At 30.5% G+C, this 61070-nt stretch overlaps 1 protein-coding gene and 2 pseudogenes across 1 annotated transcript; all 3 read right to left on the bottom strand.

The window, feature by feature from the left end:
• Window positions 1–912: 912 nt before the first annotated feature.
• Window positions 913–5398, bottom strand: LOC114716868 (uncharacterized; annotated as a pseudogene).
• A 22515-nt stretch (window positions 5399–27913) lies between these two features.
• LOC114716863 (probable ribose-5-phosphate isomerase 2) lies at window positions 27914–29365 on the bottom strand. The gene has a single exon (XM_028901934.1). It carries the CDS (start codon window positions 28968–28970, stop codon window positions 28188–28190), a length of 783 nt encoding a protein of 260 aa, XP_028757767.1. The 5' UTR covers window positions 28971–29365; the 3' UTR covers window positions 27914–28187.
• A 16158-nt stretch (window positions 29366–45523) lies between these two features.
• On the bottom strand, window positions 45524–47453 carry LOC114716872 (protein PIN-LIKES 2-like; annotated as a pseudogene).
• Window positions 47454–61070: the final 13617 nt, after the last annotated feature.

Raw genomic sequence — 61070 nt, 5'->3', positions numbered from 1 at the left:
ACTCACAGTTACAGTGTCTAATTACCATTTATATTTTGTTTAAAACTGACACACTGAAACGAAAGATCGAATTGACACAACAAAAGTGATGGAGGTTTTCCATACGTTATGCTCAAAGATTGATTGTTGAAGATGGCTCCTGAAATGCTTGTTAGAGCTGACACAGAACAAAAATGGGGGACCTGTCACGTTTCCCAAACTTTGATTTATTGTTTATAGGGTCATTTATTAATTTATTGAATTACACCCTGACTCTGGAATGGTTTATGTTGTGTCATATGAATATGTTAGAGAAAACGATTTGGCTTTTGATATTGACCCAGAAGAACTGAACCTCAGTTCATACTTTTCTGATCATGCAAATTGTCTTTCGATCGTGTTTTTTATGGTTTTACAGGTGGGCATGCAAAAGAAACCTTTTCTAATATCTAAGGGGATTGTCATTTTTTTGCTTTAATGAGAAAAGATTGGATTTGAATAGGCACTTTTTTGGGACAAATACAATTTTTGATATATTAATATCATCATATTATTATGGATGGTAATATCAATTTTGATATAACATTAATAACCATAGATTAATATATAAAATGGTATCTATTAGATAAGTATAAAAACAAGGTTGCTGCTAGATAGAGATTAATATATCTAATTTTGTTAAATTATTATATATAGTGTGTGTGATTTTTGAACTAACTTAATTGAGAATTCTTAAGATATTCTTATGAAAAATATGGTATAGTTTGATGGCAGTCGCCTATTCTCTAGGGCACTAGCAGAACGAATATTGGATATGACTTATATTCCTAGAGTTCATGATTGATCATGTAGAAATCATAGCAATCTTAGAGAGCTGAACCACGTCTAGATTAACAAACCAATTGCTTTTCCTTTATGTATAATACACTAGCGTTTGCCTGTAATCTTCCAACTCCAAAGCTGGAGCTTCGCCCCACCTTTCTTTCATTATATTATAACCCTTGACAGAGGGGAAGTAAAACACTATTCATATACTTCTAACTATTTTCCTATAGCACAACCTACACCCCACTTGATACAACAGATGAAGCTGGTTTTGAGTTATTGCGGTTCTTGCTGAATCTATTCTTCAGCTTTTCTGGCAAGAAAACTTCACAAACACTTCCTCCTTTTGGGGGCGGTTCGCATAGAGTGTCCAGAGAACCAGGCACAGCAAGACACCAACTGAAATACCCAGCCCTGCATTGATGATCTCCAGATAATGGTTCAATGGAGGGCAGAAACTTGAAGTGATCTCTTGGAATGTGTTCCTCACAAAATCACAATTCTGAAGGCTGAGCAGAGGCGGAGCATAGTGCTCTAACGCATAGCTTTCATTAACCGCAGCCACCAACTGCGAGTAAACCTCCGGAGTCACCCCCAGTGGTCATGCAGTGTCCAAGTGCAGATACTCACATTCAAATTTCTTCCAAACCTGAAAACTCCGTAAAGGCGAAAATGAGTTCTCCTTTCATGTCATTGGCGGAAATACATAGCAGAACAAGCATAAATATCCGGAGCAATTTAAAAATTTGAAGAGGAGCATTCTTCCTTCCCCCCTCTGTTAATTTTCATCAGATTCGTTTAATAGGGAAAAAAGAATAATTATTTGTTTTATTTAACTTGTTTTGGCCTTCCAGTACACCAGACAACCAGCATACAGCCAACATTTCAAATGCACTTGTGTTGGCTTCAGTTGAACATTCCAATGCCTCATTAAGATAATATATTAAAAGTGGAGGCAAGTTTGGGAATCATGTCTCGACTTCCAACAGAAAGTAGATGTAACAATTCTCACCTATTAAACAAGTGAACTGATGCTCATTCAATATTCAAGTTGAGTGGTGAAAAACGTACCAGTGAAGCATTTGTTGAGGAAACTTCTTGGGTCGTACACTCACGCTCTCGTAACTGAGAATCAAAAGGGTAGCACAAGGGCGGCATTTTTGGTCCAGACTGATTGTAATAATTCGAATTGCCTGGTCTGGGATTCGCATTTGCACTAGTATATATGAACTGATTAACAACATTTACGATATCATGACCACTTGTTTACTCCGAAAAAAAGTCCTGTTGGTGGTTCTCTGATCAACACATGGAAGGTTTTGCTAAGAGCATTCTGCATGTGGATTCCCCACCCATTCTCCCATAGCCATACAGGTATCAGAAATTGCACTACAATGGGGAAAAAAATTATAACGATCAGGTCTTGCCAATGTGTCGCTGTTATTTTCTTTTTAAGAAGAATGGAATTTCCAGAATGTACAGAAAATTAACCCCCAACCCCAGTTCAACGTTAGCAGTTCATGTCAGCTTTTTCGTATGGTTTAATCACATTTGCATTCCTCCTTAACAAAATGTAAAACTCTTTAAGGCACAATAGCTTACTTATTAAGGATCATGAAAACTCCACAGAGAATGAAAGTAATTGCAACCAGTAACCATCCACTGATAACAAATCTGCAATGGAATCAAACATAAGAACATGAATTGTGTGCTTAAAGTAGATAATGGGATAAAAAGCAAAGCCAATTTAGAATTCAAATAGATCGTATGCAAAGATAACTTACATGAGGATGGCATGTTGATGTCCAAGGATAGACAAACCTGGGGAAAAATATTAAAATCAGTTATATATAAAGCAATATTTCAAGTATAAAAATATTAAAAAGAATTAAAAAAGGGTGCAGTTTCCTATATCTTTGCTATTAGGTCCTCTAATTAAAATATGACAAATGAATGGTATAATTAAGAAACCGTATGGTTGTCAAATTTTAACACGAGACATTATTAGCAAAATACTAGCGACCAAGTCCCTTGTCCCGAACAAAAGCTTAATTTCTTTATAAAATTAACAAGAATACATACATAATCCAATCAGAGCCAAGAGAAGCATAACTGCAGCCACAACAATCAAAGCCGAGCGCCTGAAAAAAAAAAAAAGAGAGAGAAAGAACACCAAGTTTAGCATTCCAGATTCTGAGAACAACTCCTATAGAATGAATAGTGACAAAACTAAATATTACATACACAGCACTGAATACTCTTCTTATTCTAACAGAATTTTCATTTGTCTTTTCAGATAGTGTATCTGCTGCAGTATTTAAGTCTGCATTTATACTGTCAATATCGTCCATGACATCAGATGGAAGAAGGATCTGGGTAACATTGATAGTCTTTGCAAGAGAAAGATATCCTGTGACATTCCTCAAAGTTTGCACAGTGAAGTCTGACTGATTTACAACATAGTGGAGAGTATGTAATGCCTCGCCATGAAACTTATCCTGCCCTACAGAAAGTAAGATACATCCAGTCCTGTGTAATCAAAAGATCAGGACATGTTAGCACTTAGAAAGAGAAACCAAGAAAGGTTTAATGCATTAAGGTAATGTTTGGTATGAGGAAAGCTTTATTCTAGAAAGGAAATAGGAGATGCCCTTAGAAAAGAAATAAAATAGGTGCATCTCCGATTTCCTTTCTATCACAAACTTCTTCCGTGCCAACCATGGCATGATTTTAAAGTAAAAAGTAGCAAGCAGCGACATAGGCAGTACTCACTAATACTCTCTTGCAAATTCAAGTGAAGGGGTATTGGGAAATAATTCAGCAATATACATTTTTGCCATTTGATTACAACAGGATCACTGGAAGCGACTCCATAAACTAGCTATTAATATCACTGGGTTCCACTAATGTTCTCACTAAATTTCCTTTTCCATTCCATATCTTTCCAAATCCCCAGCATAAAGTTGATTACTGAATTTAAATCTTTGCACAAGATTTGTAATGAATATAGAAATCCGTACGATGTTTTACACACATTACAAAACCGAAGAATGTCCCCAGTAAAAAAAACCATGAGAGAAGATGCAAGTACACTAGCTAATACAAGGAAAAACAATTAAACAACCAACCTTTATAAAGCCTGTAAGAAACAAGATTTGTCACCAAATAAAAGGAAAAGAAAAAGAAGCGAAATTACAATGAGTTTAGAGCATTACGCTGCAGCACAGGTAAATAGTATGAGCAATATAAGACATATTCTTTGTGAATGATTTGATCCTTCGTCATTGATGTTGATCCCCCATCCACAGCATAGAAATTATAAGCGCCAAACCAAAAGAAATAAACCATAGTACGGCAAGAATGAAACCAGCAGCACCGGTGAATCCAACCGACTGTACGTAGAATGGACGAAACCCAATTAATTAAAAAGCATAACAGAACTGGGAAGCTGATAAGGACAATCAAAATATTAACAGAATTAGGAAGCTTGTTTAAAATATTATCATCTCAGGCTCCTTATATGCAAGATACCATGATCTTGGACACCATTGTCATAGAAAGACTCGAAATTACGCCAAGAAAAACAGAGAGAGAAGAATCAAAACCATTCGATGCAAGACACAAACAGACGAACATGGAACATATTCTACGACACTACAACAATATTCTCAGATGACAAGGGAGATTCAGGCCTCTTACAGCTCCTGTCATCCGAATCTCACATGTCACCATCGAATTAGTGTCAACAACACAACAAATCGTCCATTTGAGAAGGAAATAATACTGATTAATCAGGGTACTTACGGCCCAATAATGCTGATTTGTGATGTCCCAACCACCTCTGTACTGTCGAAAATGCCTTAGAATATCGGGTCTTCTGGTCCGGTTTGCCGCCAATACAAGAGTGCCCCTGATGCGAATCAGTTTCAGGCCCTGGTGCGAGAGCCGCTTGTTCGATTTCGTTCTTCCATGGACCCAAATTATCTCCTCCTGAGAATAACAGAGGAGCATAATTAATTAATTACAAAAGCTTGTTCGAGAAATCACTCAGTCAACAATCATGCAAGTTACGTCACAAAAGAGTATTAGTCTTCTTCACACAGAAAGAAAGAAGCATCGCTATTGATTGGCTGCTAAGAAGATCTACCAAACTGGAAAACTTAAAGAGTTTCCATTTCCGGCCACACAAAAAATCCAGGGACAAAGACGTTCGATATGAGCTTAATTTTGTCTTACAAGATCCAATTTCTTGAAAGCTCAGCTAAAATGAAGCTTAAAAGTCAGAAGCATTTGAACTTTCCAGAAGAAATGATAAGCTCTCGGGCAGCCAAACAAGATCTAAATCCAACCCATCACCGAAGCAATAAGAAGCAAAATCACGGTGGACGAGAAGAATGTCATGAACGAATCAAAGATGCAGATAATTCCAAGACGAACCTAGAATAAACCTGATGGAATGGCCGGACGAGCCACTTGGAGACGAAGCTGATATTGAGGTAACCAATATGGCGAAGAAGAGCAAGAAAAACGAACACCCATTAGTGGAAGCCGCCTTCATTACGAATTCCCGGCAAGAAGAACACTCAGCACACATGGGTAATAGGCCAACCCGCCATTTAAGGATTATCAGTAGAACCCCAAATCTCAGCACAAGAACCAAACACTAATAACACAGAGCATGTGTGGCTACTGTTAGAATCAGTTAAGCATTGTGGTTAGCTTACTAGGGTTCTACTACCGACCTGAGGAGAGAGGAATACCACAGAAATAGAGAGAAAGTCACATGGTGGGGGCAGTGATGATGAAGGTAGATGGGAGGGAAGGGAGGAGAAAAGGCGGGTGTAATTTCAGTGACGGTGGACTAATGAATCTTCTTCCATGGTCGTGTGAGTCACCTCTGAAAATTAAAGCATACGTGGAAGCCTTGCAGATCGGTGGTGCCTTCCTGCGCCCCTTCTCGCCTTTTTTCCCCCTTTTCCTTTTCTTTTATTTTTCTTCTTTTCAATTTCATAAATATATATTTATATATTTATATATGTATGTATAATATTTAAGGTGATATTTTATTAGAAAATGAACTAAACAAAGTGTAGGTAAATTTGCAGTGTACGTAGGTAAAAAAGTTAATAAGGTTCTTCTCAATAATAATTTTTTAAAAAAGTTATTATCCAAAAAAATAAAAATGAATGAATGAAATGAAAGGGACGGAGAATTTATTGATAATTTATCATCAAATTTTTATTTACATTAATATTAATGTTGACATTTTTGTGTGATCATATTTAAATTTAATTCATTAAAACATGTTTATTTTATGAAATAGAAGCAGACAAAGGAAAAAGAGCAAAGTGGGCGGCATCCGGCATGAAAACAGCATTAAGTTTAATTCGAGATAATTTTTAAATAATATAAAGTATTTTATAAAATCGTAATGCGCGTGGCGATTTGGTAATTTGATCTTCACCTAAATTTTAGGAACAAATAAAGCAGAAATGCATCTTTTTCTGATGTTTTAAAGTTAAAAATATAAAATTTAGGAAAAGATGATAGCGTGTTGTTGGGGTCCACCGTACTGATGATGCTGTTCCCTTCATCGATTGATAAAAAAGAATCTGATCAATCGAAGGGGATGGGTCCCACAGGGATGGCGCGTGCAAAGCAATAAGAGTTAGCGCAGGCACGTGACGAGGACCAATAAGGGCTTGTGGGGGCCCACTTTCCTGAGGGGATTAGGTGGGCCCAATGTGGGGCATTGAAGGACAAGAAACATCGTCGGCCGCACCTGATCTTCGCGCTTTTCGCGGCCTTTACTCAGTTTCTCACTCTTTCCTTACGCGGAATCGCTTCCCGCTTCCCTCCCCGCTGCCATGCTATTACTATTACTCCTCAGTCGTTATCGACCCTTTTTTGAAATAAAATAAAATAAAAATTAATTAAGAAATAAAGACATAAATAAATATAATTACTAAAAATTCTCATAACAAGTGAATGATAAGTTTTATTGTGAAAAATTATAATAAGCCACACTATCATTATTAATTATTAAGACTTTAGTTAGTAATTATTTTTTAAAAAAAACTTTAGTGATTTCCCAAATAAATATATAAGTAACGTGTCAGTGAAATCACAATGGACAAAGATACCATTAAGCAAATTGTTTTTATGTACTGACCATTGATGTGATTGAGGGATAAAAAAAAAAAAGTCTAGTCAACCAGAATAACTCAATACAACATCAATAGCAGACTAGATGGCCAAAAAAAAAAAGGCAAGGTTTAGAAGATTGCTTATTCACCCATATAAAAGTTTGGATTTCATTATAAACAAGGAAAATTGTAGAAAAGCATCAAGATTGCATAAAAAGGCCTCTTTTTTTTTAGTAAGCAATAAGTTGTGTTTTTTTTTTTGAGTGAGCAATAAGTGTGTCTTTAATTTTTAACATTCCTCCTATGGCTTAACTAGCCTTTGTAGAAAAGCATTAAGATTGCATAAAAGCCTTGCCAATTACAAATTTCTGTGAAATAATGAAAGTATCCTTGGAATCTTAAATTATTTGTTTCAGTTTGCTAATGGAACTTTCGTCAAGAGTCATATTTCATTTGGAAGGTGTTTTGTGTGAAACTAAATCATAATTTTAAAAGTGATAAGTATCTAAGATGAGTTTTATCTCAACTTATATGAAAATAGTTTTAAAAAAATTTTTTGGTCGTAAAATATAATTGATGCAATGTCCCATAAAGCCATGGAATTAAAAAACAAAAACAAAAAAAATGTTGGTTTGATGTGATCATGTGATGGAGACTGTAAGAATCCCTAAAGTAGTAGGTTTTCTCCAAAATTAAAATTAAATTAATGAAATTGATGAATAGTACAAAAAGACAGCCACCTTTGAAAGATTAATGTCACATGGTAAGTGAGTGTGAGCACGTGACACCACGGGCTACTTCATTCCCTGGCGTCCGCTGGTTTCTTAGTTGTTTTGTTGATGTTGGTTAGAACTACACAAAGCATCTAACAACATGTACCACTTTATGGTTATGTGTCAATTAGGTAATAATTACATTTTCAAGGAAAAAAAGAATTAGGTAATCATCAAATTTTGGTTGTAAATTTATAAATTTTTGTAGTAAATCTTCGAATTTATTTATTCATTCACACCTAAATATTTACATTTGTGGTTGTGAATTTCATTGTGTTACCTGTAAATTGTCGAATTTTTGTTATAAATTGTTGAGTTTCATTGTCATTTACACTAGTACACTTACATTTGTTTTGTTATATATATTTCTCTATGCACTATATGACTAAATGGCTTGGTTGACTTGTGATCACATTACTTTTGGTGTGCCAACGGGTTATAGGTTCAAACCCCCTAGTCAACTTATTTTAAAAAAAGTATCCTCCAACAGTCGGAGTTCTACCTTCTGATGGCGGTCACATGAGGATCGGCAGCCGAACCTCCGACCTCCGATAGCCGAACTTCAGCGACAATTAATATTTGTTCTTTTTTAAAAAAAAAAAAGAAGAGAGAGATATTATTGTAATTTGTCCTTGGGGTTGACTAAAAATTTGAAATTTTGAGAGTTGACTAATATTAATTACCCACACTAGTCCTAAAATAAAAATTTCCAAAAAAAAAAATTCAACTTGACTTGGTAGGCAATATTAAAATTCATAAAATTTGACGTTATTTTACATCTTACCATAAAATCATAAGATTTTCTTCTTTTTGAGAAATATAGTAAAACTATATTATAAAATCATTGCTTTACATATAGAGCCGAAAATGAGTTATATCATATTTTTTATAGCTTGCAAATTTTATATTATATATAGATCTAAGTATAATAGTAAAATCTTGAACCAGCACGCATCAATTTTAATGGAAATGACCGTAGCCACTAAGACGTAAATCTCAAGTTTAAAATGGAAAAAAAAAATTTTGGGATAATTACTTCTATTTAGAGACGTAGGGATATTAAATTTTGTACAACTGACACTTGACAAGAATATGACTCATGTTATATAAAGACGAGAGTATAAATATGAAGTCAGACACACAACTATGTGAGGGAAAAATTTAGGAGAATTACTATAAAATCCTAAATAAAGAATATAATCATTAAAAGTTTTAGTAACAAGTATGTATAATAAGTTTTAAAATATAAATAATAATTGTTCACTTGTTATTGAGACCTACTGGTAATTGTTTTCTTATCTTGTGCTCTCATTATAATTCTCCTACGAAATTTTCTAAAAAGTAGTCCTAATATTTATTTTACAATACATGTGTATATGCAAAGAAAAGTAATCAATATTGATCTGTTAACTCTAAGTTAAAAATTATAAAGTACATATTATACTCATGTGTTTCACTTTGTGAATTTTAATATTTTTTTAGGCGACAATTTAGTAGGCGCCTATGCGGTTTAAAGATGTTTCAGTACCCTTCAACACATCCGATGAAATTGCAGCGATCCAAAAAAAAACAAAAAATGACAACCCTTGCGCAGGGGTGACCCGCACAAACCGACAAAGAAGACATTGGAGTCCCTAGACTTTTATTTGTACCAGCTCATTTCTCAAAGTTTGTATGTCTAGATAAAAATAAAAATGACAAAATCATTGGGTTATTTTGGTAACTTGATTATTGGAATTTTCCCCTCAAGAGGACTATTCTACTTATACTAGGGGATGTTTGGATAAAAATTAAACAATAGTTTTAAAAGTAATTTTACAGTATACAAAGTAAATATATAAAAGAATTTGTTTCGATTTACGAAAAAATACTTTTACAAAGCACTTTTGATGATATCTAAACACTCTTTAGGTCATGAACTATTATATGGCTCCAAAATCCAAAACTTTTATGTTTTTTTAATTGATTATTGATAATACTACCTCTGATTATAATTATAAGACATCATTTATAATTTACAAACAAGGTCTTATGATTAGATACGGAGGTAATGGTATTTTACTTTTCCTGATTGACCATAAACAAAATAAAGGAAGGATCATAACTTGGATGTTAATGAAACTGTGGTGGTTGGGAAACGCACGTACAAGGGTTTAATTTTCCAGACAAACGTAAGTGCTGGGTTTTAGAATTTCTAGTCAGTTGGAGAAAATACTTTTAATAAAATAAAAATGAAAATAAAAGAAAAATTAGAATGAGATTGGATACTGAAAAACTGTGATTGGTATGCAGATGAAAGAAAGGCTCAAAGGCATGTGCGGGCGTTATAATTGTCAATTGTCAATTTCAGAACATAATAATTAATTTCCAATGCTAAATTCTAAAATTGTTAATTTCCTATACCAGATTAGGGTTACTAAAGTTTAGTATAGAAAATTGACAAATAATTTAATGAAATTAATAAATTAATTATAGTGATGAAAATTCTTCTTTCTTCTTTTTTTTTTCTTTTTGAAGCTCTGGACTGGAGGCCTTTCAGTTTTCATAGCATAACTAGGGATAATTTTGACAATATACATATATTTTTATATAGAACAGTAGCTTTTCATAATTTCTTTTCTTTTTTTTTTTGTTTGGCCAAAGTTTTTCATAATTTCAAAGATTTGGAGGCTATGAAGAAACTGGTAAGATTTCACATGCCAAATGTTGATGAGTTTTCAAACACGAGAATCACAAGCAAGTTTTCTTCATCAGTCTCACCTTGTTATAATTCTTTTGATATAATTATGTGATATGTGTATAACTAAATTAGATATAAAGTACCATTGACCATAATCAATATTAATTTCAGCATGACAATTAAAGTCCTAAAAATAAATTTAACAATAGTTAGTTCTCAAAGAATAGGTTAAAAAAGAGTAACTACTTACAAATATAATTCAAACAGATGAAAATATATTAATTTTAGTTGTGAATTACGTATTATGTTTTGCCATCATTTGTAGATTAGGTATTAAAGTAAACAATCTCTTCTTTTTATTCATCAATTGAAGATAAATTGGTCTTTTACTCAGGGAGACATATGCTTAAAAAAAATTAGTTTGCCACAATATTAATGTTTCACACAAGTTTTATGTTTTGATAAATATAAGATACTTTTCTCAAACTACTTCTATTGATTATATATTTTAAAGGAGGATTTTCACATAAGGTATTTTTCATAGTATTTAATTAGAAGAGATATTTTAAAGAAAGGGGTATATTTTCAATAAATAATTAACTCAATTAATTTATTTAATTTTCATAAATTAATTATTACTTAAGATGCCATGGAGCAATAAGATTTTGGTTCATTGAAAAAATCAATTTGGACCAAAAGAACAAGCATTTATGGGTCAAAGTCAAGTCTCAACCCAGGTAAACAAAAAAACAAAAAAGAGTCAAGTCTCAATTTAACAAGGGAGGGGGAAAAAGTCAAGTTTGACGGGGTGGCAAAACTTGACTTTAATAACTTGGCTACTACGAAAAAGTGTTATAAAATCATAAATAAAAATATAATTATAAAAATTTGCACTTGTTGCTTAATGAATGATTATCAAATGTTGCTTAATACAATTCCCACTGAGCTACTCACATTTGATATCTTGAATAAGATTTCTTTGAATAAAAAGATATTTATGCGTAACAAAAAAACTGTTGCCTAACAAAACTGGTGGGCTAGGTCTAGTGAAATGGGTTGGATTTTTTCCCTACCAGATGAGGGAAAAAATTATTGGGCCTGGGTAGTGAAGAAATCCAGGCCGACTGCTTTTTGTGTTTTTCCATTTTTTATGAGATACAAATGAGCTAAGTTGGAAGAAACGTATGAAAATTTTAATGGTGCCAAATAATATTTTTTTTGCCATGTAGGATAATTATTTGATGACTCAAAATAAGTTACACATAAAAGGAATTAAGTTACGAAATGTGAAAATATTAGTGACTATGTTATAAGTGAGTTAAAAATTGAGAAACTAAGTTATAAGTAAGTCAAAATACAAAAGACCAAAAAATTATTTTTTTCTCTAATATTCTAGTGTGTATATATATATGTATATTACTAAGATATTGTAGGTCAACATTTATATATTTTTATAATAATGAAAAGGTGGTGGAATTAAATTTCACCTTAACAGGCCTTGCTTAAAAATTCTTAGCTGCTAACACAGGAGCTCCAACCGTTGGCGGTTGTAACAGCCAGTGGAGAGATTTTTCCTTTTTTTTAAAAATTTTATATGAAAACAATTAAGTCATTTTATAGAAAGAAAATTAACTCAGAATGATAGCTAAAATTTTCATAAAAATCAAAACCATTTAAAAAAAAAAGAGAGAAAAATACTTTAACCCCTTTGCATTTTATCTTAATTACATGTATCTTTTCTTTATTTTAAAAATATAAACTTAAATTTAAGTCGTTCAACTTGTTAAAAATATTTTTAAAAATATTTAAATAAATTTTATTTACTGGTCCACTCTTCATCATATGAAATTCCTAATCTTATCTAAAATTATTTTGAAGAATTTAGTAATTATTATAAAACTAGAAGAAATAAGAAAACTAGAGAGTAGAAAGAAAAACAAGAGATAGAAAAGATAATGACCTTTTTATTATTCACTTTCTTTCATGGTCCAAATGCCTTATGCATAGCTTCTATCTATAGGCCTCCGAACATTAAAGTCCTATACTAGGGTTACAAACGAATAAAGAATATTATAATGTCATTAACAACGAGAAACTCTTCCCAAGTCATTCATTAGAGATGTTATGTAGTTATGACACTTGAAGGTGAGGGATCTTATAAGAATTCTAAGGGTTAGGGTTATAGGCATCCACTCATGTGATATTCATAATACTCCCCTTGATGTTTATAATGAATATTGTGTCTCATTAAAACCTTACTAAAAAAAACCCATTGGGATAAAAACCTAGCGAAAGAAAATGAGTACACAATATTTACTTCCCCTAATGATAACATCATTTTATGTCTTTAAGTCTGTGCATTCTAATACCATACACTAACTTTTTAAATGTTCTACTCAGTAGTGTCTTGGTAAACAAATTAGCAAGGTTGTCACATGAGCGAAGTTGATGAACATCTATATCACCACTTTTCAAAGGATCATGAGTGAAAAAGAACTATGTAGAAATATGTTTTGTTCTATCTCCTTTGATACACATTCTTGACTTGCCCCATGAATTGCAATTATTTCCGTATGATTCAATACGGTAGCTAGTAAAGTTTGTTTCGTTGAACGCCATGAAATAGTTGTACCCCCACAAATAAATAAGTCTCCTGTTTGAGACTTGCCTTTATATGGATATGATAAAAATCCTGTATTTGCATAGCCAATTGATTGTGATTCTAATTCATTAAAGTAAAATAATCCCATATCAATTGTCCCTCAAAGATATCGAAATATATGCTTAAGTCCATTCCAATGGCTTCTTATTGGGGAAGAACTAAATCTTACCAATAAACTAATAGCAAATATAATATCAGGTTGTGTTGAATTAGCAAGATACATTAATGCACTTATGGTACTAACATATGGTACTTTAGGACCAACAAGTCCTTCCTCATCTTCTTGAGGGTGAAAAGTATCCTTATCCTTATCAAGTAATCTTACAACTATAGGAGTAAGTAATGCATGTGTTTTATCCATATAAAATCACTCTAATAGTTTTTAATTATAAGTTGATTAATGGAGGAAAATTCCATTTGCTAAGTGCCCAATTTGCAAGCCAAGGCAAAACTTTGTTCTTCTAAGATTTTTCATTTCAAATTTTTTTCTTTAAACAATCAACCACTTTTTGAAACTCTTCAGGAGTTCTAATTATATTTAAATCATCCACATAGATAGCAATTATAACAAACTCTAATCTTTTTTTTTTTTTTATAAAAACACATGGGTAAATTGGATCATTTTTATAACATTCTCTCAATAAATATTCACTAAGTCGGTTATACCACATTCTTCTAGATTGTTTTAATCCATATAATGAATTGCATAATTTTCTCGGAAACTCCTCCATGTTTCTGGAAATTTAAATTCTTCAGGGATTTTCATATAAATTTCAGCATCTAAAGAACTATATAGATATGCTGTAACAATATTCATTAGACACATTTTAAGTTTTCTATGAACTGCCAAAACAATTATATATCTTAAAGTAATTACATCCACCACAAGAGAATATGTTTCTTCATAAACAATACCAGATCTCTGTGAAAACTCTTGTGCTACAAGCCGTGCTTTATATCTAATGGTATTACTTTTTTATTTCGTTTGCGCATAAAGACCCATCTATACCCAACTGGTTTTACACCATTTGGTATGTGGACTACAGGTCCAAAAATTTCATGTTTTGAAAGTGAATTTAACTCTGCTTGAATTGCATCTTTTCATTTTGGCCAATCATCTCTATATCTACATTCTTCAATTGGTGTAGGTTCAAGATCCTCATGTTGATTAATTATTTCAATAGTAACATTATATGAAAAAAATATTGTCGACAACTATATTTTCTCAGTTCCATCTTTTTTCTGTAGTAACATAACTTATCGAGATCTCTTCATTATTTTCAGGTACCTGGGCCTCTTTTGAGGTCTTTTGATTAGTTAAGTTTTGGTCTTCTCCTATATAACTTGCTCTCTCAATTTGACTATCATGACTATTATGATTATTCACTCCTTTTTTTTTTCTTTTTAGGAATTTTATCTTTAGAACTGATTGGTCGATCCTGCTTCAAGCTTGGTTTGGTATCACTTGTGCTTTCTAGTTGTCCTGCTAAGACATTAATTCTAATTGGAGCATTTTCAGTTGGAGTGTGAGATTTAGTAATTCTCTTAGGGTAAATAAATGCATCTGGTAGTTGATTTGCAATGTTTCACATTGTTATGTATGAGGATGTAGATGAGATAATGATAATGCTCTCTATGTGATTTCTTTATCCAGCTGCTTATTACCTCCCCCTAATATTAAGAAAATTGTCTCATCAAAATAACAATCGTCAAAACATGCCGTAAACAAATCTCCCATTAATGATTCTAAATACTTGATTATAAACGGAGATTCGTAGCCAATATATATCCCTAATCTTCTTTGAGATCCCATATTTGTGCATGTGGTGGAGCGATAGAGATAAATACTGCACATCTAAAAATTCTAAGATGGGAACTATTTGGCTCCGACCAAAAGCCAATTGTAATGAGGAGAATGCATGATAACTTCTTGGCCTGATATGTATAATTGTTGCTACATGTAAAATTGCATGTCCCCTCACTGAAATGGGAAGTTTTGTTCTTAAAAACATTGATCTAGCAATCAATTGGAGGCATTTAATGAATAACTCTACTGGGTCATTTTGAGTGTGGATATAAACAGCAGATTTTTCTACTGTTATTCTAATTGTCATGTAATAATTATTAAAAACTTAAGATGAAAACTCACTAGCATTATTGAGATGAATTGTCTTAATTTTATGGTTTGGAAACTATGCTCTTAATCAAATTATTTCAGCAAGTAATCTAGCAAAATGCTAAATTACGTGTTGATAATAAACACACATGGGACTATCTTGTAGACATGTCTATTAAAACCATAAAATATTTGGATGGTTCACATGGTGGATGGATAGGTCCATATATATATCTCTTTGGATACACTCTAGAAATGCAGAAGACTCAACCCCTACTTTTGGCAATGAAGGCTTATAATTAATTTGCCTTGAGAACAGGCAGTACATAAAAAATATTTAAATTGAATAATCTTTTGGCTCTTTAAAGAGTGTCTATGTGAATTTTCAATAATTTTTTCGCATCATAGTTGATTCGGGAGGACCCAACTGGTCATGCCAAACAATAAATGTATTTTTATCAGTAAACTTCTGGTTTACTGTAGCATTTGTCTCAATTGTACTAATATTTGTATAGTACAAACTAGAATATAGTGTCGGTAATTTTTCCATGACACATTTTTCTCTATTTCTTACTATTGTAACATGTAGATATTCAATATTTTTCTCATTTATAGTCTCCACATGATATTCATTTTAGAAGATATCTTTAAAACTTAATAAATTTTTTTGAGACTTAGAAGAATATAAAGCATCGCTGATAACAAATTTTGTTCATATGGGTAATATTATAATTGCTCTTCCGGAGCCTTGAATTAGTTTTGTATTACCCGTTATAATATTAGTGCTTGCACGATTTATTGCAAGATGAGAAAAATATTTTTTTATCTTTAAGTATGATGTGTGTTGTAGCACTATCTATGAGGTATATATCTTCATTCTTCTGCCCAGCAAAAAGAAGAGAAACATCCATATTCTTCATCAAAAGAAAAAAAACTGCATTAACATAAATTTCAAATACATCATAATCAATAATGCTCTTAAAAGAAGACAAGAAAGTAAAAATAAGTAAAGCATAAACTAAATTAAAAGGCATAAATAAAGCAAACTAAAACATTTTCTTTATCAAAACTCTTCTCATCATGATTCTCAAAGGAATCATCCGCCTCCAAATGTGCCATAGCATTAACGTCATTAACATTATCTAGCTCATTGACATCATCATTCGTGTATGCAAAATTTGCCTTCACGTCATTATTTTGAAAAGGCAAATCTGCTTCCATATTATTTGAACTCCTTTTTATGGAGGTCTAATAAAGTTTTGCTAGATGTTCGGGCGTATGATAGGTATGTGACCAGTGTCCTTTCATACCACACTGATAGCATCGATTTTCAACAACTCTTAAAGGGCCATTTTTATCTTTTTTCTGCCCCTTATAAAACCTCACGTAATTATATCCACATAAGCAATAAAATACTTCATTTAAAAATCCATATATATTTCTAGCATTCAAAGGTCATAATTTCAACACATTTTTCTAACATAACAAAATAAACTATTGAAATCCTATAGTTATAGCAAATAAAAATATAACATAGCATGTGCTTGAGAAACATAGAAGGCTTTACGGCTCACTCCATCGGTGCCTTCCCTTGATTCCTACTAGATCCTTCATCTAAAAATGTTAATATAAGGGATGAGATCTAACGTCTTAATGACTATTAAAATTCTAACATATGCAAACAAATCATTTCTGACAAAACAAAATTTGATTTTATGTGCATATATGTTTATTTATGTATGAAAATCATGGATTTATATATTCAACACAATTTCATTTCCAATTTAATAATATACCAACATCATTTTCCAATATACAAAAATAATGCAATATAAATCCCTCTTTACATCACTATCCACCCTTATACTGTTGATTGGAGCCATAGACTAAAACATAGTCCAATATGAACTAATCATTTTACTGAATTATTCTAAACTCACTAATACTGAAGATATGTTCAGCTAAAGATACAGAGCTTAAGTTCGAACTGTGGCTCCCCTCCTTTGCAAATAAAATAAGGAGGTGTCACATGTCTCATAGTTCTAATGAATTCCCAGCCAAAGAAAAACATGAAAGAAGGGGTCTTGACAAATGTCATCTACTATGTACCGAGTGATAGTATACCACATGGTAATTTTTATATCTATGCAAATCTCCTTCTATCCTTAGCTCATCAATGCATGTGTCATATGCAAATAATGTTAAATTAGAAATACATCCTCAAATGTATTATTAAAATAAAATAACAATAAAATTTCTGTATCAATTAACAGCAACTCATTGTAAATCAGTAACTATCAATATATTTAAATATTAATCATAACTAATAGCAATAAATTTTAACAAAATAAAGTAACATATTAAAACATTTATTTGAAAAATCATAATACATACATATATTTCAATATAGTATAATAAAAATTAGTAAATTCACAATATAATCATACACAATTCACATGTACATGAAAGAATTTTTAGAGTTATTTGATACTCTTTAGCTTACAAATATTCACATAAAGATTACTCCAAAATTCTCAAGAGTCTACAAAATGGTACATAAATATTTATTAATATAAAACTCAAAAAATACTCTAAAATTCTAAAACTATCCTATAAGCAAAAATATATTAACTCTTACAAATCTAGCCATTTATAATAGATATAATATTATTTTGAAAATATAATTTACATATAAGACTATTTAAATTTAATAACTTAATTAAATATATCTTTATTACCAAAATATGAATATTTTATATCAAAATACCCAATTATTTATTATAGTCTCATTTGAATTTTTTTTCTCAAACCAAACAACCTTTTTGAATTATAGACAAACCTAAACTTTATTTAATTTCATAAAATTCTCAATTTACAACTTTAAGCTTTTAAAAATTATTTCAATAATAGATCTTTGACCTATTCAATATTCAAACCGATTAAAATCTCAATAATATATTAAATAATTCAAGTAAATTATTTAACTTAAATTTAATTGGTAAAAACATTCTATATCTTTGAATAACAAATTTTTCAACTAAAATCTTAATTTAAAATTCTCAAACAACTATTGAACAAATATAAACTGATTAAAATTTCTTAATAATTTATCTTTAAATTTCTACTGTCATATATTGTCAAAACTCTATATTTACTTCATCCCTAAACTATAAAATTTTCTCTAAACATTATAATGAAACTAATAATATAAATTTTTAAATATATAGAAAATATTTATAGAGAAAATTTGATTAAAAAAAGTATATTTATGTACCTAAATATTTTCAAATCTTGTCTTATCTTTCAAATAGCATGTATTTTTACTTTTTCTTGATTTTCCTCTTTGCCTCTGGCTTTCTTTTTCTCTTCGTCTCCTCCCCCCTTTTTATTCTATTCTCCTTCACCTTCCAACCTCCTTTCTTCATTTACTATTTTTCTATTTTTTTAAACTTCCTTTACTACTCCTCCCCAAAATTCTACTTTCATTTAATACACCCCCTCCCCGAATTTGGTGGAAAAGATGGCTTCTTCTTCTTTTTCTTTTTTTAAATTTAAGTATTAATAAAATATTATGTCATTATTATTATTTTTAGTTTAAATTTTATTTTATTATTATTTAAAATAGTATGCTACACCCACCACTAAGTTTCTTTTTCAGGTGGATATTCAGGCTATAATTGTTATTTCTACCACCATAATAATGGTACCCTGCCATGACCATGGCCTCGGCCACGACCAAGATCACGTCCATGCGCATCATAATTATTGCGTATAGTTACATTTGCTTTAGGGAATGGAGCCGATCCAGTGAGACAAATTTCATGATTTTTCATTAATAGTTCATTATTTTGTTCAACCATAAGAAGACATGAGATTAATTCAGAATATTTCTTAAAGCCCTTTTTACAATATTGCTACTACAGGAGCATATTTGAAGCATGAAAAGTTTTAAAACAATTCTAAAAGTCTTCATCTATTATTTCCTCACCACATAATTTCAATTAAGAATTTATTTTGAAAACTGCTGAACTATATTCAGTCACAGTTTTAAAATCTTGGAGCTTCAAATGCATTTATTCATTACGAGTTTTAGGCAAAATTACCCTTTTTTGATGATCACACCCTTTTTTTTTAAATTGTTCCACAACTTTAACAAATATTTTACCATTAGGTATTCAGCTTTCAACCATTCATGCATATGGTGGCGAAAAAAAATCAGACCCTTAGCCTTGTCTAGGCTAATTGTTTCATTTTCAGATAAAATAGCATTTTCTAGATCTTTGACATCTAGGTGAATTTCAGCATCTAAGACCAAAAACAAATAATTTTTTCCAGTGATATCAAGGGCCATAAACTTGAGTTTGGTAGGATTGGTCATAGATCAAACTAAAATGATAATAACAAAAATTAGAATTATAGTAAATTGATGAACACTGAAATATAATAAATAAAATATTAGAATTCAAAAGTCACTCATAAAAAAATTATTCCTTCAAAATTATAAACAAAAATAAATAAATAATAACAAATAGACACATATGAGAATGGAAAAGATAAAGAACACAAATAATTAGCTACAGTACATAATATAGAGTCAATGTATATAAATATATATAGAGGGAAGGGAAAAGTAGTAATATAAATAAATATATAAATATTACGATAAACTAAGTAATATATAATAACAATTTAAATTAAAAATAAAGATAATGCTATAGTGAAATAAATACAAATTTATAATATAAATAATATATAAACCTATAATTATAGAAATTACATTATATAATCACATATAACACTATTAGGCATTATTATAAATAAATTATATAAACAATACATATAAACAACATAAATAAATATAAACAACTATAATGAGAGAAAAGAAAATATAAACAGTATAAATCATATACATATAAATGTATATGAGAGTCGGTGCAACATAAATAAAATAACACAAAATAACATAGATACCAAATGGAGATGACACATAAATTACATCAATTATAAAAAAAAACATAAAATTTTACAATAGAACAACATAATAAAATGACTTAAAATAAAAATAAAATAATAACATAATATAAACTACAAACGGAGAAAAATAAAAAGGAAAACCATATTAGAGGTACCTATACTTTCTCTCAATTTTTAATTTGGTACCTATGTATTTTTTCCCTTTAATTAAAAATTTAATTTTATCTTTTTAGCAACATTAGCTCTTATAACTTTGTTCTATTGATATTTTTAGTCTCTACATAAGGATTAGTGATGTTAATAGAGCAAAATTAAAGATTTAGTTAAGAACAAAAAACACATAGGTACCAAATTGAAAATTGAGAGAAAGTATAAGTACCTCCAATATGGTTTTCCCAAAATAAAATATATAACAAAATGACAAAATTAAAAATGTAAAAAAAAATAATAGAATAACATTATATAATATAATACATGATAATTGAGAAAAGGGGATAAATTAATATGTAGCCAATGTATAGATATTTATGAAAAGAATACATTATCTTACAAATGTTGTAAATTTTATGTTGTGTGGATGTTCATAACTCCTTAGCCTCTTGGGATTCCTTCTCATGGTTAATGGCATTATACCTTATAACTCCCAAATTGAAGGGTTTCAAGTATTGATTTCCTATAACCTCTAATTGTACAATTATGTTGCTTAATTCCTTTCTTTATGTACTTGTAACTCTTTAGGTTAGTCTTCAATATTGGGGTCCTATAAATAGGACATGATGTACACACATTTGAGACAATGAAGTGAATGAGAACTCTCCCTTAATTTCTCCTCCAATTTCCTCTTATTTTCTCCATCTCCCTCATCTCAATCTTTGTACTTTTCTCATTTTTCATAACACGTTATCAGCACGTGTTTGCTCTGAAGATTTGAGGTATGAGCCCTTTGTAAATTAATATATTCTTATAGTATATGATAATACTTTCAACTAACTTCTCTTTACTCAATTATTCTTTTTATCTTATTATCACGTCTAATTTTAATTTGCTATATATTTGCTATATATTATGTTGTTCTTTTATGTTATTTATTAATTTATTCTTTTTATACATTTTAATTCTATTATCTCCCCATTGTGATATTGTGTTATTTATTTTATTTATTTTTTCATACTTCTTGTTCTATTGTTTGTTTATATATATCTGTTTGGTTTATATTATGTCATTTTATATCTATCGCAGTATTATATATATGATTATATAATGTTATTTATATTTAATTATGAATTTTAATTTATTTAATTTATTTCATTACAATATTATTTAATTTCATTTTATTAAATGGCTAGAAGCCATATGTGATTAGATGACCAGAAGTCATATCATTTTTGCAATTGTTCTTTTGTGAAAGAACACTATGGATGCTTTTAAATGGAATGACAAGAAAAATCTATGGCACTTTGATGATTTGATAGTGACAAATATCAAAGCCCTGAAAGCTACATGGTAACAAGTAATGAAGCCCTGAATGCTATATTGTGACAAGTATTAAAGCCCTGAAGGCTAATAGTTCAAACATCAAATGGCATAAAAGAACTTTATTTGAAAGATTTTTACTATAGTCTGAAGACTAATATTTGAATAAATTGATTATGTGCTACTGAAAGTAAGGAACATGTCTATAAAAGTGATAAAAAGCATGCCCACATTGTACCATTGGAATTAATAATTAAAGGGCAATAATATTTGGTTTTAGCTATTAAACCATAATTGAGGAGATATTGATACCTCTATAGTCAAAAAAAATTATGAGTAAATATCATAATATGACTAGAAGTCATATAGACAAATATATGTACCAATCTATTGAAAGTAAATGTTAAAATTGGTTCTGAAATCAAAAGATCAAGAGATATTATGAAAAGTATGAAAATGTAGTTATAATGCCCAAGGTAATGTCTTATAGAGAAATATGTTCAAATTAGTCAAAGTTAAAAAATATAATCATTAGCCTAGAAGGCTATATCCAGAAGGTTATATAAATTATTTTAAATTTCTTGTGATTGATTGGTAGAAATATATTATTAAGTATTTGATATTAAGATATTGATAAACATTAAAAGTAGTTATTGGTCACTTTGAAATGTTAATTTATTGTGCCAATTTACTTGCATATTTATGAATATGAATTGTGAATATAATTTATTTTCATATCAATAGAATAGCAAAAAAAAATGGTCATATTATGATATTAGTACTTTATTGTGCTATTTGTGCGCAAATTAAAGAGATGATATATTGTTTATATTTTTTTTATTTATATGCTATTTGTATGATCTTAGTTTGAATGATTTATTGTGATTTATTGACAATAAATTTTATTGTGAGCGTTTGAAATTGTTTTGAGTTTAACTAAACAAGAAATTAGTTGAGAAAGAAAAGTTAAGTATTCATACAATGTGTAAGTAATTTTTCAAAAGATATATTTTGAGTATTACAAATTAAATAAATAATATATATTAATGTTAAGAAGTTTTGACAATAAGTTCAATTTTACACTTCATTCTCAGAAAGTTTATTTTAAAAGATATTCTATATTTGTGTTCTTTTTAATTATGAGTTTGTTTATGAGAATAAATTAAGCATGCTCAAATGATAATTATAGTTTAAAAAATTATGATTATTGGATTAATTCAAACATTATTTAATTCTTTAAGTTCATACATTTTGAAAAAGTATAAAAGAAAATTGTATATCTACAATTAAATTAGTTTTTGCTGTGACATTTGAGAGAAAAAATCATATATTTATGTCACCTTTGAAGTAAGAAAATGGAAATTTATTTAACTTTATGAGAAAATTTATTATAAATAGTTGATATTAATTTTGATTGGTTGGACAAAATCATCTTTGCAGTTTGTGTAAATTCTATATATTACAAGTTAAACTTATGATACTTATAACTATTTATTATGATGTATTATGATATTATTAAGATGAATTTGTCTCCTTATTCTTCTAAAATTACTTAGTTCCTGAAGAATTATGTGTAAAAATATTAATATAGTTCCTGAAGAACTAATACATATTTTTTTATGGGCAGATAAAGAATTAATGGTAAAAAAATATGAGCCATTGATCTACATTAGAACTTTGGTTTCGAAAGAGTCTGAAAAGTAATAGCCTAATCGAATTAAAATCCATAATTATATATGAACTAGGAAGTACTTGGACTTCCAAGTGATAGAGGTTATTAGCCTATTATATGCTAGTCACTGTTTTTGAAACACATGGATAAGGACAACATGTTTTTATGAATCACACTTGAGGGGGAGACTGTTGAAATACAAGTGTGAGTTGATGTTAGATAGAGTTTTACTTGAAACTTGTTATAGTAAACCAGAAGTTTACTCGCTTAATTAATGTATAGTTGGGGTGGCTTGTTTGATTATCATAAATAATATATATGATGTAACAAATTATTGATGATTATGTATCAACATTCATTGAAGAACCAGAAGATTCTTCATGAATAGCCACCATATTATATGATCCAAGAAATCATATCCTGCTTATTCTTCATGAAAAATTGATTACATTGATATCACTAGTTATGATGTAAAATGAGATCCAGAAAATTTTTATTGAAAAAGATTGTGAATTTATATCCTACAATTTCAGCGATCAACATGCATTTGTTAGAAAAATAATTGAAAAGTCTACTTAACAGAACGATATGGCAGAATTATTAGACTCCATGAATGGCTAGATCAATACTTTTGAGAACAAGATCTTCATCTTAGGGTTGGCTTGTTTAGTTTGATATGTTGCAACATTTATGCAAATCAAGCCAATAAAATTCTCTCAATGAAATTGACTTTGGTCAGGAGTCAAATACTTTCCATCTTAAAAGTTTGAATGTGCAATGCTTATGTCTATTGATCCACCACAATATACATAAAGATGGATATAAAAAATTGGAATAAATGTTGGGTAAGAACCTCCTTCTTCTTGTTTGTATCTAAAAGAAACAAAAGGGATGTTTCTAAAAGAAGCAAATGAATTGAGGAGACTCATACTGCATGATTAATTGATTGTCATTCGACAAAATTTTCCTAACATGAGGGGGAGAAATTGAGTAGTTGGAAAAGATAACATATAGAATGCATTATTATTATCAAGTATAGATCCTCATATATATGATAGTATGAACCAGAAGTTCATCAAAGAATGCATCCATGAGATATTACAAAATATGTGCCAGATGCTATTACTGACCTAAATGAGTATTACTAAATCTCATATTCTAGTTGAAAATGCTCCAATTAGTATAAATAAAAGTGAGACATGCCTGAAGCATAAGAGATTAATCGGTTCCAATATAATTATATTGAACAAAAAGGAGCATGAAATTTAACAGTTATATTAAGGAGGCATGTGCTTTAACTGAGACATAACTAGTTGGAAAAAAAAAGAGCCCTAGAAGAGGTTCAGGTACCTGAAAAGTAATGAAGAGATCTCAATAAGTTATGTCACAAGAGGAAAAATAGAACCAAAAAGATAAAGTTGTTGACAACGTTTTTGATAATAATATCACGTGATTTTAAAGAGGATCTTATATGAAAGTAAAAATTTGGCCAAAAGCAAAAGGAAAGAAGAAAAGATGCAATGGACATATAATTATTATTTTAATATGTGAAAATTATGGACCTGCAATCAAAACACATCAAATACAAAGTTATTATGTGACATATGAATATTTTTGTGAAAATAAAGAATTTCACAAAGGTCCAGTGATTATGATTAGGCATAATATTTTGTGATGGATGCAATAATTTTTACTAGTTTGGCAGTATATGAAAAATGAAATATGCGTCTGTTAGATATCGTTATAGCCTATACATGTGGCTCACTAAATAATGAAGTTTACATGAGAATTCTTGAGGGATTTAAAATGCCAGAAGCATTTATATAGAAGAAAATCATCCAATGCTTAAAATATTATGTTGAAAAGATAATCTGAGTATACATATCTGGCTTAGAAAAATGTATTAGAAAATAAATAATTTTGTATCTTACTTGACCCGAAGATCAAGTTATTGAATGCATCAATGATTGCAAAATGATTGATTTTGTTATGATAATTTTGTTTGCAAAATATATTCGACTAAATAGATTAGAAGTCCCATATATTTATTCTATAATAATATTTACATATATTGTCAATATTATGGTAAAGATAAGTTTCTGCAGGTATGCATGTGAATAACAAAACTGAGATTGAATATGTAATTCTATGAAACTATTACATAATATCATTTTATTCAAATTAAATTAATTATGTCGATACAAGATATATTATAATATTTTTCAGAATAAACTTTTTTTGCAGTTTTCTCAGTGCAAGTAAAGAATATATTGATAATTCCACATATCTAGAAGATATGTTAGAGGAATACATTTCAATATAATTTGATGACGACGTACTATGCATAGTTCAGCTAAAAAGAAGATATGCTTGAAAAGGCATTGAACAACTTGAGAAATTGGTATACTCTATTATGATAAAATGATAGAGAGTGATGCTATTGACAGGGGGAGTAGAAGTGATGTTGTCATTAGAGGGAGTAAAGATCATGTTGTACTCTTTTCCTTAGCCAAGATTTTGTCTCACGGGGTTTTTCTGTTAAGGTTTTTTTAACAAAGCAGCTTCAATGTATATTGTGTACTCTTTTTCCTTCACTAGGATCTTGTCCCACTGGGTTTTTCCTAGTAAGGTTTTAATGAGGCACAATATTTGTTTATGAACATCCAAGGGGGAGTGTTGTAAATATTATGTTGTGTGGATGTTCATAACTCCTTAGCCCCTTGGGATTCCTTCTCATGGTTAATAGCATTATACCTTATAACTCCCAAATTGAAGGGTTTCAAGTATTGATTTCCTATAACCTCTAATTGTACAATTATGTTGCTTAATTCCTTTCTTTATGTACTTGTAACTCTTTAGGTTAGTCTTCAATATTGAGATCCTATAAATAGGAGATGATGTACACACATTTGAGACAATGAAGTGAATGAGAACTCCCCCTTAATTTATCCTCCAATTTCCTTTTATTTTCTCCATCTCCCTCATCTCAATCTTTATACTTTTCTCATTTTTCATAACAACAAAGAGTTTATACTTCAAATCTTCAGAGCAAGGTCGTACTAATAACGTGTTATAAAACTAGAAGAAATAAGGATACTAGAGAGTAGAAAAGAAAACAAGGATAGAGAAGACAATGATCTTTTTTCATTCACTTTGTTTCATGATCCAAATACCTTATGCATGGCCTCTATTTATAGGCCTCCAAATATTGAAGTCCTATACTAGGGTTACTAAGGAATAAAGTACATCATAATGGCATTAACAATGAGAAACTCCTTTCAAGTCATTGATTGAAGAGGTTGTGTAGTTTATGACATTTGAAGGTAAGAAATCCTATAAGAATTCTAAGGGTTAGGGGTTATAGGCATCCATTTATGCAATATTCATAATAATAGTTTTATTTTTATTTTATTTTATTTTATTCTTTTGGAAATAATTATTTTTTTGTTTATTTTATTATATTGGGATAGAGCTTGAAATAATTTAGCGAATGTAGATATAAAAAATTTAATTAAAAATTTGACTCATTCTATTAATAATCATATCGTTGACTAAATATGTTTAAAAATGTTTGAAATATGTGTATTAAATATTAAAAAAAATTTCAAAATTTTTAGATAATTCTTATATTAAATAAGGATATTTTGGTAAAAAAATTGAAAAGTCAAACTTAAAGTTAATGATAAAGTAATGTTTAAGTGGATGAAAATAAATTTTTAATTATATATGGGAGATTTGTGTAAGATACATTTTAATTTTAAGAGAAACTTATACCACTTTTATACTTAATACAAATTACTTGTAAGACATTCTTGCATATTAAGAAACATATTTCAAATTTTATTCTTTATTTTTATATTTACAAATCATCCCTATATCTTTCCTTTTTTTTCTTTTTTAAATAAGAATTAAATAAAAAGAAAATTAGAAAGCAATTTAAACATGTTATGAATGACTTACATTTAGAATATGATTTCAAAATGGATATGAGGTTTTAATAATTTTGGTAAAATAACAGAGTAATTAGTATATTTTCCTTTTAAAAAATTATAGTTAGGATAGGGAGGAATTGAGTCAATCACGTACTCTTGTGATAATTCATGAACGCGCCTCACAAAAGTCTGAGACTAAAGATTTCTGGTCGTCCAGAATCCCGTGAAGCACGCACGTTCCGTAATCCTCAAAGTCAATATTCCTTCCAAGCAACAAATTTGAACCCTCCAATTTGGATACAATAAAGCCATCCACTACAGCGGAAATTCGTAATCAATTTCCAATGAAATGCCCCCCCCCCAAAAAAACTTTTTATAATCCAACATGAACAGTAACTAAATGACCATCTTTTTAGTTATACTACTTCTTATTTTAATTATAAGACTTTATTTATAATTTATAAATAACGTTTTATAATTAGGACCGAAAATAAAATAGTTTATAAACGAGATTAAGGTTGAAAATAGTAGTAGTTATAACTCATCCTTAACCATTTATGTCTATATTATAGATTTTTTTTAATTATTCATATCCTTAATTAACATTATTTTCTGTTCACCAACTATGACACATCAACATCAGCAAAAGGCATTGGGGGGCAAAAAAAAAAAAAAGCCAAATCTGAAAAATCTTCTGAATTCTCATTTCTTTTCTTTTCCAACTTGAATGCTTAGACTGGGGTCAAATAGCAAAACTTGTGGGAGAATATGGACATTTCCTCCAAGGAGATCAGATAATAAACTCTTCCTGATTAAATATTGCGTCAGATGTTTAACTTTCTCCAGCTTCGCGCTCTCAACACAGTACAATTACTACAGAAACATCAGAACACTACAAAATCTGAAGTTATTGAGAATTTCAAGGTTTTATTATGGTCTGATAATCTGATTCAACCTACTTATTTTTCACTGTTACACCAAGTTCACCTGCTACGATAACAGTTGTTGCCATGTCCAGGAACATTCCATGTTCTGCAACTCCAGGAAGTCGCAGAATTGCGTCATTGGCAGCCTCCAGATCACCAATACTACTCTCGAAATACAAATCCACAATGTAATTCCCATTATCGGTGACGAAGGGTTCATCGTTTTCCCCGAAAGTTCTCAACTTTGCCACACAACCTGAATCTTCGAACAGTTTTTGAAGCCTTGAAGCTGTGAATTTCCAGCAAAATGGTACAATTTCAACTGGCATGGCCAATCCACTGCCTCCCAAATACTTGACCAGTTTTGACTCGTCGACGATGACGACGAATTTCTTACAAGCGCCTTCTATCATTTTCTCTCTCAGGAGCGACCCGCCCCGGCCTTTAACCAAATTCAAGTACGGGTCGACTTCGTCGGCGCCGTCGATGGCGAGGTCGATGACGGGGTGAGCGTCGAGATCTGATAGTGGGATTCCCACAGACAAGGCCTGTTCGTGGGTCATCTTCGATGTGGGTATTCCTACGATGTTCTTGAGCTTGCCCTGTTTTAAGAGCTCGCCGATTCGGGCCACCGCGTGCTTGGCCGTTGACCCGGTTCCGAGGCCCAGGACCATGCCGGACTCGACATACTCCACGGCCTTGTAGGCGGCGATTTTCTTGAGCTCGTCTTGGGTTAGAATCACAGACGAAGACGGAGATGGAGATGAGGAAGGAGAAGAAGGAACCAGAGGACCTGTCTCAATGGCTGCCATTTTTTGAACCTTAAAAACACTAATGAGCCAGTTAATCTAGGGTAGGAATGAAATCAAGACAGAAACTTTAACAGGGAAGAAGCAAAATCAAAGGAAAAAGGATAGAAACCCAGTAAGATATCAGGTGAAAAAATCCCAGAATGGATCAAATCAAGACACAAAATTGAGAATTTGGGTTATGGGTTCAAGAGAAACGAAACTACAAAAGCAACCCAGAAGAAAAGAGGAAGGGAAAATCTGGGAAAATATGAGGAAAGAGACGAAAGAGATGAAGTTGGGCGACAGTTAATGAAACATAATGTGTGGTGGTGAGTTGATGAGGAAGGAGAAGTACGTGATAGAGTGATAAGGTTGGATGGGGTGTGGAGGCGGAAGAGGCAGAGGAGGGTTTATAAAGAGGAGACAGGTGGGGAAGGAAGAGGAAGGGGAAAATCGAAGACAGTTCAAAAACATTTGCATTGAAAGAAATTTGGCCCATTGTGCACGGTGGAGAATGGAGATTCGCCGAAAGAGCATATAGTCTTGCACGCTGCACCTGCGGAGTTTTATATGCGTATGGAAAACGATTATTAATTTATTTTTTGACCCGCAGAAAACGATTATCTAGTTTTTCAGCCGGGGAAAACGATTATTTATAGGAAAATTACTATATACTGGACAAGGAATATAATTAGAAAGAATTACAATAAGACCTTAATAAAAAAATAATTACTAAAAAATCTCAATAATAACTTAGCAAGTTTCAAGGTATAAATATCACTTTTTGAATTTTTTAGAAAATCTATTGTTAAATACTATACCGAACTTGTTAATAGAGTTACTGAACTTATTAAAGACATTACTAAAGTTGCAAAAATACTTTTAAATTTTTTGAAAAACCTGTTGTTAACTGTTATATTGAATTTGTTAATAGCGTTACAAAACTTATTAACCGTTTTACTGAAGTAGTAAAAATTTAAAAGAAAGAGCAGTTATTAAAGTTGTAAGAATACCATTTTTTTGAATTTTTTAGAAAATCTGTTGTTAAATACTACATTGAAATTGTTAATAGAGTTACGAAATTTGTTAATAACATTACTGAAGTTGTAAAAATACTACTTTTTAAATTTTCTGAAAAACCTGTTATTAACTGTTACACTGAACTTGTTAGTAGCATTACAAAACTTATTAACTGTTTTACTGAAGTTGTAAAAATTTTGAAAAAAATTGTGTGTCATTCGACCACTGGAACTCCAATGATGGCGGCCATCGCAAGCACTAGAGCTTGGGTGATTGACCTGCCAATAAGGACATTTTGGTTTTTTAAAAAATAATAAATAAAATAAAAGACAATATAGTCATTTCAGTAAATTTACAAATCTCAAATTGGTCCCTTATATCTCAATTAGGATTTTGCAAATTTAAGTGACTGTTTTAGGATTTTCAAGTTTAAGTGTCATTTTTGTGTCATTTTTCTTTAATAAATTAAACATTATTAATAAATTGAACAAGTTTAAATCACTCCAATATTTTAACTGAATAAAAAAAATCGTATACTATTTTACTTTCAATTTAATTTAATTGATTTTATTTTTTTAGAATTTGTTGATTTTATTTACAAGATACATAAAATTATTTAAAAAACGAATTGAAGTAACAATAATTGCAAAAATATTATAATTATTTTTTTAACACTAAAATTTTCTAATTCTCTTTTTTTTTTTTCTCTTGCTAACCAAAATATTCTAATTCTAATTATTTTATAATGCGGGGTACGTTGCTTTTCTTTCTTAAGAAGCAATACATATTTTTAGAGAAAGACAAATTGATATTCCAAGAAAAGAAATTCTCAACTAGCTTTCTTCTTCGTTTTCCACCTCATGTTCAATATTCTATATTCATTCAATGGCTTTAAAAAGTCCTCCTTTTTCTGTTCCAAAATTCTCTTTTAAAACGCTTTGACTCTAACACAACAAAGACATATAATATTAAATTAACTTGATTAATTATAATTGATCATTGATTCTGAAATTACATATCCATTCCGACCAGCTTCATGCCGAATTACTTAATAAAGCTACGGGGATAAAGTTTTTTTTATAATCTTAAAAAAGTAGTGCTTTTTAAGTTTCCTATCTTTTTTGCCTGATTTTTAATTTTCCTATCACATTCATTAATTCTCAGGGTAAATGTACATCTAATAAATTAATCTTATTTCTTGGGTGTATCAACCCATACGCCCATGCTCCCTCAATCGTAAAAAATGCCCAACATATCTTGTATTATACTAATTAAAAAAGAGTCTTTTAGATGGGAGAAAATGAGTATTTTGGACTGAAGTCGTGACCAATATAGAAAAGAATGGTTTAAAAAGTCCCTTTTTACAAAATTGGCATAGAAAAAAATAATTTTTTAGATCTGTTATATTACCAATCGGTCATCATATTGGAATTTTTATATAAAAAATCCCCTCCTTTATTACGACAAGTCTACGAAGTGAATTCTTTTTTAAATTATCATTTTTTTTCTTATACTGGCTAGTTTTTCTCATGTCATTTGACTTTTCAATGTTTTTTTTGGCTTGCTTGCTTTATTTCACTACATACAAAGATGCTAAATGATTTTTAAGTGTTGGATTTCGTGGATATAATCTTGATATGTACTTGCTATTAAAGTCTGGTTTTTTTGGCAAGTATCGCTAAAATCGAATGCCACGACTCTTGGATTAGGTAAAAATTCAAAAATAGTAGGCATTTTTATCCTTAGTATTAAAATGGAATATGTAATGTTTCCACGCTATTGTTAGAAACAGCAAAGGGAAGATTCATATTTAATGAAACAAGTACAATACAGACTTTGTTTCAAACTTACAACATTTTGTATTATGAATTATGATCAAGTAGAGTAAGTGTGTTAGTTGTGAAGAAAACCAAATTGAAGGTCTTAGTTGTCCTTTAATTTTGTTTCTTTCTCAATTAAAACCTGTTTTACTCGATCATATCAATCTTACAAAATATAACCTGCAAATCCAGAATTAATTATATTATACTTAGTTTTTCTAAACAAGAATTTTTCTCTTTGCTGCCCCAACCAATAGGTTGGAAACATTTCCATGTTCTATTTTAACTCTACACGGGTCAAATGTCTAACCTTAGTAAACCTAATACCCAATTCAAGGGTGGTGACATTTGACCCTAGTGATACTCTTGAAAGGAATTAGGTGTTTGTTGCAAGCAAATTGTGGTTAAATTTCAATCAATTCATATGTCCAATACTTAGAAAAGTCGTCTAAGTCTTCTTAAGGTAAGGACAAAGCAATCAAACCAAAAAAATTGGAAAAACAAAAACAAAAGTAAGAACAATATCGTATAGTATTGTTGTGGGAATATTCGTTTCATCCACAAGTCACATAGGTCTAAGGACATCGAACCATGTTCTTCAACTAGGGGTTATGACTTGTGTGAGAGACTTTTTGGACAGCATCATATTTGAGGTTGTTATCGATTGAGATATTGAAAACATTTTTTTTCAATTTATTTTATTGATATTATGAGATAAGAACTATTGAAAAATTATTTAAACTCTATCTCTATGTAAGTACTTTTAAAAATGTTTGCCATACTTTCAAAATAAATACTAAAAATTTACTTATCAACATTCTGGAGCTTAATATTATAGCATTTAGTAATATTTTATAAACACTCAGGAGTTTAATATTATTATTTTTTATTAACAGTTTTAGGGTTAGATGACTAAAAATTTATTTTTTAAAATTAAGGGACCAAAATAAAATTTTATGTAAAGTTAAAGGAACAAAAATATACTTTAACCTAACATTTATTATGATATTAAAGAACTAAAATACATTGTTATAAAAAAAATTCTTTTAATTAAAAAAGTTATCTAAAACTAACTCAGGCTGCAAGGGTGGGATATTATAGAATGCGGGCAGATATATTAAATGTTTAAGGGTTGAAGTGCAATTTTGTCCTGAATGTTTTCACTCAGGAACCGTAGGTATTCGAAAGTTTTTTAGTAGTAATGTTGCCCTAGAAGTGTATAAATCAAAGCACTGTTGCCCCTACCATTTAAAGCATTAATTTTGAACGTTAGATTTGATTGATATCCCATGTGATAATGCCACCTCGGCACCGTGTTTCCTATCAGGCTTGGGTGTCATTTCTAGGGGTGTTCAATTTGTCCCGTTCCAGTCCTGGTGAGTTCGGGACGGGACGCGGGACGGGGTCGTCCCGTCCCGTCCCGGGATTTTTTTCTTTTAAAAATTATTTATTAATAATTATTATTAGATTATTCAATTTACTTATTAATAATAACTCTTATTTTTATGGTGATTTGTAGTTCTTAAGTTGTAATATTATCTCAACAAAATCTCCTTCCTCAATAAAATAATTCATAAAGTCATTATATAGTATTTTTTTTTACGATATTTTTTTTACAGTATTATTTTTACACCTTTTTTATGCTATATAATTAAGCTTTCTACATAATATTTTTTTTATAATGTTTTTATCTTTAAAAGCTCAATAAAAAATAAGTATTATAACATAAAAATTATATAAAAAGTTATGGTATCTTTTTTTTTTTTAAAAAAAGGGGGAAGCGGGACGTCCCGGTCCCGACGGGACCGGGACAGGACCGGGATGGGACGAGATACGGGACAAAATCCCTGTCCCGTCCCTGTTCACCGAGACGGGACTGGGACAGGCCTGTCCCGATCCCGTCCTGTCCCATGAACACCCCTAGTCATTTCCGGGTCTTTATAATTTTATTTGAGACTAAGTAATAGAGAATTTTAAATACACGCACATATATAAATCACACGCTTAATGAAGAATTTTCCTTCAGGCTTGGGTCTTATTTTCGAGTCTTTATAATTTTTTAAAAAAATTGTGCTTCAAAATTTTTGATGAAGCACTGATTATTTATATTATTTTAACGTTCATTAATATGAAAGAGATAGGTTATGCTATGTTTAATTATTTTTTCAATTTGTGCTAAAAGCTTCAAAGTGACAGTATTTATGTCCAAATGAATATGTATACACCAATAAACACCCTTGCATGTTTTGTCCCTGAAAGGAAAGAAATCAAATTGCATTTTTCCCGGCCAAAAAATTACATTTTTACTTCAAATTATAGAGATATATTTTTTCTCTCAAGTATAGATGGATATTTTCTGAAACAAAAACAAGGGATTTGTGCTGAATTTTGTTTTAATTTCAATTGAAATTTTTGTGAGTTTTGAAATAAAACACAGATCTTCATAATTCAGCAAAATTTTAAAAATATGTGACTTGAAAATTTAAAAAATTTGAAATAATCTGTATAGTCTTAATTTCTTGTCGAATATCCTTCTCCCCTTATATATAATTTTAATTTTAATTTCCTGGCCAAGTCACCTTCTGATTCATGGTTAATTGCGGCGTAAAAAGAGGCAGGGTATAGAAGAGAAGGAATGAAAATGTAAATAAAAATTATTTTTGATTTTGTTGAAAAAGTAATAAAAAATAACATAAACCCGGAACTTGGTGTTTGCGATGTTAACAGCTGGGTGCCAGGATGCGGGTCGGGTGGATGGACTGGAATGGGATCCGGAGAAGCAGAACCAAGTTACCGGTGGGAGGGAGAAGGGGTGGGGCCAGAGAGAGGAAGGAGGAGAAAAGGAAGAGACTGGGTGAACACATAGTGCTGAGGTGGTAATATCAGAAAAAATTGCAAAAAAACTGCCAAAATTAAAAAATTACACATAGAAACCTGTTCATAAAAATTGTTGTCAATCCATACTAATATTGTAATAGCCCCTATTTATAATTTTTCTGTTTTTGCAGTCTTTTTTATGATTTTTCTTAAAATTAACCTTTTAAACAAAAAGGGAGGATATTGTTATGTTTCTTTACACTTTCAGTATAATATTACTCCTAAAAAAACTTTCAAATACTCATAATTTCTGAGAAAAACTTTCAAAATAAAATTATACTTTAACCTAAATGCTTAATATCTCATCTTATAGCAAAAACAATTCTTTTTATCATATCAATAGAGTTAGAATCCTAGTTCACTTTTATTACCTAGCTTAAGGGGGAAAAAAATACCGTTACCAGCATATAAATATAAAATATAAAAGCAATGAATAGGACCCATATAAAAGTATTTAATTAAAAAATTATAAAAATTATTATAACTGGAATAAGTTTTCTAATGTAGGAGAATCTGTCAAGTTTAATTATTAACATATCAATTTTTGTGCAAGAGAGGTAATTTGATGTCAATGAAATTATGCTGGAAAATTTAATCTAATTATTATTGGTATAACAATTTGTCAAAATGGCATGAGTTATTTTAACTTCTATGAATATATTACCTCGGTCCTTAATATAAGAGCTCATTTGACTTTTATTTTTATCCTTATATAAGACTTTTATCCACTTTGTCTCTCATATTTATATAATTTTTTTAAGATAGTCCTTCTAATAATTGTAGTTTTAGCCAACACACTTGATTAGCAAAGATATTTTAGGAGGAAAAACACCTATTTATTACAAATAACTAACTTAACTTATTTCCTTAATCTTCTCAAATTAGTCAACTGGCTCTTATAATCAGGATCAGAGGTATACATATATCTTATGGGAACCATATGATACTATAACTTTCAATTAAAAACATATAAGTGGGAGATATTCTTTAGGGAAGTGAATGATTTGCATCCGCAGCTTTGGTTGCAACTTGCAACTTTACTGATTATGTGCCACTGGCTCTTGTTTCTTTGCATCTTAATAATTATATTCCTTCAATTTTAAATATAAAATTCATTTTATAATATAAATTACACTACAAAAATAAGCCTTATATCTAAGACTAAAGAGAGTATATACTTCTTTGATTCATTAATATAAGACCCATTTAACTATTTGACTAGATTAAGGAAGTTAGTTGAGTAGTAATTATAAGAAATGTGACACATTTTTCCTAAATTTTTTTCAAGATAGTCCTTCTAATAATTGTAGTTTTAGCCAACACACTTGATTAGCAAAGATATTTTAGGAAAGACAACACCTATTTATTACAAATAACTAACTTAACTTATTTCCTTAATCTTCTCAAATTAGTCAACTGGCTCTTATAATCAGGATCAAAGGTAGTACATATATCTTATGGGAACCATACGATACTATAACTTTCAATTAAAAACATATAAGTGGAGATATTCTTTAGGGAAGTGAATGATTTGCATCCGCAGCTTTGGTTGCACTTGCAACTTTACTGATTATGTGCCACTGGCTCTTGTTTCTTTGCATCTTAATAATTTATATTCCTTCAGTTTTAAATATAAAATTTATTTTATAATATAAATTACAGTACAAAATAAGCCTTATATTTAAGACTAAAGAGAGTATCATACTCCTTTGATTATTAATATAAGACCCATTTAACTAATTTGACTAGATTAAGGAAGTTAGTTGAGTTGGTTAATTATAAGAAATGTGACACATTTTTTTTCTAAAATACCATAATCATCTTTCTTAATACTTCCTCCTCCTCTTCTACTTGATTATGGTTGAGGGAATATCCATATGGTAATTTAGAGAAAATTAATAAATATGAGAAATGGATCTTATATTTAGGACCAAAACTAACTCAATAATTAGGTCCTATATTAAGGACCGGAGGAGTATGTTTTTAATATAAATGAGAGGTTACATATTCTATTCTATTTTATTTTTTTAATCTAAAACTGTTAGTACATGTTTTTCTATTTTTTGAAAAGCAAAATATTTAAATTTAAGTACAGTGGATAAGAAAAATCACATTGAAGAAATTTTCTTTTATTAAGATAAGATGATGCTTGAGTACAATTTAATTTGTGATACTAAATGCTGGATGCTTTTTCCATTTGAAATGCATGAGTCGCCCTTTCCAAATTTATCCAAGCTCTTGGCTTCCGGCCCCCGGACATGGGGGGCCATGCTTTAGTTATTTTTTTCGCAAAAATTTTTATAGATGTTTGCATTAAATAAAATTTTTTTGTCAATGTTACTCTCAATTTCTCTTCTGAATAAGAGGAAATTTTTATTTTATTTAAATTGTACAAATTCTTTCATTTTTGAGATAATATAACTGATCTTTAATTCTTTATGAGATTAATGGAAAGTTATCAAGACTTATTTAATTTTAATTTTTAACTATAAAATATTCTGAATCAAATTTTTAGTTTTTATTTATATAAGTTAATGAAAAATACATGAAAAAATTGAAATAAAATAAAGGAAAATCCCAATTAAATTTGATTGAAATACCTGTCTTCGATTTTTTATAGAGGGACATTTAGCCTTTTAACAACATCAAAAAATTCCTAATTATGCCTTTTGATTTAATTAGAAATTTTTTAAAAATGAAGGCCTAAATTTGGATTTGGTATTTCAATTTGATTTAATTAAAATTTCTCAACAATTTTTATTGATAACTAATTTAATTATTTTTTATAATTTTTATAATTTTCTCCTTAATTACATTAAGAGGGCCAAGCTTCTTATAAAATAGAGAAAATTATAAAAAAATCCCTTATAAAAAAATTAATACTACTCATTAAGTGCCCTGTTAAGTATGAAAAAAATTTCAATAGATCAAAATTTATTTATGATTATATTAATTAATTTAATAACCAGCTAACCAGAAAGTCCTTATTTGGTTGAATGTACACTCCATATAAATAATATGCGAAGTATACTTAATACTGCCTCCGTTTCTTAATATAAGAGCTATGTTAATTTTTATTTTGAACCTAAATATAAGATCCTAATTTACTTTGTCTCTTATATTTATCTATTTTTTTTTCAAAGTAGTCATTATAATAATATTTTTAACCAATACACTTGGCTGGCAATAATATTTTAGAAAAAAATTACCTATTAATAACTAACTTAATTAGTTTCCTTAATATATTTAAATTAGTCAATTAGCTCTTATATTAATAATCGGAAGTAGTACTTGGATTACAAGTTTACGACGCTGCTTTTTGAAACCCATCTTTTGTCAAGATTTTGAGAAGTGATGAAGATTTTGTGACTCGCAGGGTAATTAGTATTTTAACTTCAACTTCTTTGTTAAAACACGAAAAACCACGAATGTTTGGGATGAAATTATCGCATGAAACCATTCTTGAATCTTGCTTGGCTAAACACTGGAAAGTTAAGGTGAAAAATCACGAGGATAGATGTTATTTTAGCGCCAAGGTTTTCACGCCTTTCAAAAACAGAATAATCAAAATAAATATTCGTCAAAGTAAACAATTCTTAAAAGTTACAGTGTTCGATGTGAGAAAGAAAATACAAAATCTGAAAAAGAAGAGAAAGATTTCGGTGGTAAGTTTTAATCTGTTGTATTTATTAATAATTTCAATGTCCGCATGATTACTTTCTCAAGCCTGTAGGCTTTTGAATCCTTGGCGCATACGCTTTAACATTCATTCATTTTGTCTGGGTAATAAAAAATCTCCCATCAGTTTCTTCTTCTTTTTCTTTTTTCTGGTGCAGATTGTACCACTAGAATTTTCTTGGGATCATATCTGGAAGTCAGGAAAGCTAAATGGGGCCAAAATGAGACCGTGAATTCAGCTCAAACTTGGTCAGTCGATATTAAAGAACATTGGTTAGTTCACAACAACCAATTGATGATGGGGGCAAAATTATGTTTTGGGTTGTTTAGTTTGTTATGTACATATTTCAATTTTTCTCATGTGTAAATTTGATGATTATTAATGAACTTAAAATATTTATTTCCTCTACTACTTGTCAAATGATATCAGAACCAAGTTTTTATGCCAATGAATGTACTATATTCGTCTTTCTTACACTCAAAAGTTTTCTTATCTCCCTCACAAAGTTTTATGCCAATGATTTATTAATGAACTTAAAATATTTATTTCCTCTACTACTTGTCAAATGATATCAGAACCAAGTTTTTATGCCAATGAATGTACTATATTCGTCTTTCTTACACTCAAAAGTTTTCTTATCTCCCTCACAACTCTGCATCCTATCTCTTTGTTCTCTAACTCTGTGATATTTACTATAGGAAATCATATGACCGGCTCCCAATTATGCGTTATTTTTCCAGCTTTCTCCGATTCCTCTTAATTGGTTTGTTAGCAATTGCATCTTCATCTCAATTCTCGATTTTAATACTTTATCCCTAAAATCTTGTCGTGTTATTATTTTATTTCAACTAGTTTGACAACAAAGAAAAAAGCTTAGAAGGATTAGGATTCTTGAAACATTGTTTAGCAACCCTACTGCACAAGAACTACTTGATAACTCGTATGAGGAACTAAATGATATTATGAGCATAACTTTCGAGGAACATGTTCAATTAGCACATGTCAAACATAACAAATATTCATTCATGCCCCAACAAATTGGGTAATCGGCACAGAACATGAGAAAACTTGCATTCTTTAAGCCTTAAAACAGCTCATTAAACACTTAACATAACAATTATAATACCATTTCTAATATTATGATTAATGTAACAATCTCAAGAATGCATATATCAACTTTAACTAATATATCTATTCATTTTTTGGCAAAAAAATATTTATTCATTTCATACATCTGAAAATAAATAAAGGCAAGAATTCTGCCTATAGACTACGTGAAGCATAAAAATAAATAAATAAATAAATACATAAATGTAAACATATTTTTTAGATTAATTAGCAGTTGCTCCAAATAATATCTATAAGACTACAAGCTTTGATTAGTAATAAGGGTCTTTACTGTTCAGTTGGAGATGCAAGGTCAGCGATGTTATGTGAGGCCAAAATAATTTACTGTTGAATAACATCCCATTAATAATAAAAAATAAGAGAAAAAATGCCAAAAGAATAAATTATATATCTGTGAAAAGAATGATTTGTGGTTGCTTTCAATCTCTTTGAAAACTATTAGAATGTAAAAGAATATAAAAAAAAAAATTTGAGATGCAAAATTAATTAAGAACTGAAACAACTTATTTATGAAATCAAATCACAAAATTGAGTGAAAAAACTATTCTAAGATGAAGACTTCAACAGAAACAATAACAAGCATGAATACACAGTCCAAGAGGGCAAGTAGCCAATAAACACGGCTAAAGCCATGGATACAAGTGTGAAAACGATGCCCATAAATGCCAAGCAAGCCCAAACTCAATCATGGCACACCAATGTAAGCGTGATTGAAGCCACGGAATAAGTGTAGATGAAGCTACGAATATCAAGCAGAGTTGAAGCTACGAAAGACATGTTAGTGGCAGTTTTACCCAAGATAGGGAGTGAATTGGGTGATATATAAAAATCGACTTAATAAAATAAATAACCAAATAAAGCAATGAAGACACGTTTAGAAAGATTTCACCGAGGATGATCAGAAAAAGAATGACACAAGAGATTATACTGGTTCAGTCTCAACCACTTGACCTATGTTCAGTCCTTAGAGCACCTCTAAGTTTTCCACTAATTTTCCAAGATTCAATGGGTTCTTGGTGCCACAGTATAGCAATTGAGTCACTCTCAAGCACTCTCCCTTACTACCCGTAAGATTACAATCCCCTTAAGAGTCCACACTTTTGAGTCACTCACAGATTTGAGTAAAAGGAATTACAAACTCTCTCATAGAGTATATATGATAAGCATTGAAGTTCAGAACATAAAAACAGAGTAATGAATTCGAGGATTAATTTTCACAGATGGGAGCTCGGTTCATTCAATACTTCATTCAATGTTCTTCACGCCATTTATAGTTGAAGACTTAGTTTTCCATAAGACACAAGAGCTTGTAGCTGTTGGAGTATCAATTGCGTGTATTCGATAGTTACAATGGTTGTTCATAATAAATGCTTCTGATACAGTAGATTGAGCCTATAATGTAACCATTGTGTTTCGTAATCTGTAGAAGTGTCTTGGCAAAAGTGTAAGTTTTCTTCTCAAGTGATTATGAAAGAATAATAGAAGAAATGTTGATCCTTGGAATTGATACAGGATATGAAAATCATAAAATCAAAGATCAGATAATTAGAAAGCAAAAAGAATCAATTTGATTGAAGTCTTGATTGATAATCCATTGACCGATAAAGTTATCAATTAATAGTGAGGGAATCAGACCTGAAAGAAGAGCACATTTATCGAAGTCATTATGGATTATTTGTTAATAGAACATGTAATCGATAAATGATAAAATATATACAAAGTGATTCTAGTAAAAAAAATATCTCTAAATTCAATGCAAAGTTTGTTCTTTTATCATTAGATGCCTTCATTGCTTTTTATAAGAAAATAAGATGAATAATAAAGGTTGAGAATAGCTTAAAGATAATATGAAAATATATTTTCTAAAAGATCATTGTGAAGAATAGTTTAAAGAAATGAGTTTGTATTTTATGAAACAGATGTTTGATAAACAATTTATTGAATAGATTATTGATAATTTAAGTAACTGTGTAAAAATATTTTGAACTCATTAATTTGAAGCATTATCGATAATATCTTAATCGAACAAGTTATCCAAAAGCAGTTCCAAAAGACTTAGACTGATATAAAAAAAATGACTTTGATCGATTAAATGATCGATAATTAAATGATCGATTAAGTGATCGATTATGGTTAGTGAAAACTTGATATTCAGAAAGGGTCTTAATCGAATAGCTGATCGAACAAAAAGGGAGTTTTGTCAAACAGTTTTAGAACAAATTATTGATAAGCAGATGATGGATAAGATGATTGAAAAAACATAAAGTAGTTGAAACAATATGTGAGCAGAAGAAGCTTACCAATTATCTGACACATAATCGATAACCTCTTAATTGATAAGTTGATCAATTAACCCTTTGTTAATAGTGAGGAAGATTATCTTCTTCATCTAATAGCTTATCGATCATTTGAATTATCGATCAAGTGATCGATAATTTCCTGAAAGTACTTATGTTAAAATAGTTTTACTAATGATCAAACAAGTGATTGAATAGCCTATTTATCTAACAGGTTATCTACCCACTACTCCAAAAAAAAAAAATTTAACGATAGTTAAAATGAGCTTTTTATGGCGATTTGGAGAGCAACGTCTATGCTGTCGACGTAAAATGCAGAGGATTTCATGGTGGTTTAAAAACCACCGTAGTATGTGACTTTTCACGACAATTATATAAATAACAATGCTGAAATTTTTTTTTTTTAGTCTACGTTTCACTTTATTGATCAGGATAGAACGGAAGAACAAAGCCTCAAATGAAGGGATTTGAAAATCAATTAACCAATAATCTCTCACTAGTTAAAAGCATTCTGATGGAGCAAAATATAGATTCTTTCTCACCAAAATAGCAGTACTTAGCTTCACTTTCAACCACCAAATCGAAGCCACTAAAATTTAATAAAAATAAAATTAGAGACTCAGATCTGATAAAAATCATATTTCTTTAAACCCAGATTAAACATCATATTTTTAACCAAAAAATAATCATATCAAACCACAAAAACTATGAAATCCACAGAAAGAATAGAGGTAAAAAAAACTCACAAATAAGAATGAAGAGGATGAGGCGATGGCAACGGCAACAGAGACAGCGACGGTGATGGAAGAACATGAGGGGGATGATAGAAGCAAAGGATAAACACTAACAAAGGTAGGAGGAGGGAGAAAATCGAGTGAGGACGGTAATGAGGGACTATGAGCTCAAATTCTAAAAAGTGAAAACTAGTACGCGATAGATTTTAAAATTCTGATAGACTTTTTACGGTGGTCATTTAAAAAACCGCCGTAAAAAACTTAAAAACCGCTGTTAAAAGAACTTTTTATGGCAGTTTTTTAAATAACCACCTTTAAAAGTATGCCTATAATTACGGAAATGCTATCGTCATATTTTTTTATAGTGTTTTTTCTAATAACAGTCGTAAATTAGCGTCGTGAAAGCTCTTTTTGCAGTAGTGATCACAGTGATTTATCTAACACATGATCGATAAATCTTAACAATATTTGAACTTATAACACGTGGTCAATTATCTAGCACATATTTGATCAACCAATGATCGATTAACATAACAAGTATGCTGAGAAACTTAATTACTCATTTTGTTATTATCAAAACCTTAAATCTAACAAGAAAAGCAAACTCAATATTTATCATGGTGCATCAAAGGCTAACAATATTTTTATTTTTATTTTTTTGGCCAAAAAGGCTAACAATATTTTTATTAGTAACCAGCATTCTATATTCATTCCTCATAAAAATCATTTTTAAGCATGTATGGCACAATTTACCATTAGTAAACAAAGTTTTCCCTTGTCACAAAAACTTGTGAAAAGAATATTTCATAACAAAAGACCACAACATGAAAGTTCACAGAATCTCAAATATTTTCTTCAAATTTCATCAATAAACAAAACCAATTTTCAAATATATATATATATATATATATTAATAGCTCGCATAAGGACGTCAATTACTATTTTTCAGTCGCATCCTTACCTTCACCATTTTTTTTTACCAGTTACCTTCACTAATTTTAGGAGCTCAAGTTACTATTAATCACATTAGAATAAATTAGTTGGTGAAAACAAAAATATTAGAATGAATTAAAGACATACTTACGAGAAAATTTTGAAAAAAATTTATAGCATATTAATTATGTAGTTAAAAAAATTGAGAAGAAACGGATGGAGCATATACTCGTTTTATAGTGATTAAATTTGTAAAAGCAAGATACTTGTATCTACAAGGCAAAGAAAAATGTTTATTTTAGTGCTATTTATAAGTCATAGTATTAAATTTTTTTATTACTTGTGGAAATAAATTATTAAAATATAGAATATATATTAAATATGGCTAAAATTAAAAAATTATTAAATTTCAAAACAAAGTTAATAAAACTTAAGATTTTTCTTAATTTTGATTAAAAAAAACTTAGAATTGCTTTATAAATTAAAAAAAGTACTCTCTAGGGTCCTATTTATAAGTTTCAAATTTAGAGATAGGTACGGTTCATTTTATAAGCTTCAGTATGAGTTTGTCTTAATATTTAATGTGTTTTTTTACATCAATGTTGTTTTTAATTATTATCCCCTCTCCTTTGCCACACTCTCTTCTTTTACTTTTTCTCATACATTCTTTTTTATTTATTATTTATTATAAGAATATATTTAAAATAAACTAATTTTGGCTGATTTTGTTGTCCACAAATCCATTGTTTAAAGTTTATAACAAGTAGCGGAGGAGTATATTTGCCCAACAAATTCCAAGCTCCAAGCTTACAGCCACCTACCATAAGCTCTCTAATGCTGCCTTGTTGAGGAACACAATCTGATTGACTTCACGAAACCAAGAGACCAAGCCGACAAGACAATTGAATAACCTCGTTTTCCAGCCCACGCATGCACCATGCTCCTTCAACTTCCTTGTGTCCCACGTTAAATTGCTTTCATGCATGTTTGCGTATTTAACGCCAGAATCACGTTAGGAACTAGTCATAGACTTATAGCATACAATATCCAACCTGAATTACCAGTCAGCTAGACTGGTCCGATTAAGAGTTTTACATAAATTCGGATTATATCAGAACGTTTTTTGATTAGGCATTTGAAACATTATTGGTTTGTGAACTATTGTCTCGACTGGTTTAATTGTTTATTTGCTTTTTAAATATTTTTATATAGCCCAAAATAAAAACATGTGTGTTGACTTTTCATGATAAGAAAAAGAATGTTTGACCAGTGGCACCTAATGGATCAGGTCGACACAACTAGTGGAAGGGCTAGCTGATCACTTCACTTTGACCACGTAATCTATAATCCAGGCCACGTTTTTCACGGGACGAAAGGCACCAAACCCATTTTGGTCTTTTCATTAAAATTCAGCAACGTCTTCCTCAACATTAATTAAGATTGGGGGATTGCACAGTTGACCATTTTTTGTTTTCAAATACTTTGATTCATTCACATGAGTATATCTTCAATAAATTAAATGGTGGAAGGACTCCATCCTACTACATTTGATTTGATCCTTCTTAGTTTTCTTACATAAGAATCACATTTCTGAGGGGCAAGGCATCACTGTTGTTAGATCAAACTGTTAAATGGTGACCAAAATAAATGTTTTACTCCAAGAACACCAAAGGTATGTGTGTCCTTCTGTTGTTGCTAATACGGATTGATTCTTATCATACAGAAATATGAAACATCTGATATTGGTTCACTTATTCTGGCAGAAAGCATCTTTTTTTCACCCGATCAAGACCAAGATATCGCATTTTTCTGTTGTGGGGGATCATGATGGAGTTCAAAGTTTTCTTACTTGTCTGTTACAAATTCATTTTTACCTAGGACTTGTTTGGAATGGCGGCAGGAGTTTTTAAAAGCAGCCTTTTAATGTGGTTTTCAAAAGACGAGGTAAATATGTGGTGCGATTTTTATCTTTACTTAGGTGAACGTGCTTATAAGCAGTTCCAAAATCTGAAATGTAGTGTTATTATAGCAATATACCTTCGGTTTTGATACTGCATTTGATGGTAAAGAAAGACATGGATTCTGATGTACATGTGTTTATATGTAAAATCTCACAAGTTATAGAGAACCAGGTCCTTCCATCATGAGATGAATATTTGTGTGTGTGTAGTTACATCTGCTAAACAATGACTTTGTAGACAGTTCATGAGCCATGAGTGACATAGTTCATTCCTCAAACTGATCCGTAGCATTCAAACTAGTTTGAAGCAAAGGATCAGATTTGGTCAAGTATTTTAAAGTAGATGATGATGTACACAGAAAGTGAGAGAAGTGCAAACACATGCTGCCAAAAGAGAAGTGCTGAAGCTTCACTAACAGCATATCCTCTCAAGCTGGCAATGGCTCCTAGTAAAATGGCACTTGGTGTTGTGTATTGTAACAAAAGCACAAACCTAAACATATAGTCATTCTGAACCAGAAAATTCAGCCTATCAGACAATGCCACAATCCCAAGTCCTATAAGAGGAAGCACAAGAAGTCTGGCTATGATTATACCTATTGTAGTTCTAAGTCCAAGTGTAGACTCGTTTGGTCCCTCTGCAAGCATACCTCCAAGAATAAGCATCACAGAAGGCACCATAGCCCCTGCTAAAATCTCCAAACTGTCTGTGATGAAAGAAACCGGAGCATCATTGCCAAAGAACAAAGCTTTGAACTGAGGTACTGTCCCAATGATGATGGTTAACAGAGAAGCAATAGTTGGTGGCTGAAGTATGTGTTTATATGGAGTTTCTTCAGCTACAATTCTGATCTTTCTCACAACTCTTGGCTCGGCTAAACATCAATGGATCGAGGACTATTGTCACCTTCTCCTTGGCATTCTTCCAATTCTTCAAGGTCAGGAAAAGTGGATGGGGCAACACCTGAAATGCTCTTGAAGACCCTGGCTATAAAAGGTGTCTTGGCATGTTCAGTTTCTGTATCCTCAATGCCAGGCCACTCAGCTTCTACAAGCAAAGGCCTACTACCGATGCTATTAATTTCTTGAACTTCCTCAATCTCAGTCTCTTCTTGAACAATCTCATAATATTCCATAGGAGGCTCCATCATGTGATAGACAAAGGTGTACACAAGAATTACTGAAACCCACTGAGATAAAGACACATAAGCCACCCCCCTTTGATAGCAATCTTGCCCAAATGGACTAGTTGAACTGTGACAGACAGATCCAACCACAGCAAGAAGGAGATTTCCAGAGTTTCCAAATCCAGTCATAATTATAGTAAATCTATTAAATCGAGGAGGTGGGTGACATATGATCACCACCAAGTACCCAAGAATACAGCCGAAGCACGTACTCACAAGCACATTGACAGGGATGAACCACCACTCTATGAAGTTCTTGAAGGTAATGCTTTTACCCAATTCAGTAAAGATTAGGCATGGCAAGAACAGAGCAAACACAAGCTTACTGATGAGCTTAAATGTGGCCATGGGGATAATTTGCATTCTTGGGTTAGCTAGAAACAGTCCTATCATTGTGAGGCAGAGAAGTTTCAACAATGGCTCAATAGCAGTTCGAAGATCTCCATGGCTGGATTTCATACCATCTTCATATGAACCAGAAGTTTCTAGCCCTGACATTTTGACCTGACTTCAAGAACGAAAGCTACAATGGATCGAACACTCAGCATTCATGAATTACCAATTCTTCAAAAATAACAAAAACGAAATCGTGTGATCCTTCATGTTTATTTTATATATATATAGAGACACACACACCCACACACATATTGATACACAGGATCGGTTTAAGAGAGAGAAAACCGAAGAAAGGCAATGACAATGATTCTGTAGGCTAGAGCAAATTCAGGAAGATCTAAGAGAATACCTGGGTTGTATGAGTAGAATCGAGCCAAACATGAAAGAATCTTAAAGAGTATGATCGATCAGAAATTGGATGAAGAGTCTCCGTGGGGTGATCAAACAGTGAGAAGGCGAAGCGGAAGAATGGGAGATAACCTAAAGATATGAAGAAAAGTCAGAGCTTTTCACGTTTATCTCGATTGATTCGGCCAAAAAGATAACGAATTCACGAAGTTCGTGAAAGCTTTTGGACAAATTGTTGGTGTGATTGCACGAGAATTTATTAACTCATCCCAGATGGTCAGCATTTGGATTTAGACGTGTACATCTGAAGCGAAGAACCCGATTCAATTTTCATTCTTATATGAGTAACGTTTTGCAGGGCTGCTTTTTTAATTTTTCCCGATAAATAAATTCTTTTTATTTCCCATATACAATAGCATGCATGCGTGTTCACTGTTTCACTTGAGCTTTTAGCTTAGAAATCAACACTACAATCTCGTGTATGCATGGGCGCATGTTGCATTGTTCTTTTTGAAATAGAAAGGTTTTTTCTCTTTTCTGCCAATTATATGAATAACTAAAAGGTTACGTGTTGGGGCTGCCATGAGAGTTAAAATTGGGCTGGCCTAGTTGCTAGGATAAGGATTTGGTGTGTTGGGTGTCTCTAATATGGGGCGTTAATGGGCTCAGCGAGATTGTTAAATAGTGCAAGTGTTAGGGGACTTGGACTTAAAACAAGAGTTGGTTTAATAGTTCAGATCCTTATTAGGAGAGGTACTTATATTTAGTTTCTAACAGTATCAAAAATAGGATATATCTGGTTAGAGAAAAAAAAAAAGATATAGTTGAAAAGGAGTTGGCTCATAACCCACATAGTCATGAGTTTGAATCCTGCTTCGATGTGATAATTTTGTTGGTAGACAATTTGTAAATATTTCTGTAAACACTCTATGAGCTTAGAGACATATCTTGGCCCTAATGAGTCTCTAAGACCTAACCCACCTAAACTTGTTGTATAAAAAAATAAAATTCTCATATCCAATTAAGCTTAATAAGTTTTATTTAATAAAATGAAATGACTAATAAATTTAAAAGTTTAGTTAAGATGGGTTTTTTTCCCCACTATTGTTGCCCACTTAGTTCTTTCTCCTATTTTCGGCGGGTCACTTCTCATACATAACATGACGCACAGATGTCTTGTCCAGTGAAAATGTTATCTAAATTACTCAAATTTTAATGGCAATAATACACGTGTCATTGCTTCTTGCTGCATGTGACTGAGTTAACTAGCAATATTTAAAATTTTAAACTGTTATTTTTTTAATATATGTTGGTTATCGATGTACTTTTTTTTTTTTACAAGGTATTTTTAATAACAATATGCTAACGGCAACTTAATGCACAAAATTGAGAATGAGCAAACAAAAAGCTGGTGTGTTTTGGACGATCAAGTTATTTGAGCCTTCGAAGAGAAATAAAAGTTACGAATTTTCCCACAATTTGGACAATTCAAGGGTTGAGACAAAATTATTAAAACCCATTTAGAATGATTTATAAGTAGTTTTTTAATTATGATTTATGAAATGTGACATAAATATATTAAAAAAGTTTTGTCTTAACTTATCCTATATAAAACAAATGATTTCCAATAAGCCCATAAACAAGTTGATAGAGAGGAGGGGAAAAGTCTCAAAGACCAGGGATTCTTTTATTAGTTTCTCCTGCCAGTGTCTAGAGAAGGTGAGCAAAATTTGGTGTTTTATCACAAGATCCATGTTGGTGAGGTTAGAAAGCTCTTAAAAGAATATGATAAATAATAAAGTCATTGGACTTGACAATACTCCTATTAAAATTTAAAAGTGTTTAGACGAAGAGAGTGCTTTGTGGATTTCTAAACTGTTTAATAAGATCTTATGATCTAAGAAAATGCCTTATGGTTAGGAAAAAAAACACTTAAATTCTTATTTATAAGAATAAATTAGATATTTGGAATTGTACCAGTCCCAGAGGAATAAAATTTATGAGCCATCCAATTGTTGGAAAATGTGATTGAATACAAGTTTGAAATTGTGGAGGCTTGCATTTTTGTGAATCCATTTGGGAAAAGTACCAAAGCAAATGAAGAGACTTGCATATGATTTCACTGGCTTGGAAACAAACTTAAGATCCGAATTAATAGATGTGCTTTTAAAAGGCTGGGAAAAGGAAGGCATAAGCGCCACATATATCAAAGTCATATAAAATACTTATACGCATGATGGGGTAACAATTAAACATAAGAACACTTGGAAGTAAGCCAAAAGACTTTTTTGCCAGGATTGACATATATCAAGGATTATCTTTGAGAAACTTCACCGTTAAAAGCAACTTTGATCAAGCACTGCATTCCACTCCACAATTCTTTTGCGTGTGTGAGTTTTAGAGCAAAATATTGGAATATACCTAGAGAATATCTTTTGGAAGAATTGCTACGAAGCTTCAAGAAAGAAAGATAAGTTTTAAAAAAGGAAGATAATTATAAAGTCTTAAATAGTTAAGCAGCTTATAATAACAAATTTTAGTACATAAAATAATATGTTTTAGCTATTCATTTAGTAATTATTTTTTTAAGTACTTCATAATAATTCTCCTTGTTTTTTCAACGTAAGAATCAATGGTAGATTTCAAGTATGGCTGCGCTTACCGGCCAGGGGCGGGGGGGATGATCGATCTTGGTGTGATGTACGTGGACGGTAGATATTTGAGGTTTCTTTTTTTTTTTTTTGGCCAATGTAGAGATTTGAGTTTTGGGAAATATACGCAAACATTCTTAAGATAACTTAGCGCAATTCGATTTGTCAAGACTAATGCCAACCCTCTTTTGAATGCCGAATGGAAAATCCAAAAAAATAACTGTTAACTTTTAAAATTTCAAATCAGAAATTATTATAAAAATATGTTATTATTTGCTTTTTAAATGTAATTATGAGTATAATAATCAATACTAATTTCAAGTTTTAAAATTCAATAATTATTTTTTTGGGAATTTTTCCATTATAAATCATGTTATTAGCAGGATTTGACTTCATACTCTTATATGTTACAAGTGTCTCTCTTGGCAAATTGATCAATCTTTATTCTTTAACTTGGTAACTATATGCTCTTGTCAAACCTATAAGTATTACTTCTAATTTTTAATATAGGAGTTAGTTTGATATTTAATTTCTAAATAAAAGATCTTAATATACTTTATTTCTTATATTTATTTATTTTTTAAAAAATAGTCCTTATAATAATTATAAATATTAAATGTTTCATCAAATAGTAATTCTAGCTAATACATATTATTAGTAAGAATATTTTAGAAAAATCAACACCCATTTATTTCGAATAAGTAACTCAACTAATTATTTTAATCTATTTAAATTAGTTAACTAGTTTTTATATTAAAAATTAGATATAGGAAGTTTTAACTAAATCTAAACCCTATCTGCTTTCTATTGTTCAGCAAGGAAGATTAATGACCTTCAAGACATAAGCAGTATAATATGTTCTCATGAACATCATATAATTAATGGGCCTGTTTATAGGTACTTTTATTAAGTGTTTGCTAGAGCTGGTACTATAATTTAAACGCGACTGTCCAAACCTTCGACTCTCAAAAAAAATGATAGGTTAAAATTAGTTAAAAGTCAACTTATTAACAAGCGAAACTTTCTAACCCACACTACTAAATTCACAATCTACCGCAGGCTAGCCATGAACCCACGAGCTAACCCAGATTTTTTTTTTTTTGTATTTTTTAAATTTTATTAATTATTATAATTATATTGTTATATTTCATATCCTATTTAAAAAATTAAAAAAATCAAAATCATTTATTTGGTGTTTTTAATCAAATATTTGAAAAAAAATAAAATTTTATCATAGCTTTTTATGTTGCATGAAGAAGAAAAATTTTAAAGATTAAAAAAAAAAAGTTGGCGGGCTAGTGAGCTAACCCCCATTACAAGAGCCTTTTTAACTCGCACTGCATAATCCTTAGCTTGTTACGGGCCAACCTGCTACTCTGCAGGCTAACTCGTATTACCAACTCTAATGTTTATATGTACTTTAATACTACTTCTAGTTTTATTTATAAAACCTCATTTGTAAATTGCAAATAAGATCTTATAAATAGGACCGGAGGTAGTATGCTTTTGATCTTTAATATAAGATCTATTTAACTAATTTGATTATATTAAGGAAGTTAGGTAAGTTAGTTAATTATAAGAAATATGAAATATTTTTCTAGAATATTATACTTATCTTTTTTAATATCCTCTCTCCATGTCTTAATTGATTATGGTTAAGAGAGTAGCAATACAGATAATTTAGAAAAAATTGATAAATATGATAAATAAATTTTATGTTTAGAATTTAGTTTAATTTAATAATTAGATTTTATATTAAGAATAAGAAGAACATAATTTTAAGATAAAATTTTTTTCACATATAAATTATAATTAGAAAATTAGAAAGCTGCATTTTTCAAGTTTCCTATCACGATTTCAGGTCGTGTTTGGATAGCAGGCCAAACCATGATTTGGAGACCCAAACTATGGTTTGGAAAAAAAACAACCCAAACAGACACAAATTATCTGAAACCATGGTTTGGGTCAAAACTATAGTTTTGGAACCCAAAACCATGGTTTCAGGAAAAGTGAATCCATTCTGGTTCTGGTTCAAATTGAAGAGTATGATTGTGTCTATTAGAGTAAATCTCAATAATAATATGACTTTAGGATTATTAATTATGTTGGTAAAAAATATATTATTAATAATTTTATTCTTTCAAATTAAAATATATCATACAATCTATGTTTTATGTAATTATCATATTAACTTATGTTTTTTAAATAATTTATACATATAAAAAATAGTTCTGATAACGATTATCCAAACACTCTCACTTTTTAGAATCATTTTTTTACAAAATCTATTTTTTATAAAATCTATTTTTTTCAGAATCTATTCTTCAGAAGCTGTTCTCCAAATCATAATTTAGTTTTATCCAAACACCCATACACGCTCGGAGCGTTCGGTTGCCGTATCTCACTGTTTTTTCAGGTACCAGTCATGTGGGCTTTCTAATCTTCTTCACGCGCTATAGTTTTGGATTGTCAGCTTTACAGATAAGTTGTAAATGTAGTACGTAGTACTATTTATACATAAAAAGAATGAAAGAGAGAAATGGACAAGATAAGGTGTGAAGTGACAAGACATAGACATAAAGAGATTCCAGCGAGTTTTTCTATGTTATAATCATAAGTGAAGGAAAGGACTAATGGGACTGTGAGTGAGACTGCCTGATCGATCTAAGTCGTCTCTGGAACATCATCAACGTCAATTCCAAAAGGGTCCTTCTTTTACCCTTTTCTTTTCTTTTTATATATAAAACGGTACATAGTTTGTCACCATTTTCACCGCGCGGTGCTTCTTTTGATTGAACTTCACTAAACTTACAGTACGGTTTTTCACTTTCAAGTTTTAGGATTTTGGTTTAGATTTAGTTGGAAATCAACTAGGTTTTGGTTATTCTCCAATCATTGGTTGGGAACGAACTCCATTCTTCTGCCCTTATCGTAGAAGTATATTAATTAACTATAATATATATCGTAAAATTATTTTAAAATAGTGATTTCATCCAGACACTCCTACGTTGAGTTTTACTAATGGGCCGCGTGTGTTATATGTTATTCAGCCTGTTTGGGTGGCGTTTTGGAAGGAAAAAAATAACTTATAGATATGATAAACTAAGATGTGTTTAAAAAGACTTTATTTTTTTTTTTTAATTTGACTTTGAGTAAAAAACAGATAGTATAATATGATTTATGTTTGGAATGAGTTTTGTAAAAAAATCAATTTGAAAAGTTGAAACTTGTTTAGATGATAAATGAAAAGACAAGTTTAGATGTAAAATGATTAAAAAGGATATGAATTTTATTAAGTAATACATATTTAATATTATATATATAATGTGACCATTTTAAAAGAAGTAAGGAAAATAAAATTATTAAAAATAAAGAAATTTAATTTATTATTAGAAGGAAATTGAAAAATACTAAAATATTCAATTAAATATATGTGATGGATAAATATATATATATATATAAATTAGAAATCATACAAATATAGTATTTTTAAACTAAATACATTACATAACCAATTGGATACCATGTCCAATACAATTTGGTCTCTGATTGTGTCATGCACATGATTCATTTGTTTTGATCTAGGTAAATTTGACGAGAATGTCTCACCAACTTGATTATCATTATCTTTTTCAATTATACTTTTATATTGAGCTTGTATGAAATCTCTATCAGTTTCAGAATGTCTTTGGAGAAAATTATGTATAGCCATTGTCGCACAAATTATTTAGACTTGAGTTTTATACTTATATTATGGCATCTTGTCTAAGATTCAAAACTTATTCTTCCACATCCCAAAAGTCCTTTTTATAGTACACCTCAAATTTGAATGATAATAATTAAAGACTTCGTTATAATTTTTAAATACCGGTTGTTGCCTAAATTCTGGAAGATGATTGTGCTTACATTCGTACGGACCAAGATATCCTGGTAGTGTTCGATAGCCAGTGTCGACCAAATAATACTTCCCTAATAAATCATGAAATTATGTTGACAGTGTGAAATTAATGCAAATATACAACGAATTCGACATAATTAAAATTGAAGCTAATCAAAATATACCTTGAGGTGGATGAGGGAAATCCAATGATGGAGTTGAGATAGCAGTGTTAAACACGCAAGTATATCATGTGCGGTATCTTTCCATCCCGCCAACACAAGAGTAAAGTACATATCTCAATCACATATAGCCATGACATTCTGTGTTGGATATTCCTTTCTCTCGATATATTTGTTTGACTTAGAAAGGCTCACCACAGATCGTATGTGAGTGCCATCAATTGCTCTAATTGCATCTTTGAGATATGGACAATATCGTTTATCGTTTTTTTTTTTTTTTAGGCAAGTTAAGGAAAACATAGAATCAAGTGGTTTGATATATTCTCTGGATAAACTAAGGCAAGCCTGTAACACTCTATGAAAATTCCTGCTTACAGTTTCTCATAAATGTTGAAACATTTCTTGTATCATCATATTACATTGTTCATGACCAACTGTGTTCAAGAACATAGCAACAATTTTTTCCACTCTCAGCTACTTAGAATTTTGTAAACCATGTTCAACTAATTTAGAGCATAATCGCATGAACATTTCTTTTTCCATTCGAAACATGTCATAAAACCGTACTTTATGCTTTTGCAAAATTTCATGCACCCATAAAGTACTAGTTTGCTTACTAGTTCTACGTGGCTCTTTGTACACATAAAGCATCACATATTGACTCACCAATACAGCTACTTCTTCATACTGTGTTATCTCTTCATCTAAAAGGGAAATCAATTGAGATTGTTCATCTTCCTCTGACTCCTCTTGAGACTATTCATCTTCCTCTATCCACTTAAATATAAATTAATTGTTTCAATTTGCCATAGATAATGTAATTTGTGAGTGTGGTTAAATTCAACTGTGAGCATTTTTTAAGTGAGAAATAAATATTTTTTTTAAGTGAGAAATAATTTTTTTTTTTGCTATTAAACATGCAAACACATAAAATCAATATAAAAACATATATCATAAGTTGCAATTACCACCATAAATAACACATATAATCAGTCAACAACTTACGTACTTTCATAATTTCACTAACATTAATTTAGAAACATACAATAAGTCAATAATGACTATGGTCTGAGTTAGACAAAATAAAGTCATAATATGTGTCCTAAAATATAGTTCAAGTAGGGGGTTTCAGCTATGATGGTGGGTGGTATGCCATATTCTGAAGCCATGCTACCAAGTATTCTGGCTGTCCTTTAAGTGCAACCATTTTCCGAACACTCTTGTGCAATATAAGTCTTAAACACTAGGTTTGAAGGTCAAAGTTACTTGTAATTTCTTCAAGGTAGAGCAATTCGGCCATAACCTCAAAAATTGATACCTCTTTTATTTTGTTTAGTGCTGTCACTCTATCCTTAGATGTGGTAGATATTGTAATAACTGAATCTACGATTTATCTTGAGGCCGGAATTTTTTGCCTTCTCTGCCTAGTAGACCCTTCACCTCAATTCCTCTTCCCATGGCTTCCTGAACCATAAGATGCAATGTTTGCTGTTAAGTTCATGCCTGCCATCTCTTCCGTAACTCTTATACTAGCACCTCCAAGATCTTCTTCACTATCTTCTGATCCTTCAAGTAGATCCATATCGACTTTGTACACATTCTCTTCATCATCCTCTTGCGTCTGAGTCTGGGTTAAAGATGGTGCCAACATATACTCTCTAAATGCCATCACACCCTTGAACATCATGTTTAATTCATAAGTAAACTTCAACCCATTGCACCTAAACTTTTCATACTAGGGATTCTCCCAAAAGCACACAATCAACAAAAATGAAAGCCTATAACAAATAACAATACAACTCATAACTCAAGATTAACAATTAGATACCGGTTTTTTCTTCTCCCACCACTCATTTGTTGCAACCACTGTATTCGTTATGGGGTCCCTACCTACACCAGTCACTTTGGTTAAGTTATCCCATGTCCTCCAATCCTTCTTCAAGCTATCTAGCCTATTTTTCAATTGCTTCTTCCCATATGATTTCCTTGTTTTTGTATTGACTACAGAGTGAATGTTGTTCCACCCTATCTTTGTAAATGATGTTCGTTGACGATGTTTCCGGTAGATTTACTCCATGCATTCTTTAAGCAACATCTCTGTGGAGCTTGCATCCTACATTGCCTTACCTTTCATTTGTTCATAATTCTATGAGAAAATGTCCAAAAACAATACTACCATTTTTTGATATTTAATCAAAGGGGCCGAAATACATCAGTAAAAGTAAAGTCATACCATGTGTTGATATATAGTCAAAGGGGCCGAGTTATATTCAATTCATACATTAAGTTATTAATCAAAACATTAAAAGCAAGGTTATACAAATAAGTGCATGAACCATCTCCAAGGGGCTGAAAATGTTGATATCTAATCAAAGGCGCCGAAATAAGCTTGATCGATCAAGGTCAAAAAGAAATAAGCTTGATTGAATCACCAAAATAAATAATCACCCGAAAATATGAATTTAGATAAAATGTCGATGCAGAAATATGTATGCCAATTAGGATGAGAAAAATCAAAGATCTTAAGTAAGAAATCGAAGTTCACGGTGAACCAAATCAACAATCAGCTTTTTACGATGAACTAGATCAATAATTAGCTTTTCTTTGATACGAAATAAAAAAGAACATGCAGAAGGGAGAATGGTCAAAAAAATCAAACAAGAGACAGGGACACAGCAAATCAACGATCTTAAGCAATTACATTCACAAACAACACCAGTGGTAGCCAAGAAGCAAATCGACATTATTATCAATTTAAGGAAAAAAAACAAGGACAAGGATAGGTGACGTGCTTGAATCCTGGTCATTCCGTAGAAAGGAAAGAAAGAGGAGTCGCCATTAAAATTTTGAAAGGGTAATTTTGATAACCTAAAAATATATGGTCCACAAAAATCAGATAGGATTCGGGAGTCGATGTGTGTGGAAAATGTGTTAGGCACCCCACAACACCCATTTAAGAGAATAGTTATCCTAAGTTAACTACTCAAAATTAATATAGCCTTTTTATTATAGTTTTAATTACCCTAAAAAAAAGATAGAAACCAAAAAAAATTTATTTACAAAAAGGAAAAAATAAATTATTTAATTTATAAAGTTGGATTTGACCTAGGATAAAAACCTAGAGCCTACATACCATTTATAGGGATCAAACCCCATGTAATTTGGGGAAAAAATACGTGTCACTTGGTTGGTATTTTTTAGAAAATATTTATTCAATTAAAAAAAGTGCTTTTCGATGGGTTTGTATTTTTAATATATGAAAACAAGTATTTTTATTTATATTTAAAAAATATTTTTTCAAAGAAATCTTAAATTATCTTCCTTGTGGAGGTTCTTATAACCTCACACAGAAGAATAATCGTTTGAGCCTGCAGAGGTTCTAAAAACTTCACATGGCTCTAAAAAAACATTTTGAGATTATATGTATATATTTTAAAAAGATTTTATATTCTATTATTTATTTATAAATATGGTGCCAAAATTATTTTTTTTCTTTTTATTTCAAAAGGAAAATTTGTACAACCACATTGGTATTCCTACGAAGACTCCCATAGTCTCACACGGTTTACCAATGAATCTAGATACCTGCGGATGTTCTGAAAACCTCACATGATATAGATTTTAAAGAGAGAAGCACTTTTGAAAACAAAAAGAAAGAACACTCAAAAATAAATCAATATGAACTCAAGTTAAACATAATAGAGAGGAATGAAAATTCATACTTGATGCTTCACTTATCAATTGGCTAAAAAAAAGAATACATTATATAATAAGTCAATAAATAAAAACTATATACACACATTGGTAAAAAGACATGAACCAAAAATAGAATAAATGACATAAAATGAAAATAAAAAAAGAAGAAAGTAAATATCAAAGTGAATGCATATGGGGGATAAATAGATACAAGCATATTTCGAACAAATTAAAAAGAAAGGAGAGTAGTGAGAATTAACTAAAATCATGTTGAATTCAACCATTTAGCTATCACTGCTCCAGCTTACAAATGTGATAACATTCACAAGAGCGTAGGCTTTCCTTGGGTAGAAGAAACAAGAAGATGAACAAAGGATTTTTCTCTAGTTAGACATCCTCTTTCTTTCCCCAACCTAACTTATTGCAATGAAATAAAATGATATAAAAGCTCTCTATCTTGCCTCCTTTTTCACTGAGAAATTCTGAGTCCCTTCCTCTAACCCTTACTTTCTTATTTATAGTTCCACCTAGTTTTTTTCATTTTTCTCTAATTTTTGTTTTTTTAATTTTTCTTAATTATGACTCATTATGTAACTTCCTATTTAAACACCAAATCATCATCAAATTGTGATTTTTTATTTTTATTTTTGATTTTTATTTTTCTACTATTACGGCTCCAAAATATGTTTCTAAATTAAGGAGCCAATTATCTTAAATGAGAAATCTTCATTTTTATTTTCTGATTTTTTTATTTTCCTTCTTAATGTATCCACCTCACATTTTTAGATTGCTTTTAATTTTTATCTTTTATTTTATTGCATTATTGTAAAGTGATATTCTTATTTAATTTTTTTTTTTGATTTTTCATATGATGGACTTCTCAAACTTAGCCTTTAAAAAAGAATCAAAGAAGATATTAATCTTTTATTAATTTTTTTTCTTTAATTTCATTTACATTTAATATTTTTGTGGGGTCTAGAGAAAATTGGGTGTTCACAACAGGCAATGCCAAAACAAAGATTCCTGAAAAAAAAAAAATCATCTTTCAACTAGAAACCACAATTACACACACATATGGAAAGGAGAATGGTAAAAAAATCAAACAAGAAAGGACATGGTAGGAGGGGTTTGTGTCTGTGTAAGCAAGCTACCTAAAGGTAGAAAAACTGAAAACCAAGCAGTGAAGGGCACAGAGAAATGGAATCCACCTAGCCAAGAAGGGAGCCAGAACAGAACATGAGAGAAGCACAGATAGGGGTCAAAAATTGAGCAACCAAGAATAGCAATATATAATCCCGTAGCAGCTAAGAAGAAGTAGAAAAACAAGCAGATCTGGGTCAGAAAATATTGATCTCTTATCAGGTGAACAAACGAGACCGTCACTAGCATAGATCAAGAGCAGAGGAGATCCGGCGACAGCAACAGAATAGACGACGACCAATGCTTGCAACAAACAAACTGAAGAAGAAGCAACCAAACGGACAACACCAACAAACAGATGAAGACCACAGTGCAGCGACTCTCACACAAGAACTAGATCGAGGATACAGTGGAAGACGGTGGGGAGATGCCTCTGTTCTATTTTTTTACCTCAAATGGCAGAAGACCACAGTGTATCTCGTTTTCTTTACCTCAGGTGAAAAAAAAAAATACATGCAAGAGAGGGTCAGGGTAGGTAACAAATTTTAAAATCCAATTAATACTCTAATGGTATTATTTAACACGTAGTTAATTGGGAAAAAAAGCATTTCAAAGTAGCTTATTGCAGAAGTCCATTTAAAGGTCAAAACGTGGATCCAAACATCTTTTTTTCCTCCCACCTACAACTTTTCCCGTTGGGATGCACATTTGGAGGCCAAACGACATCCCAAACACACCGTATGTAAAATTGTGAGCTATTTGTCACAGCTTTTGTCTAATTTGACTTATGGGTCAAAAGCTATTTTTTTTTAAATACAATTACAAAAGCAACTAAAACTTATTTATTATTTATGGAAAAACAATTTTTTGAAATTAAAAGATATTTTTACCTAATCTAACTTTTTCAAAAATTAGATTGACAGTAAGTTGCTTTTCCAACTACTGATTCAAATGAACCCATTATATGTTTATTAGTTCAGTTAGTGAATCTACATGAAGGGCAAACGCTATCCTTTGTGGATTAGCTGAGAATTACTATTTTTTATGTTTAATACAAAAATTAGTAGATGATTGAATTTGATATTAAATATAAAAATCTTATACATTTTATTTTCTAAATTTATAATTTTTTCAAAACATTTCTGTTAGTTATTTATATTAAGAAGGTTTTTACTAAAAAAATAGTTTCAATACATATTAGTTTAAAATGCTAACACATATTTATTATAAATAATTAATTTAATTATTTTTTTAATATTCACATATCAATTTCCTATCTCTGTATATTAAGTATTGAGCTCTTACGTTTCAAAAGTTGATATTACTATCAATCTTTATCCACTTATAGTATACAAAAACAATAATTATACATGTGGGTGCAGATGTGAACGTTTTATTCAATTCACTTCTTTTTTAGGTTAGGTATTTTCTAACATTAAAAATAATTATGTTATGTCAAGTATTAAATATAGACACTTTTTTTTGGGTAAAAATTTAAATCTCATGTGAGGAACTAATTTTTTTTGGGAAAATTGTAATTAGGTCCCATCCAAGAGAAGTAAATAAAAAAATATCTTAAAATCATGAAATTATTTTAAAGTCTCAAGAGACATTATTGCAATAAATTTTATCTATTTAATTACCAAATTACTTTTTTTTTAAGTTTTCATTAACAATTAAAAGAGCAGTAGTTGACAACTTAAAGTGTAAGGATTGACAATTGTCGCAATAGGTATTGACAAGTGACAACTCATGCATTACATTTTGTGATGTGTTGAGAGAATATGTTGTTAATACCTGTCGCGATAGTTGTCAATCATTACACTTTAAGTTGTCAACAACTGCTCTTTTAATTGTCAATGCAAACGTAAGAAAAATAATAAAGACAATTTAATAATTAAACAAATAAAATTTATTATAAAATGTCTTTAAGACTTCAAAATAATTTTATGATTCTAAGAGTTTTTTTATATTTAATTCCGGGAGACCTAATTTCAATTTTTCTTTTCTTTTTTTCCTGAAACAAACATCATTGGTAATTCATCTTACTTTTTATTTTTATCATTTCATTCAATTGTGACCTTCACATGCTCCATCCCGTACACAACAAAAGGCCGTACGCTTAGACTTCAGACCTTTGGCCCTCTCACAGAACAGAAGGTACCACATTGTTTCTGGGGAAAGCATGTGTATTCA

This window comes from Neltuma alba, unplaced genomic scaffold (genome assembly GCF_004799145.2).
Source record: "Neltuma alba isolate B1F8T4 unplaced genomic scaffold, ASM479914v2 tig00011696_pilon, whole genome shotgun sequence".
Taxonomy (NCBI): domain Eukaryota; kingdom Viridiplantae; phylum Streptophyta; class Magnoliopsida; order Fabales; family Fabaceae; genus Neltuma; species Neltuma alba.
This window is presented reverse-complemented; position numbering and strand designations above follow the sequence as displayed.

Bases quoted from the DNA above. Each gene is read 5' to 3' on its own strand.
- LOC114716863 (XM_028901934.1), bottom strand. From the start codon at position 28,970: ATGGCAGCCATTGAGACAGGTCCTCTGGTTCCTTCTTCTCCTTCCTCA.